Source organism: Gorilla gorilla, chromosome 6 (genome assembly GCF_029281585.2).
Source record: "Gorilla gorilla gorilla isolate KB3781 chromosome 6, NHGRI_mGorGor1-v2.1_pri, whole genome shotgun sequence".
Taxonomy (NCBI): Eukaryota; Metazoa; Chordata; class Mammalia; order Primates; family Hominidae; genus Gorilla; species Gorilla gorilla.
Window position 1 is genome coordinate 72,847,925 of NC_073230.2, and position 72,089 is coordinate 72,920,013.

The 72,089-nt window shown below is 39.9% G+C and overlaps 2 protein-coding genes, 2 long non-coding RNA genes and 3 pseudogenes across 4 annotated transcripts; 3 read left to right on the forward strand and 4 right to left on the reverse strand.

Annotated features, from left to right (window-relative positions):
* Window positions 1–11,514: 11,514 nt before the first annotated feature.
* LOC115935360 (vomeronasal type-1 receptor 94-like) lies at window positions 11,515–12,251 on the forward strand (annotated as a pseudogene).
* Window positions 12,252–15,751: 3,500 nt separating this feature from the next.
* Window positions 15,752–19,911, reverse strand: LOC129523646 (uncharacterized). The gene is made up of 2 exons (XR_008667205.1): window positions 19,781–19,911; window positions 15,752–16,602 (listed from the first exon to the last, which is right to left on the reverse strand). It is a non-coding gene; the product is annotated as an uncharacterized lncRNA (long non-coding RNA).
* On the reverse strand, window positions 17,906–19,784 carry LOC129523644 (uncharacterized). Its single transcript, XM_055346926.2, has 2 exons — window positions 18,771–19,784; window positions 17,906–18,381 (listed from the first exon to the last, which is right to left on the reverse strand). Exon 1 carries the CDS (start codon window positions 19,532–19,534, stop codon window positions 18,791–18,793), a length of 744 nt encoding a protein of 247 aa, XP_055202901.1. The 5' UTR covers window positions 19,535–19,784; the 3' UTR covers window positions 17,906–18,381; window positions 18,771–18,790.
* Window positions 19,912–32,840: 12,929 nt separating the features above from the next.
* LOC129523891 (vomeronasal type-1 receptor 90-like) lies at window positions 32,841–33,665 on the reverse strand (annotated as a pseudogene).
* Window positions 33,666–59,318: 25,653 nt separating this feature from the next.
* On the forward strand, window positions 59,319–63,478 carry LOC129523647 (uncharacterized). Its single transcript, XR_008667207.1, has 2 exons — window positions 59,319–59,449; window positions 62,628–63,478. It is a non-coding gene; the product is annotated as an uncharacterized lncRNA (long non-coding RNA).
* LOC101124000 (uncharacterized) lies at window positions 59,420–61,324 on the forward strand. Its single transcript, XM_019030784.3, has 2 exons — window positions 59,420–60,459; window positions 60,849–61,324. The coding sequence occupies exon 1, from the start codon at window positions 59,696–59,698 to the stop codon at window positions 60,437–60,439; it is 744 nt and encodes a 247-aa protein (XP_018886329.2). The 5' UTR covers window positions 59,420–59,695; the 3' UTR covers window positions 60,440–60,459; window positions 60,849–61,324.
* Window positions 63,479–66,978: 3,500 nt separating the features above from the next.
* Window positions 66,979–67,715, reverse strand: LOC129523892 (vomeronasal type-1 receptor 94-like; annotated as a pseudogene).
* Between the last annotated feature and the right edge of the window lie 4,374 nt (window positions 67,716–72,089).

Here is a 72,089-nt window from a genome sequence, read left to right on the forward strand (position 1 = left end):
CCTGGCCTTGTCTAACGATTTTTTGAACAAAATAGAGAAAATATGGCATGCTTAAACATTTTAAAGAACTAATAAAACATCAACCAAGGAAAGTACAAAAAATATCTAAAACCATCATAATAACTAAAAAGCTTAACACCAAAATGAAGTGATTTAAAATCATTGAAATATAAAATGTGAATCAACTACAAAGCAACAAGAGATTTTTAACCCATATTTGGCATCTTCATAGAATTCACAAATCAATGGATATTATGTTCAAAGTTCTGAGTTAAAATATCTGTCAATTTTGAATTGCATCCCTAGTTAAAAATTTTTTAAGATCAAAGATAAAATGTAAAATAATTCATATAAGTAATATAAACTAAGTTTACTTCAGTTATTTACTTGTTTAATAAACTTATTAATTACATTAGTCATTGCATAAATAAAATGCTGCTTCCTATTGTGAAACATATAATTTGTGAAGCATATAATGTTCAAAATTTTGTCTCTAAAACAGGTAACATTTTGAATGAAGAGAACAAAAATTTAATGATTGGTATAAAAATAAATTTCAGGAAAATGAAAGGTTTCTATGATGACATAATTAACATAATAGAAAGGACAGAAATCTCAATATTTGTTTTTACACATTTTGGAGGGAAAGTAACCCTGAGATATTAAAGTGCAGAAAATAATATTAATTATATTCTTGAGTTTTCAAACCCCTCTTTCCTTGGTACTTACAGAACATCCAGCACAGGCCCAGGATTCCCTGGGTGTTTCTGCCAAGGAGACTATCCAGCGGAAATAAAGTGGAAAGCCATGTGCACAAAGATGGATGGATGCCCACCTCTAAGAGATCAGTGGGTGCAGGTTGCAGAGGGAGTTGGGTGAGTGCAGTTTGTAGAGGGAGTTGTGTGGGTGCAGGTGGCAGAGGGAGTTGGCCCTTCTTGGAGGTCCAGGGAGGGGCTACAGGCACCATCCTTGAAGTGGGTCCTGGAACTCCACTGAGCCCTCCTGCCTACAGGGGCCTTAGAGGGTCCTGGGGGAGGCCAGCCTGGGTGCCCTGTCCTGTCCGTGGCCCCTGAGTCCTACCTCACCCGCTAGCTTTTTTTTTTTCTTACAGAGGGATCAGGGTGGCAACCCCAATGCAGCCTTGCTAGAGGAAGGATATCAAAAGTGTCAGGGTGATGGGAATAGCATTAAATCTATGAATTACTTTGGGCAGTGTGGTCATTTTCACGATATTGATTCTTCTTATCCATAAGCATGGAATATTTTTTCCATTTGTTTGTGTCCTCTCTTATTTCCTTGAGCAGTGGTTTGTAGTTCTCCCCGAAGAGGTCCTTCATGTCCCTTGTGAATTGTATTCCTAGGTGTTTTATTCTCTTTGTAGCAATTGTAAATGGGATTTCATTCATTATTTGGACCTCTGCTTGTCTATTATTGGTGTGTAGGAATGCTTGTGATTTTTGCACATTGATTTCATATCCTGAGACTTTGTTGAAGTTGGTTATCAGCCCAAGGAGTTTTTGGGCTGAGACAATGGGGTTTTCTAAATATACAATCTTGTCGCCCGCAAACAGACAATTTGACTTCCTCTCTTCTTATTCGAATACCCTTTATTTCTTTCTCTTCCCTCATTGCCCTGGCCAGAACTTCCAATACTGTGTTGAATAGGAGTGGTGAAAGAGGGCTTCCTTGTCTTGTGCCAGTTTTCAAAGGGAATGCTTCCAGCTTTTTTGCCCATTCAGTATGACATTGGCTATGCCTTTGTCATAAATAGCTCTCATTATTTTGAAGTATTGTTCCCTCAATACCTAGTTTATTCAGGGTTTTTAGCATGAAGGGGTGTTGAATTTTATTGAAGGCCTTTTCTGCATTTATTGAGATAATCATGTGGTTTTTGTGGTTGGTTCTGTTAATGTGATGGATTACATTTATTGATTTGCATATGTTAAACCAGCCTTGCATCTCAGGAATGAAGCTGACTTGATCGTGGTGGATAAGCTTTTTAATGTGCCACTGGATTTGGTCTGCCAGTATTTTATTGAGGATTTTTGCATCAAAGTTCATCAGGGATATTGGCCTGAAATTTTCTTTGTTTGTTGTGTCTCTGCCAGGTTTTGGAATCAGGATGACACTGGCTTGATAAAATGAGTTAGGGAGGAGTCCTTCTTTTTCTGTTGTTTGGAATAGTTTCAGAAGGAATGGTACTAGCTCCTCTTTGTACCTCTGGTAGAATTCAACTCTGAATTGGTCTGGTCCTGCCTGGGCTTTTTTTTTTTTTTTTGGTTGGTAGGCTATTAATTACTCCCTCAATTTCAGAACTTGTTATTAGTCTATTTAGAGATTCAACTTCTTCCTGGTTTAGTCTCGGGAGGATGTATGTGTCCAGGAATTTATCCATTTCTTCTAGATTTTCTAGCTTATTTTCATAAAAATATTTATAGTATTCTCTGATGGTAGTTCATATTTCTGTGGGATCAGTGTCGATATCCCATTTATCACTTTTTATTGTGTCTCTTTGATTCTTCTCTCTTTTCCTTTTTATTAGACTAGCTAGTGCTCTACCTATTTTGTTAATCTTTTCAAAAAACCAGCTCCTGGATTCATTGATTTTTTTAAGGCTTTTTTCATGTCTCTATCTCCTTTAGTTCTGCTCTGATCTTAGTTATTTCTTATCTTTTGCTAGCTTTTGAATTTGTTTGCTCTTGCTTCTCTAATGCTTCTAATTGTGATATTAGGGTATTGATTTTAGATCTTTCCTGCTTTCTGATGTGAGCATTTAGTGCTATAAATTTCCCTCTTATCACTGCTTTAGCTAGGTCCTAGAGATTTTGGCACATTGTGTCTTTGTTCTCTTTGGTTTCAAAGAACTTCTTTATCTCTGCCTTAATTTTTTTTATTTACCCAGTAGTCATTCAGGAGCAGATTGTTCAGTTTCCATGTAGTTTTGTAGTTTTGAGTGAGTTTCTTAATCCTGAGTTCTAATTTGATTGCACTGTGGTCTGAGAGACTGTTTGTTATGATTTCATTCTTTTTGCATTTGCTGAGGAATGTTTTACTTCCAAATTATGTGGTCAATTTTAGAATAAGTGCTATGTGGTGCTGAGAAATATGTATATTCTGTTGATTTGGGGTGGGGAGTTATATAGATGTCTATTTGGTCTGCTTGGTCCACAGCTGAGTTCAAGTCTTGAATATCCTTGTTAGTTTTCTGTCTCATTGCTCTGTCTAATATTGACAGTGGGGTGTTAAAGTCTCCTACTATTATTGTGTGGGAGTCTAATTCTCTCTGTAGGTCTCTAAGAACTTGTTTTATGAATCTGGGTGCTCCTGTATTGGGTGCATATATATTTAGGATAGTTAGTTCTTCTTGTTGCGTTGATCCCTTTACCACCACATAATGCCCTTCTTTGTCTTTTTTGGTCTTTGTTGGTTTAAAGTCTGTTTTATCAGAGACTAGGACTGCAACCCCTGCTTTTTTGTGTGTGTTCCATTTGGTTGGTAAATATTCTTCCATCCCTTTATTTTGAGCCTATGTGTGTCTTTGGATATAATGGGTCTCCTGAATACAGCACAGTGATGAGTCTTGACTCTTTGTCCAATTTGCCAGTCCATGTCTTTTAACTGGGGGCATTTAACCCATTTACATTTAAAGTTAATATTGTTATGCGTGAATTTGATCCTGGCATCATGATGCTAGCTGGTTATTTCACACATTAGTTGATGCAGTTCCTCATAGTGTCGCTGGTCTTTATATTTTGGTGTGTTTTTGCAGTGGCTGGTACCAGTTTTTTCCTTTCCATATTTAGTGCTTCCTTCAGAAGCTCTCGTAAGGCAGGCCTGGTGGTGACAAAATCCCTCAGCATTTGCTTGTCTGGAAAGGATTTTATTTCTTCTTCACTAATTAAGCTTAGTTAGGCTGGATATGAAATTCTGGGTTGAAAATTATTTTCTTTAAGAATGTTGAATATCGGCCCCCACTCTCTTCTGGCTTGTAGGGTTTCTGCAGAGAGATCCACTGTTAGTCTGACAGGCTTCTCTTTGCAGGTAATCTGACCTTTCTCTCTGGCTGCCCTTAACTTTTTTTCCTTCGTTTCAACCTTGGATAATCTGATGATTATGTGTCTTGGGGTTGCTCTTCTCGAGGAGTATCTTAGTGGTGTTCTCTGTATTTCCTGAATTTGAATGTTGGCCTGTCTTGCTAGGTTGGGGAAGTTCTCCTGCATAACATCCTGAAGTGTGTTTTCCAACTTGGTTCCATTCTCCCCATCAATGTCAGGTACACCAATCAATTGTACGTTTGGTCTTTTCACATAGTCCTGTATTTCTTGGAGGCTTTGTTCCTTTTCATTCTTTTTTCTCTAATCTTGTCTCCCTACCTTATTTCAGTAAGTTGATCTTCAATCTCTGATATCCTTTCTTCCACTTGATCAATTTGGCTATTGATACTTGTGTATGCTTCACAAAATTTTCATGCTGTGTTTTTCAGCTCCATCTGGTCATTTATGTTATTCTCTAAGCTGGTGACTCTATAATAACTGTTGGTTATTACAGCAGTTCCTGTAGCCTCTTATCAAGGTTCCTAGCTTCCTTGCATTGGGTTAGAACATAGTCTTTTAGCTCAGAAGAGTTTTGTTATTACCCAACTTCTGAAGCCTACTTCTGTCAATTCATCAAACTCATTCTCCTTTCAGTTTTGTGACCTTGCTGGAGAGGAGTTGTGATCATTTAGAGGAGAAGAGGCATCCTGGTTTTGGAATTTTCAGTATTGTTACACTGCTTTTTCCTCATTTTGTGGATTTAGTTACCTTTGATCTTTGAGGCTGATGACCTTTGGCTTGGGTTTTTGCGTGGGGGTCCTTTTTGTTGATTTTGATGTTGTTGCTTTCTGTTTGTGAGTTTTTCTTCTAACAGTCAGGCCCCTCTTCTGCAGGTCTGCTGCAGTTTGCTGGAGGTCCACTCCAGACCCTGTTTGCCTGGGTGTCACCAGCAGAGGCTGCAGAACAGCAAAGATTGCTGCCTGCTCCTTCTTCTGGAAGCTTCGTCCCAGAGGGGGCACTGGCCTGATGCCAGCTGGGGCTCTCCTCTATGAGGTGTCTGTTGACTCCTGCTGGGAGGTCTCTCCCAGTCAGGAGGCATGGGGATCCGGGACCCACTTGAGGAGGCAGTCTAAGAGCTCGAGCGCTGTGCTGGGAGAATCCTCCTTTTCAGGATCTGCTGCTCTCTTCAGAGCCAGCAAGCAGAAATGTTTAAGTCCACTGAGGCTGTGCCCACAGCTGCCCCTTCCCCCAAGTGCTCTGTCCCAGGGAGATGGGAGTTTTATCTATAACCCCCTGACTGGGGCTGCTGCCTTTCTTTCAGAGATTCCCTGCCCAGTGAGGAGGAATCTAGAATGGCAGTCTGGCCACAACCGCTTTGCTGCACTCTGTTGAGTTCTGCTCAGTCCAAACTTTCCAGCCTCTTTAGCACTGTCAGAGAAAAACTGACTACTGAAGCCCCAGTAATGGTGGACACCCCTGCCCTCACCAAGCCCAATCATCCCAGGTTGACTTCAGACTGCTGTGCTGGCAGTGAAAATTTCGAGCCGGTGGTTCTTAGCTTGGTGGCCTCCATGGGAGTGGGACCCACTTATCGAGACCACTTGGTGCCCTGGATTCAGTCCTCTTTCCAGGGGAGTGAACAGTTCTGTCTCGCTGGGGTTCCAGGTGCTACTGGAGTATGAAGAAAAAATTCCTGCAGCTATCTCGGTGTCTGCCCAAACAGCTGCCCAGTTTTGTGCTTGAAACCCAGGCCCCTGTTTGTATAGGCACACAAGGGAATCTCCTGCTCTGTGGATTGCAAAAACTGTGGGAAAAGCATAGTATCTGGACCGGATAGCACAGTGTCTCACCACTTCCCTTGGCTGGAGGAGGGAGTTCCCTGGCTCCTTGCACGTCCCGGGTGAGGTGATGCCCCAGCCTGCCTCTGCTCACCCTCCGTGGGCTGCATCCACTGCCTAACCAGTCCTAATGAGATGAACTGGATACCTCAGTTGGAAATGCAGAAATCACCCGCTTTCTGCATTGGTCTTGCTGGGAGCTGCAGACTGGAGCTGTTCCAAGCAACCCCACTTTCTCTCTTTTTGCTCCTCAAAGTCACTAAGGTCTTAAGAGCTAACACTGAAGATCAACTTTGCATTTGTATACATGTTTTATTACAGAAAATTTAAAACATATACAAAATAAAACAGTATAATACAACTGTTACCCAGGCTCAACAACCTGTGCCAAGTTTGTTTTATCCATACTTCAACGCATTTTCTTCCCAGACTTTATTATTATTTTTTTCTGAAATAAGATGTGTGCTAATTGAAGGTAAAATCTTGGCTGAGCACAATGGCTTAAGCCTGTGTAATTCCATCCTTTTGGAATGACAAGACAGGAGGCTCGCTTGAGCGTTAGAGTTTAAGAGCAGCCTGGGCAACATAGTGAGACCACATGGCTACTAAAAATACAAAAAAAAAAAAAATGAGGCATGATGGTGCATGCCTGTATTCCTAGCTACTTGGGATGCTGACATAGCAGGATCCCTTGAGTCTGGCAGGGTGAGGCTTTAGTGAGATGTGATTGGGCAGCTACACACAAGCCTGGGTGACAGTGAGACTGTCTCAAAAAAAAAAAAAAAGAAAGGTTTACTCTTAACTGTACCTTTTTAAACATCAGTACACATATATAAACAATTTTTCTTTTAAGAATAGAAGTACCCAAGTTAATAATCATTAACGTGAACCCATTTGTTACTCAGACTTTATCTTTTAATTAGTTTTTTTTTTTAAATAAGATGTGAGCTCATTGAAAGGACCAATCTTGGCCAGGCATAGTGGCTTGCATTTGTAATTCCATCCCTTTGGGAAGCCAGAGCTCACGAGTTTGAGACCAGCCTGAGCAACATAACAAGACCTCACTGGGGCAACATAGTGAGACATCATCTCTACAAACATTTTTTAAAAATTAGTTGGGCATGATGGTGCACACTTGTAGTCGCAGCTATTTGGGATGCTGACATGGGAGGATCACTCGAGCCTGGGAGGTCAAGGCTGCAGTGAGCTGTGATTGCACCACTACACTCCACCCTGAGTGACAGATTGAGACGCTGAGAAAAAAAGGTACAATCTTAACTGTACCTGTTTGACACATCAATACATCCATATAAACAATCCCTTTCGTAAAAATAAAAGTACCCCACTTAACAATATTGATATGCATGGGAATTACCTATACATTTTTTATTTCTTTTAGTTTGGATTTTTATTGAAAGGAAACACCTAGAAACATTACGTAAAATCTAGATTTTGAAAAAAATAGACCTGAACTTGGTTTGAGAATTTCAAAATAGACATGAGTTTTGTCTGAGAATTTGTCTTTCTAACAACGTACAGATCTTACAGCACATGGTAGATACAAGGACTCTTTTATCTAAAATAAATAAAATTTGATGAATAAACATTTTAAAATTTGACCTGTGGCTGAAGGATGAATCAAAACACCTGTGCAATGGGTTATCTGTAGAAGTATATTTTAATGACAAACTATTAATAACCAAAAAAGTTATAATAATTTATTAACATGAGCAAAATTCCTATTATGGTATCTATGAAAATGCTTTCTTAGAGTAAAATATTCTCTTATCTTGCAAGGGCACTGGTTAATAACAGCAAAGATTTGGAAGTCAATGTCTCATAAAGTAAGTAGCAGACCCCTTTCACACCCATAGCTGGCCTTCAGAGTTATCGAAAAAATGGTCATTTACACAAGAGCAGATAATTTTCTTAGGTTCTATTAAGTTTATATGTTAATGTTGTTACAAAATTTAACTCAGTTTTCTTATAAGATTATCTGACAAAATTTTATATAATATCACAATATATTATGTAATATCATGTAATATAATAAAATTTTGTCAGATACGGTGTCATATATATAATTTGTTATTTCATAAAACATATACAAAAAAACAAAATTTTATGTTATGATATCACAATGTATTATACCATATATTATATATGATTATATATCATGTATTATATTATGATATCACAATGTATTATGATATATATGTATAATACATGATATTATATCACAATATATTATGACATCATTATATATTATGTCTGACATATATTATATCACAATATATTATATTATATTATATTTATTATATTATATTATATTATGTTGCATTATATATTATATTATATAGTCCAGCTAATTGACATGGCCCAGCAGACTGCCCAGGGCATGAACTACCTCCATGCCAAGAATATCATCCAAGGCGATCTCAAGTCTAATAACATTTTTCAACACAAAGATGAGTGACTCTCGTCTGACCACAGTGAAGACAGAGTGAAGCAGGGCCCAGCCCTTGGAGAAGCCTTCAGGTTCTGTTTTATGGATCACAGCTGACCTGAACTCCTTCAGCTTCCAGTCGGACGTCTATGCCAGTGTGGCTGTGCTCTAAAATCTCACGACTGGCTCACTGCCTTACAGCCACATTGGCAGCTGTGACCAGATTATCTTTATGGTGGGCTGTGACTCTTCATCCCTGGACCTCAGAAAAATCTCCAGCAACTGCCCGAAGCCATGTGGTACCTGCTGTCTGACTGCCTCATGTTCCAGCAAAAGGAGTGGCTCCTTTTGCCCCAGACTCTGAACACAATTTTTCTGCTGCAAGGGTCGCTCCCCAAGATGGAGGGGAATACCTCTAAATCGTCCTTTTATCAAACCCAAGCTGATGAGTTTCCTTCCTGACTACTCAACACAGGCTGTCTTGAGCCTGACCTTACTCCCAGCCACTAGGGAGCCAATCTTAGCCCGCCATGCCAAGGAGCCCTGCCCACCAACGAATCAATGTTTTATCTCTGTCCTGAAGTTGCATCAGGATCTCATATCCCCCACCCTGTTAGATGAGGGGGTCCCGATATGCTTTCCCAGTTCCTCTAAAATTGGAAAACTCTTAAAGATTGAGCGCCTGCCCCCCTCCATCATTTTATTTTTTGGCTTAGAAGATACCTCTAAATTGGGGGAACTCCTTCATCTCTCACGGCTAAAATTTGTAGCAAGGATTTCACTCAGAACCTCTATGGGATTTGTGCCTGATGTGACTTCCACTGGACTTTGGGGTTCTCAACACATCATGTATTTTGGGGGTTCCCTTTTTGTCCTCTCCTCCATTCAAGGACTACTGTCTTACTTCATTAAAATACAGAGAATTTTGCTGAAAAAAAATAAAGTGTTTCAAATAAAACCTTCCCAACCTTTGCCTCTGGGGAAAACATAATTTTATTAAATTATTTATGTATGTATTTGACCTCTGCTCTAAAAAGAGACACTACTCACTTCACACAAGGCTGTTAGTTATTTAAAAACATCCTTGAAAAGATTGTCCAAATGGAAACTTATATAAGATGTAAAACAAATTAACCAACAGATCTATAAAAATTGGCTCCCAACAGAGTACAACATACACTTAAAAATACAGAAATATTGGTACAACCATTACAGAAACATTGTGAAGCTTTCTCAAATAATTAAAATAGAATTGCCATATTATCCAGCAATTTCACTTCCAGATATATAACCAAAGAAAATAAAATTAGTATCTAAATGAGACATCTGCCCTTCTGTATTCATGGCAGAATTATTTACAATGACAGAGACATGCAAACAATCTAGGTATCCATTAATAGATGAATGGATAAAGAAATTACGGAATATTTATATAATGGAATATTATTCAGCCATAAAAAAGAGAATTCTGCCATTTGCTACAATACGAATGAACCCAGAGGACATTAGGTTAAATGAAATAAGCTAGACACAGAATGACAAATACTGTTTGATTTCACTCATATATGAAGCCAAAAAAGTCAAAGTCATAGAAACAGAGAGTCCACAGTGGTTGCTAGGGGGTGGTGGGTGGCAGAAATGAAGACACAGTGATCAAAACTTTTAGATATAAAATAAACAAGTTCCGGTGATTTAGTGCACAGCATGGATGTTCACGAATGTTGTCTTAGGCTATCCCTATTTCTGTAATAAAATACTTTAGAACAGGTAATTTATATAGAGTCTAAACTTACTTCTCACAGTTACAGAGGCTGAGAAGTCCAAGACCAGGGCACTAGCAGATACACATAATAGTACCTGCTAATTACATTAATTTGATAATTACACCATATATATGTATGTAGGTAGGTATTGGAGCTTCACATTTTAACCCTCTATTCATTTTATGAAAACGTTACTCCTGTACAACTTTATTCTGTCTTTCCCTCCTAGTTTGGGTGCTAATGTTTAAATCTACATATGTTACAAACACAACAGTTTGTAGTTATCTGCTTACATAATTTATTTTTTTAAATAAGCTGAAATAAGAAAAAAGAGCACTTGAGTATTTACAGGTTTGTTTTGTTAAACTTCTTATTATTCATTATGTTATTTTAATCCTTCACTTTTTCTGATGTATTTTTTTAAATCTTTGTAGATACAAGTTATTATCTGGAAAGATTTTCTTAGCCCAATATATCTTTTCTTGAACCCACTTTCTCTGTGCTGTAATTGGCAAATAAATTAAATTTCTTTATGTTATAGCACTGAAGATCCCATTACAAAGAATATTACACAGTTGCTTTTGACAATCAGATAATATGAGAAAAAATATTTCTTATATTGCCTTAAATATTTGTTACATTTACTAGTCCTCTTTGTCTTTTGGGGGCATTAAAATTATCTGGGATTACTTGCATTCAGCCTGAAAACTTATTTTTATTCTTTCTCAAATGATCTGTCTGCTATCAAAAAATTGCCTCAGCTTTTATTTACCTGAAATGTCTTTATTTTTTATTTATTTTTAATTGATAGTTTTTCTGAGGATAAAATTTTTAGTGGACATTTTTTCATCTTTGAGCATTGAAATATGTATATATTCTTAGAAGTTGAAAAGCTTTTAAGAAGAAAAAAAGTTTTGATCTGAGAATGTTCAGTGATTTGAGGAATTCAGAAGGGAAGGAAATGCTTTCTGATGAGTGAGCCACAAGTACTCTAGGAGTATAGATAATGTGCACCCTACATGGGTGTGATTGTGGATGTATGGAAGTTTCAGATACGTATAACTTATTTGTTGTAAGATAAAATGCTTAGGCTACAATTTTAAAGAATTTATATGAGATAGTCCAGGTTAATCAGGATAAATGGGTAAAATTAAAATGATAATATTGGTAATAATTTTGACCGTGCAATAAATAATACTGATGATAGGATATCTATTGCTTTTTCAGATATATAAAATATGATTCCTCTTCACCATTAAGACGACCATAGTCCACTTATGACACTATTAAAAATTGCCCTTTTTTTCCAAGCTGGTATTGGACTCACAGCCAACACCTTCCTCCTTTTCTTCTGTATCTGCACACTCCCTCTGGACTGCAGGCCTAAGCCCACTGACCTCATCACCTGTCACCTGGCCCTTGTCCACTTAGTGATGCTCCTCACTGTGAGCTTCTTGGCATCTCTGGACCTCTTTGAGTCACAGTATTTTCAGAATGACTTCAAGTGTAAGGTATTCTTCTACATGAGTAGAGGGATGAGGGCTCTCCATCTGCACCACCTGCCTCCGGAGTGTGCTCCAGGCTGTCACCATTACCCCCGGCACCTCCTGGTTGGCAAGAATTAAACAGAAATTCACACATTGCATCTTTCACTTCTTGGGGTTCTCAGTTTCTTTCTCAGTAGTAACCTGCCCTCCTCCACTGTGGCCTCTTCTAATGTGACCGATAGCAATGTGCTAAGTATCAGTAAATACTGTTCACTTTCTTACATAAGCTACATCATCAGGAGTCTGTCTTTCATGCTGCCACTAGTTGCAGATGTCTTCTTTGTAGCAGTCATGTTGCTCTCAAGGGCATACATGGTAATTCTTTTGTCCAGTCATCAGAGACAACCCCAGTACCTTCCCAGCACCAACCTGTCTGCAAAAGCCTCCCCAGAGAAAAGGGCCACCTAGACCATTCCGATGCTGGTGGGTTGCTTTGTGGTCATGTATTGGGTGGGCCTCATCATCTCATCCTCCTCAACCCTGTTATGGGCTTATGACTCATTCATCATGGGTGTCCAGATGCTTATGGGCAATTTCTATCTGTTAGCCCTTTTATGCTAATTAGTTCTGATAATAGAATAATCAAAATTTTGCATAATGTGTTATATAAATATCATAGATGATAATACAGTATGAAAATAATTATCTGAAAAACAGATTTGGACATCAAATAATTCAAGAAGCAGGTGATTTTATATATTATTTTATTACACTTTTATTTCATCTAAATACTTTTGAAAACTATGCTGCCAAGAACTTGGTGGTTTCTTTAAAGTCCACCGTCATAGTCCCCTGTGTCCACAAGTTTCTTATATTTAATTTTGATCCCTTAAGTTTTATATAAGACAACTTTTCTATCTTCTTGAAGTGTACACTTAAGATGCTCCTGTTGGTAGATAAAATTTCTCTTTGTGTGTGTGTGTGTGTGTGTGTGTGTGTGTGTTTTACTTCTGAAGGTTATTTAGTTTACCCTTATTTATTAAATATATGCTAGCTATGTATTCAGTTATAGGTTGAACAATAATTTTTCAGCACTCTTAATATTTCCTTCTCAGTTTTCTGGCTCTGCCTGGGCTGTGGAGATTTCACTCTCACATGTGTAGAGTCTCTCTCTCTCTCATGGCTTTGACGTTTCTTCATTCTCTTTGGTGTTATGCAGTTTGACTTATTGTGTTGGATATCTTTCTTTATTGCTTTTTCTTTTTTTAATTTGGTGACGGAATCTTACTCTGTCACCCAGGCTGGAGTCTTGGCTCACTGCAACCTCCGCCTCCCGGGTTCAAGCGATTCTCCTGCCTCAACCTCCGGAGTAGCTGGGATCACAGGCAGCTGACACCATGCCCGGCTAAGTTTTTTGTATTTTTTTTGTATTTTTAGTAGAGACGGGGTTTCACCTTGTTGGCCAGGTTGGTCTTGAACTCCTGACCTCAAGTGACCCGCCCTCCTTGGCCTCGCAAAGTGCTGTGATTACAGATGTGAGCCACTACACCCAGCCTCTTTATTGCTTGCTTTCAGGCACAGTGTCTCTTTTAGGCACATGTCTGGTTTTCACTTTTAGAAATTTGTAAATAATTATTTATTAGTATGACTTATTATTTGTATGAATTCAAGTGAAATAATTGTGCTTTATTCTTTGTCATTCTATTCTTCACATATGTATAATTACATTCATATTACTATTATTTTGTTTCTCTTTCTTTTATTTGGTTCTATTCGTTCTGCTCAAAATTTCAGTTCATTAATCCAGTTCACTAATTCTCTCATCAACTTAGTCTAATTTTATAATTAACTCACATATCGTATATTAAATTTCTTTATGTTTAAATTATTCCATTTCTATTTGACTCTTTTCCAAATTTCCTCATTCAGTTTATAGTTTCCTGCTCTTTCAAAAATTATTTGGATATCATCTTTTCCTCATTTGTTTTTACCTAAACATTTAAAATATTTAAATTTAATATTTTATACTAATATTTACAAATATAACTATATTTATAATACTTTTTAAATTTAAAATATTATAACTATATTTCCAGTATGCAAAGTTTATGTGATATCAAATTTCTTCCAACCGGGCCAGGCACAGTGGCTCATGCCTGTATTGGGAGGGAGAGGCAACCCGATCACTTGAGGCCAGGAGTTCCAGACCAGCCTGGTGAACATGGTGAAACCCCATCTCTACTAAAAACACAAAAATTAGCCGGGCATGGTGAGGCATGCCTGTAACCCCAGCTACTCGGGAGGCTGAGGCAGGAGAATCACTTGAACCCGGGAGGCGGAGGTTGCATTGAGCCTAGATCGGGCCACTGCACTCCAGCCTGTATAACAGAGCAAGACTCTGTCTCAAAAAGAAAAATCTTCTAACCCTTTTTCCTCGTAGCTTATTTTCTTCTGTACTTCATACTTTTTATTTATTTTTTATTTTTTACAATAGGATCCGGTTTATTCTGCCTTGGCAGGGTGATCCTGAGAGTGGTGGGTGTCACCCTCTCCTGGGCAGAGGGAGGGGCCGTGGGCCAGTCAAGCCAATGGTAGGAGAAGCGCTGGTGAGGGGCGGAATTTGGGGTTCAGGGGTGTAACCCCAAGAATGCAGTGAAACCAGGCCGAGGCCCAGAGGCAGCTGTGGTAGGCCAGGGCAGGGTGGAAGGCAGTGAACTGGGCCCGGGCCGGGATGACAGGGCCAAGGACTCAGGCCACACTGGCACCCCGGGAGGCGGGGCGCAGTGTCGCATGACGTAGAAAATGAATCACAGGCCCAGGGCTCACAATAAGCACATGGACAAGTGGGCACAGACTCACAGGCCAGATGGACCTCCAGCCACGGCCGGGCCAGACTTGTGGACACAGGCGCAGTGTCACATACAGACCACGGGGAGACATGGCACTAGGGGACAAACGGACGTGACACCACAATGCACAGGGCAGGCCACAGAGCTCGAGGGACGTGGGCAGGGGCCTTTTGGCATTTCTGCGCTGGAATCATGTGAGACAAGGGTGGTGGCCGCTCTGGAGGTGCCTGGGGGGTTCCCTCATGACCCCTCTCGGCTTAGTCCATCCTCCACACTGTTGTGCAGCTTCTCCACCTCCTGGTAGAGGATAAATACTGTTACCCTTATCCCTGGTCACATCCAGGGAGACGCGGTCCAGCGGCCCAGGCGGGGGACAGTGCCGTTCTAGAGGTCCTTGAGCCCCTCCTTCCTCAGGATCTGCAGCCATAGGCCGGTGTGTTCCGCATTTGTGCTACTCCAGGCCCCGCATCCGGGTCTCGATCCCATCCAGAGGAGCGTTTCCCAAGACACTGGCTGCGCCCACAATGGCTCCGAAGACCCCAGCGACCAGCGGGTCCATGGGCTTGCTGGGGTTGTCCCCTCGGTACCAGCTGTGCAGGGAGGTCAGGAGGAGAAGCAGACGGCCTGGTTCCAGCCCTGCTTCAGCGTGGGTGCCATGAGGCCCCGGTGAGTCCCCTTGTTCTCGCACAATCTCTCTAACCTGGTGGGAGACTCCTCTGCACTGGAGGTCTGGGAAGGTCTGGCCATGGATGAACTTCACCTTGATGGTGTCCATGGAACATACGACCACCATGGCCTCGGCCACGCCAGCGCCCTGGCCGCACCGCAGCCAGCGCTGCTGTCAGGCCGTCCCTGGGCATCCCGCGTCTGGCTGCTGTGGAACTGGAACATTCAGAACCCAACGCCGCCCTGGAGACAAGAGCCGCAGAGCAGGGAGCCGAGGCCGCGGTGCCGGCCCGGGACGCCATGACCGCGACAGTGCGCACGCGGGATCCATGCGCGGTGCCCGGCTGGTGCCAGCGCTCGTCCGGCTGCAGCTACGACCTCCCGCGCTCCGTGGGGAGCGGACGCCCATTTCAATGCCGCCGGCCAGGCCGCCTGCTAGTGTCGCCTTCCCCGGAGCCTCCGCTGGGCCTTCCCCGACGCGGCGCGGCGTGGCCACGGCGGGCGGGAGGCGGGCGCCCGCTGTGATCTGAAGTCCCAGCCTCCTAAACTCCGCACTGGGACCTTCATTTGGTTTTAACACAAATGAAGATCTCACTAAAGATAAAAAGGGATGTCTTGGCTTCTAATTTTTGTTAAAAGCAATAGCATATGTTGTATAGGATAGTGCATTGGGGTAAATCTTTTTTTTATTATTTTTATTTTTTCATCAGCCCACTGACATTGAAAGGGGATAGTTTTTAGGTTATTGACGAGCAGTTTTCTCTCAGATAACTGCCTTAGTATAGGGGTTTGTGGTCATGTTGATGAGAGGGTAGGCTGGGGTTAAAAGTCGTTATGGCAGTAACAACCTTCTGAGGACCAGGAAATTCAAATCCCTCTCATGATACTTTGCTAATATCTCCCGAGTTTGCTGTGCCTTCCCTTTGTGCCTCTTCCCACACGTGGTTTCTTGCACTTGGCCCAGCTATATTCCACTGTTTTGACTCCATGCTTCTTAGCCTGGTGGCAGTGGTGAGGGAGTGAGGAGATCTCTAATGTTCTGAGGAAGCCTCAGACTTAGCACTGTGAACTGGGGTGTGGGGTTACTGACCGTTGAAGAGTTTCCTGCCCATCGTGTACATGCAATGCCAGGACAAGAGCACATTCCTGTCCCTCCTTGTCCATGGTAGGGGAAACGTGCTCCTTCTCCATGCTCTTAACTCCCAGTTGAAGTGGGCCTTGAACAGTGCCCTGTAAATTAATGGTTTCTTTTCTTTATGGGAGATGCATCTGTGCAGAAATGCGGGTGTTGGCCTTGTTCCTTCACCCTCAGTTCCATGAGCTTTTCCCCAGTGCCCTTTGGCTCAGGTTTGGATGCTCTTTCTCTGCAGATTAGGCCTCATGTTATATAGGAGAGATGTGAGGGCTGTGTCTCCAGAGTTGCAGTAGTGGATGGGATAGTGGTCCCTCCCCATCAGCACTGTGGGGTAAGCATCCTCAGGATTCTACCCCATCTTCCCTGACAGGCCTTGTAGGGTTCCTAGAAAAATTATACACAACGGTATAAACCCTATGTCTGTAGACTCCAGGGTTTCTCATTCTCCTCACCCACCCACACACAGCCACCAGGAACTAGTTCAAAAGTTCTGGCTTAATTTTACCAGTTTACATGGTCTTCAGGGTACACATAAAAGCCTGGAGCCTGTGTGACCTGCAGGCTTTCTGCATCCCCTGATGTTGGGTTTGTAGTCTGCCCTGTGACCTCAGTTCTTTAAAGGGCTCAGGAGAAACCATCCATTCATTTGAAGCTTCTCCAGCATTTTCGTTTGTTTGTTTAAGTGAAGGAGCAACTCTTTGTCAGGCCTCTGTATCTACAAACTTAACTCAGAAACTAATATTTTTAAATATATTTCTTTTCTATCATACTTTTAGTGCTCCTCTACCTATGCTAATTGTTCTTCAGTATTTTTTATATTTTTATGTCTTTATCTATTTTAAAATCAGGTTTAATTCCTTCTTAATCGAATTAATAACTTTTCATTTATTTCCCTATGTAACTTTCTTTTCAGACGTTTAAAGTATTGCTGTGTGTTTCAAGTGGAGGAGGTCATATTACAACTGACATTTGTCCTTGACTACTGGACATATCACACCAGCCCTGATTGCAGTTATACTTGAAGCCAGATCTACCCTTAACGTATATTCATTTTACTATTCAATAAATATTAACTTATCATGAATGGTATATATTGTTACAGTTGTAGGTTTATGGACCTGAATAGACAATAAAATAAATAAAACCCAAATTACATGGCTTCAGGGGGGTATAACTTTTTATTAAGTTTTTAGTTAAAACATTTTTGCCTTTCTGTGATTTGCAACTTTGAGTGATTGCCTTGAAAAAGGAACCAGAGTTGAAACTGAAGTAGTAGGTGTTGGTGAGATTTTGATGGCTAAGAGCATCGGGCTCATTTTGTAACTGAAGGGGAAATTGGGGCAGGTCACCAGTTCCATCTGACCACAATGCATTTGGAATAATCACCATGGCAACCCATGACTTGTATTTTAGGGGAGAAGAATTGGAAATAAAATGACCAAGCATAAAGCTGACCCAGTCTACATGGATCTTTGTCTTTAAAACATATCTGCAATACTCATGTAGGCAGTGTATAAATAACTTGTCAGAAATATCGTTTATGCCAAGGTTCTTCTTGAATTTTCAGGATTTTGCTTCTCCAGTAGTGAGTGTGTTACTGAGCAAAAGGGGCTTTCTATCCAAAACACTAGAACCCAAAACTGTGGCACTGGGTTTTTCTTTTTAAGAAAAAAAAAAAGCTGCTCCTTATTATAATTTTTGTTTATATTATAATTATGTAAGTATAATTTTAATTTTATTATAAATTTGTTTTATTATAATTTTTATTTCGGTATCATTTACAGTCCAAGTGGTTTTTGGTTACGTGGATGAATTATATAGCAGTGAATTCTGAGATTTTAGTGCACCTGTCACCTGAGTAGTTTATATTGTACCAAACAGGTAGTTTTTTCATCCCTCATCCACCTCCCACTCTCTGCTTCTGAGTCTCCAAAGTCCATTACATCACTCTGTATGCCTTTGCATACGCATAGCTTAACTCCCACTTATAAGTGAAAAATAATAGTATTTTATTTTCCATTCTTGAGTTATTTCACTTAAAATAATGGCCTCATATCCCTTGCCCTGAAATTAACAGCCAGCAGGGGTGTCCTCAGTATCAAAACAAGTCGACCACACAAAGCCGTCAAGGACTCCAGGAACCCAGGTCCATGGGGTGCAGCCCTGCAAGGTGGAAAAGCTGACCAAGTCTTCCTTCCAGCCAAATCTGGAAGAAAGGCCCCTTGCCTGGAGCAGTGTTCCTGGTACCCAGGCCTCTGTGGGCATCCCTCAGCACAAAGACCCTCTCCAAGGGGCATGGGCCGGCCCTTCCAGGACCACCAGCCCAGCTCCAGAAGCCCATGGGTCATCCCCACCCTCACCTGACTGAGCTGTCCCTGAGGCTAAGGCCCAGCAGCATGAAGAGACTTCCACAGAAACCAGGGCAATAGGCTGCTCTCTGGCGGCACTGGGGGCTCAGGGTCTGGCTAGCCTGTCCCTGGCTCAAGTCACATGCCTGGAAATTAGGGTTTTCTCCTCTGCTCTTAGCATCTCCTGGGTAAACCAATAATTACCCTCCTTCATGTCTCAAAATTCACATCCATGTAAAAGGCTCTGGTGAGGGTGACATTTCCAGGAAGCCACAGCCCATGTCAACCCCCTGCAAAGCTGTGACCTTGTCCGCGGGCAGGTCAGGCGGCGGAGTTCTCCCAAAAGCCGGTGAACTGGCGCTCTGGCTGGAGAGCGCGGAGGGCGGCAGCACAATGGACAGCGTCTGGGACCTCAGGCCAGTTCCACAGCAGCCTAGGAAAGCAGGCGGCTCTCCTGTGCTGGAGGAGGCGTGATGCTCTGGAGGGAAACCGAGCTGAGCAGCGAGAGGTGGGGTGAGGCTGAGACCCGCCCGATTTAGGCAAAGACGAGGTGCACTTCGCAGCGTCACACTCTTCTCACTGCCCAGCCCCGACTTGCCCCTTAAGTCCCTCTCTGGACTCACTCCCCTTAGCCAAGGATGGCACAGAATCAGTGGCCAGCATAGGTTTGGAAGCAGAGAGGTCCACACGGCTTGCGCCTCCCTCCGGGACGGCTCACCACCCCGCAGCCCGGCGCTTGCTGGGACTGTAGGCCGGTAGCCCTGCGACCAACAGCCGAAAGCGGTTAAGAAACTACTCCTCCCAGAATGCCTGGCGAGGCGCGCACCACGCGGCCCCTTCCTCCAGGCATTCGCACCACCCCCCACTCCCGTTGCATGCTGGGATTGTAGTTGATCGCCTGCGATCAACGGCCGGAAGCGGCTAAAACTACTCCTGCCTGCATACCCCGCAGGAGCAAACCGCGCCATGTCTCCCTCCAGGGATCCGCACCGCTCACAATCCTGTTTAGTGCTGGGATTGTAGTCCTGCGAGCCTACGACTAATAGCTGGGTGCGGATAAGAGACTACAGCTCCCCCCATTCCCAGCAAAGGTCCCTCCTCCACCGAGCTCCTCCAGGCTTCCAGTGCAGTTCCGCCGTGCGGAGGGAAGCTTGGCTGTTCACAAACCTCTCCTGCCCGCGAGGAGACAGCTTGGCCAGGGCGGCTGATCTCACCTTGTCATTGTGACACGGTGTCTCCCCAACGTGCTGGCTTCATGACTTGTGCCCAGAGTTTGATTTTCCACAGACCAGGTAGAGGCCAAGAGCCTCTCACAGACTCTGCAGCAGGGTTGCTATGGTAACGCTTGCCCCCCCGCCCCCCCAGCAGCCGGCTCGACACCGCCCTTTCCCTCTGAAGGACCACTCGTTTTAGCCACGTCCTCTTATTGTCCCTCCCCTGGCCACACCCCTTCAGACATGCGTAGTGCTCCCCGTGGTCCAGCGCGGGAAGCTCCCTCGTGAGTGTCCGAAACTATTAGCTCACTCACTGCCTCATGTGAAGGTACCCAGTCTCTGGTAACCTGGCACTTCCCTTTTGAAAACCACCTTTTTCTCTCTCTCTGGGCTGCCACGAATCCCCCTGTACTCCCCAGATGCACCTGTTGGCCCCCGGGCTGGCTGCATGGCCCACACCCGGGTCAGGCCTCGCACAGGGGCGCACCTGCCACTATAATAACGATGAGAAAATGTCCCAGGGGAAAGGCCTGACCCTGCTGCATCCAGTCAGGAAACTGCCACGGGGAAGGGACCACCTAAACCACTTTGCGAGCCACATCCACCACTTCTTTGTCCCCCACCCAGGCTGGTTCCCAGGCCTTGGGGTCCTAGTGTAGACCTCCCGGCCATAACTAACACAGGTGCAGGACCAGAGAGCGCCTTGGTTCCTCCCAACACATGAGGAAGTTTGTGTGGTGAGGTTTGGACAGTGTCTTTGTTTTTGCTCTGAATAGGGTGCCCTGGAAAAATCTTTACCTCTTATTAAATACTCCCTTTGGAACCACTTTTAAGACTTTGCCAATGGAACTTAACAGTGATCATTTATTGAATCCATTTTTCTATTCGCTTTTTTAGATTAACTCTTAAGTACTCCACAACTACACGCTTTTGAAACTGGCGTTGGCATAGCGTTAGTTCTGTGCAGGGCGGACGCAGCAGGACAGAATCTCCCTGGGCATCTTTTCGGAGCATCAATTTTACTGCAAAATTTTGAAAAAACAAATTTAATTGATTTCCAAGGTAAGAAATTAAACCTTGAAAAATAGACTAAAGAGTCATCTGCACCTGACATATCAGACTTTCTGCAGGAAGAAAACTCTAAGGAGAGCACATTGTCCATTATTATAAATAGTGAAAATGAGAAATCATAGCAAGTCCCTTGAAAACCCTGCCCTGCCAGTTTTCTAATAGGGCCTTGGTATGGTTTTATGTGTATTTTCTTTTGAAGTGTGCTCATCTTTTGAATATACAAATTTGAGGTTTTGACCAAATTTTGCAAGTTTTCAGCTATGAGTTGTTTATTTGCTCTTGTATCATATTTAATTTTTCTGTCTCTCCCTCTCCTTCTCGGACTCAGTCATTCCACAGGTCTCTAAGGAGCTTTTCATTTTCTTCAAACTTGTTTCACTCTTCAGATTGGATGATGATGATTTCTATTGCTGTCTTCTGTTTCTACTCTGTTTATAAACTCAAAGGTCTTTTTAATTTTTCATTTCATTATCTCTGTATCCCATTCTTTTTATAATTTTCATTTCTCTGTAATGGAGTCTCACCGTGTCACCCAGGCTGGAGTGCAGTGGCCGATCTCAGCTCACTGCGCCCTCCTCCTCCCGGGTTCAAGTGATTCTCCTGCCTCAGCCTCCCAAGTAGCTGGGACTACAGGCACACGCTGCCACACTCAGATAATTTTTGTATTTCTAGTAGAGATGGGGTTTCACCATGTTGGCCAGGATGGTCTCAATCTACTGACCTCACGATCCACCCACCTCGGCCTCCCAAAGTGCTGGGATTACAGGTATGAGCCACCGCCCCCCAGCGTTTCTGGTGTTTTATCAGAGGAGCAAAACCTGAGGTAATTCAGATTCTGCTCTTTGTTATCTTCTAGGAGTTTTGTGAGTTTTCCTCCTATATAGGTCTATGATCCATTCTTAGTAATTTCTGTGAAAGTTGTCAGGTCTGGGTTTAGGGTTTTTTTTTTCTTCTTTTCTCTTGTACGTGGATGTCCAGTTGTTCCAGTACTGTTTGTTGAAAAAGTATTGTTTCTCAATTGAATTGCCTTTGCTTTTTCCTCAAAGATAAGCTGACTATATTTCATGGGTCAATTTATGAGCTTTATCTTCTGTTTGATTGATCTGTTTCTCTATTATTTTTTACCAGTACCGTGTTGTTTTGATTACTGTAGCTTTATAGTAGTGCTTACAGTTGGGTAGTGTCATTCCTATAACTGTTCTTTTAAAATATTTTCTTGGTTATTCTGAGTCTTTTACCTTTCCGTATAAACTTTAGAATCAGTTTGTCAATATCCACAAACTAGCTTTGTGGAATTTTGATTGGGATTGCACTGAATATGTAGATCTAGTTGGGAAGTACTGACGTTTTAACAACGTTGAATCCTTCTTTACTTGAATGTGGATTATCTCTCCATTTATTTAGATCTTCTTTGATGTTTTCACAGTTTTGTAGTTTTCTTCATATGGTTTCTATATTTATTTTCTTATATTTGTACCTAAAGAATTTCATTGTTATTGGTGCTAGCATAAATGTCACTGAATTTTTAAATTTCAAATTCTAATTACATTACTGATATACAGGACAGTAATTGACATTTGTATATTAATCTTATATTGTGCAAAGTTGCTATAATTGCTCATTAAAATTGGTTATTCTAAGATTTTGTTTTGTGATCTTTTTGTATTTCTCCATAGGTAATTATATCATCTGTGTAAAAAGACTGTTTTATTTCTTCCTTCCCAGTCTATGTACCTTTTCTATTCTTGTCTTATTGCATTACCTAGGGCTTATAGTATAATATCATATAGGAATGGTGAGAGGAGACATCTTTGCCTTGCTCCTGATCTTAGCAGGAAGGAATCTAGTGTTTCTACATTCAGTATGAGGTTAGATGCAGGTTTTTTTTTTTTTTCTTGAGATGTCGTCTCGCTCTGTCACCAGGCTAGAGTGCAGTGGTGTGACCTCAGCTCGTTGCAACCTCCGCCTCCCGGGTTCAAGCAATTCCTTGCCTCAGCCTCCCAAGTAGCTGGGACAACAGGCACGCACCACCATGCCCGGCTACTTTTTTGTATTTTAGTAGAGACGGGGTTTCACCATGTTGGCCGGGATGGTCTCAATCTCCTGACCTCATGATGCACCCACCTCAGCCTCCCAAAGTGCTGGGATTACAGGCGTGAGGCACTGGTGCCCGGCCAGGTGTAGGTTTTTTAAATAGACATTATTTATGAAATTGAGGAAGTTTTCCTCTATTTCTAGTCTGCGGAGAGTTTTTCTCATGAATGGGTTTTGGATATTGTCAAATGATTTTTCTGAATGTATTGATGAAATCTTATCTTTTTAAAACTTAATATGATGAACTAATTTTTTTTAAAGACAGAGTCTTGCTATGTTGCCCAGGCTTAGTTTGAACTCCTGGCCTCAAGTGATCCTCCCTCCTTGGCTTCCTACTGCATTAGGATTACAGGTATAAGCCACCACACTTAGCCTAATTTATTTTCAAATGTTGAACCAGCCTGGCATGCCTGTAATAAATCTCACTGGGTTGCAGTATATAATTATTTTTTACATTTTTGGACTTGATTTCTTAATATTTTGGTGAGGATTTTTGCATCTTTCTTCATGTGAGATATTGTCCTACATTTTTTTCTTGTAACGTCTCTGTCTGAATTTGGCATTATGGTAATCCTGGCCCCACTGAATAGTTTGAAAGTGTTCACTCTGCTTCTGTTTTCTGGAGGAGATTGTAGAGGGTTGGAATAATTTCTCTTAAATATTTGCATAAATATACTAGTTACCTCATCTGGGTCTGGTACGTTCTATTTGGTAAGGTTACTTATCATTGACCCAATTTCTTTAATAGATGTAGTACTATTCAAATTGTCTGTTTCTTATTGTGTGAGTTCGGGTAGGTTGTTTCTTTCAAAGAATTTGTCTATTACATTTGGGTTACCAAATTTGTGGGCAAAGAGTGGTTTATAATGTTTCTTTATTATTCTTTAATTCTTCATGGGATCAGTAATGATAGATCCTCTTTCATTTCTGAAATTAGGACTGTGTCTTCTGTCTTTTTCAACCAAAACTAAAAAGGAACGTTTTAAAAAGTGAAAGCTATTTTTGATAAACTATCTAATTTCCCATGATCTGCAACTGTGGGTACATAGGAAGTACATGGAAACAGATGTTTGGCAGAGCTTGCCAACAAATTCTTTTCTGCATCAAGAAGGCATGCCTCTCAGCATGACACTCTTAAGAGGCAGAAATGTGACAAAAGAAGGATGTGATCTGCTCCTGGTGAAGAGCCACCTGACTCTCCCTCAGCTGCACATAGTGGCCTTAACGTGCATCTTGCTAGAAGGGGCATGCAAGCCAGGGGCTGCCAGCCAAGCCATACAGGCCAAGGACAGTTTCAAGTCTGCCTTTTTATTTCATCGAACTGTTGTTCTAGTAAGCAGCTAGAGTTTTATGAACACTGTAAACTCTTTATCATATTTCTTTGCTATTTCTGGAGGATTTGTTCTAGGAGTCCTCTTGGATACCAAAATGCATGGATGCACAAGTTCTTTACATATAATGGCATAGTATTTACATATAACCTATGCATATTCTCCTGCATGCTTTAAATCTTCTCTAGATTACTTTTAATACCTAAATTGTTGTTATGCTGTGTTGTTTAGGGAATAGTGAAAAGAAAAATAAAATTCTGTAAATGTTCAGTACAGAAACCTTATTAAAGTATTTTTGATTCGCATTTGTTGAATCCAGGAATGCAGAAATAAGGAGGGACAGCTCTACCTATGTTTGGAGTCCATGAATGTGTCATCTTGCTGTGTTTGTAAATAGAAATTTATTTCACAAAATGACTCAACTGCTTCTTCACTAACATGTTCAAAAACTTGCAAGAAGCAGCCAGGCATGGTGGCTCACACCTGTAATCCCAGCACTTTGGGAGACCCAGGCAGGAAGATCACCTGAGGTTGGGAGTTCGAGACTAGCCTGACCAACATGGAGAAGAATCGTGTCTACTAAAAATACAAAATTAGCCAGGCACGGTGGCGCATGCCTGTAGTCTCAGCTACCTGGGAGGCTGAGGCAGGAGAATTGCTTGAACCCAAGAGGTGGAGGTTGTGGTGAGCCGAGATCGCACCATTGCACTCCAGCCTGGGCAACAAGAGCAAAATTCCGTCTCAAAAAAAAAAAAGAGAGAGAGAGAGAGAGAAAAGAAAAGAAAAACACTTGCAAGAAGCAAAATAAGAATTGAGAAAGGGGAAAGATGATGACTGAGAGTTGGAAGGTTGCACATTTTCACAGAAAAGTAGAATGGAATTGTAACAAGCACTCTGATAGGAAATCATAGTTTATGTCTCGCAACTGTCCCTAAAAAAATACAATGGTTGGCAGAAAAGACAAGAAATGAGATAGACTATAAATTAACTGGAGAAGAGAAAAAATAATTCCCAGAAGTAAATTGTCAACGAGTTTGAAAGCAGGTAAAATGTAGGTGCATTATCCCTACTCTTTCTGAATAATTTTACAACCTTGTGCAACAGGAGCTTCTGTCACTGCAGAACCAGGGTCACCTGTGGAAAGTCCTTGCTGAAGCCATCTCCCTGTCTGCCTGTCCCTCAGGCCCAGGAGTCATGAGTCCTTTCTCCAATAAGTCATTCAGTTGGCTGGCAGCAAACCCTGGTAAGATTCTTCAAGGCAGCTACTTTTTATCTTAGATTTTAACAGAAACTCATGAAGAAAAGTCTTAAGACCTAAACTCCCAAGTCCCTTACTGTATCATTTTGAGTATTAGGAAATCAGTCAGAGGGCTTTTCAGCATCTCTGAAATCACAATGCAAAAATAGCCCCAGCTTCATAAGGCCGATTCTTGGTATCTCTGTTCCGCAAAGTAGGGTAAGCAAGATGCCACAAAAGGCAGGTTGAATGCAGCATTATCCTCACTCCACCAACAGAACTATCATACTTTAAGTAACCCAGCAGGTCTTTAAAATAAAGAAATTATAAAACATAAGGAAAAACTTTCTTGAGAGGAAAAAATTTACAAATCAGAGGAAAATCTTCTAGAACTTTTACATCTTATAACAAATAAATCATATGCTTTATTGTTTTCCTCTGAGTACATCATCAGTACTTCCATAATACTTCTAATTTTTAGCTTGAAAACACCAGTTGCTTAAAAAAACACAGGGACACAAAACAAAATCCCAGAAATGTATAATAATTTTTTTTAAGCTGACAAAGGGGTAACACACCACTGACTTCTCAGGGAAAAGCTTTCAAGCAAAGCAGTCATTTCTGGTGGGGATTATAGAAGAGGGAGTTATCATGGTGAGGTGGTGGAACTAATCCAGAACAAGCCAGATTTTTAGTATTGACAAAGGGATTTAATCAGTTGCCCAGGAATACTCACCTGGAAATCAAACTTCCATCATTATTCTTGGAAGAATTTCTGGAACTTCCCCTTTGGAAACAAATTTTTATCTTCAAAAATACCAGACAATAGAAGAAAAGAAATGAAAAAGGAGGCAGAGGAAGATGAATCTTGCTTAGGCAGGGACTGAAAGGGAATTCGTGGCCATAGGCCACATTTTTCAGAGCCCACTGTGTGACAGCTTTCCCCAGGACCACACGTGTGCCACTGAACAAGAAGAGTCCACAGGGGCCTTCACCTTATTCCTCCCCAACATCAAAACCAAAATGGAACAACCTACCATGAGAATATGAGTATATATCACAACTTCCATTACATTTAAAGCATGCAGAGTATCTAATTGCAAATTCAAACAGTGGAAAAACAAATCTACTTGCCTCCTGGCCACAGCCTTACTCTTTTAAGAGAATGTGGTCTATGCTTTCTAATCCCATCACCACGGATAAATAACCACAGGTTAGTGTGACATAGAACCACCTCCATGCAGAGGTAAATATGCATTTATTTTTTATAAAATAAGAATTATACTCTGTACTTTTATACCATACTTTTAGAATATAACAGTTCTTATGATCATTTTATAATTATTTGAAACAACCTCAGTAGCTATATAACATTAAATCAAAAGAACATTTCATAATTTTACCATTTTCCTATTGGACATTGAGTTTGCTCTCATGAAGTTTGTATTTGTGTGATGATTTGGGGGAAGTTTCTCGGCCTCACTAGATTGAACACCTTGTGATGGTGGTCACTGTTATATTCTTTTTTATTTTTATTTTTTGAGACAGAGTCTTTCTCTGTTGCCCTGGCCGGAGTGCAGTGGCATGATCTCAGTTCACTGCAACCTCCACCTCCCAGGTTCAAGCGATTCTCCTGCCTCAGCTTCCTGAGAAGCTGGGATTACAGGTGCACGCCACTATGCCCAGCTAATTTTTGTATTTTTAGTAGAGACGAGGTTTTGCCATGTTGGCCAGGCTGGTCTTGAACTCCTGACCTCAGGTGATCCCCCCGCCTCGGCCTCCCAAAGTTCTGGGATTACAGGCGTGAGCCGCCATGCCCAGCCCTATTCTTATTTCATTAAAATACCTGAAACATATCAGGTATATTGCAGCATCTGTTGAATGAATGAATGAATCTCTCCTTCAAATCTTGGCTAAAATCTGCCTCATCCACAAAAGTTCCTGACCCTCACTTCAATCATAAACCTCTTTCTCTTCTATAATTTCCCATGTAGCTGTTTGTTTTTTTTTTTAACTCCCTGGCAGGAAAAAGAGGAAACATGCTATTTATTGAGCACTATTCTGAGTCAGGGACTGTGGTAAATACATTCAAGAAGAAAGTCAGCATCAAAAGGGCTATACGTCAGCCTAGACAGTGTGCCCCAGAGGGTCCTTGATTGAACATTTGGTGACGAGCATGTTGGGCATGTGCTCTAGGCTGAGGTGCAGCTCTTATGCCACAGACTGACCCTGGATCAATTATGGCTCAAGTCCCACCCTGAAATCTCTCTTTCCCATTTCTAGGTTTGTCAAGGAGGACAGAAACTCAGAGCACCCTGCACTTGGGGATCGGCACTAGGAGCTGCTCTCTGGATGGGGAGATGGGAGCTAGCAGCTCACAATGGGGTCACAAGGTAAGTTCCAAACAGCTCTGTCACAGAGAGTGTCAGCAGATCTTTGTGACATCAATCGCAAAGAAAGGGAGCATGTGAAGGAGAAAGCCCTGAGTGATGTCACAGCTCATTTCTGGGCAAAGGGAGAAGAAATTAGCACCCTGAGGCCCTTCCGCCTTATTAACCCATTGCACTTATTCTCAGAGGCTCCTGCCAAAAATAGAGACATTATTCCACCTCCACCTCCTCAAATTCTAAGCCAGAAATATGTGTGTGTTATCATTCAACTTATATCATTTTTCCTCCTTAAATGATATTTTCACCACTAATAAATTTATCAAAATTGTACTTCACATGTGTAATACAGAAGAAACAAGGCTTCCTTCAACACTGAATTAATGAAAAACAACTCAGGATATTTACTTTTCTTCACACCATAAATTTTGAAGAGCTTTTTCATTATGCTCTGTGTGTTACAACATATGTGCTTAAGCAGTCAAGCAAGTATCTCATATCTGAATTTGAAAGCTTTAGAGTATTGACAAAGAAGATGTATGTATGTATGTGATGTTGCTGGCCTAAGACAGGCCACTGCTACTGCACACAGAGCAACTGTATGTTAACAACTGCTGTGCTAGGGGCGTGTCCCCTGAAGTTAGTGTTGCTAGCATGGAATTGAAAATATTTATGAGTCTCAGACATGGCATCACGGTGTTTGACTATTATTACATTAGTTACTTTTAGTCACTGTTTTATTACAACATTTTAGTGTACATTTGTTCACAGTGTAAAGAAACTAAAGTTTTTGTTTGTTTGTTTTTTCTTTGTTTCTGTTTTTGTTTTCAACTTTTATGGTTGTGTGCCCATGGGCCCCCACAAGAGGTCTCTGTTTGATCTCATTTCTGTGCTAGTGATATTTCTAGGAGTCCAATAATATGGGGCATGTTATAATATACCTTTTAGAATGAAGAAAAAGTGGTTACGTATACATTCTCCTACATCAAAAAAAGGCGCAAGAGCTGGCAGGTTTCTCTGGGTTATGAGAAACCCGTTCCTAGTTTGAGTATGATACCCTGGCCCATTCATTGAATGTAATGGAAAGCTGCTACTTTTAAATTGAGCACAGAATAATAGAAGGCCCTGCAAAAAGTCCAGAGTGCAATGCAAGCTACTTTGCCACTTGTGCCATATGACTGCAGATGCAATGGTTTTTGAGGTGTGACTGGGAGATAGGAATGCTGTTGTATCTTTGATAGGTTGCTATACATAAAGCCTGGTGTAGGTCCTTATAATTTTGGAGCAGAGCTTTAAAACCTTCTGCAGATAATTAATTCTTTCTTTCTTTCTTTTTTCTTTCTTTTTTTTCTTTTTTTTGAGGCAGTGTCTGCCTCTGTCAACTTGGCTAGAGTTCAGTGGCATAATCATGGTTCACTGCAGCCTCAACTTCCTAAGTGCAAGCAATTCTCCAGTCTCAGCCTCCTGAGACTACAGGTGCATGCCACCACATTCCATGGATTTTAAATTTTTTTGTACATATGGGGTCTTGCTGTGTGTGCCCAAGCTGGTCTCGAAATCCTTGCCTCAAGCAGTCCTCCTGCCATAGCCTCCCAAAGTGGTGGGATTACAGTTGTGAGCCACCACAATCAGCCTTACCTTTTGAAACTATTGTAAATGGAATTGTTTCTTCATGTCATGTTGAGATTGTTCATTGCTAGTGTATAGAATTTTTATTAATATTTTTATATTTATTTTAAATCATGCAATCTTAACTCATTTATTATAGTGGGTATTTGTGAATTTTCTTTTTTCTTTTCCTTTCTTTTCTTTTTTTTTTTTTTTTTTTTTGAGATGGAGTTTCGCTCTTGTTGCCCAAGCTGGAGTGCAATGGCGTGATCTTGGCTCACTGCAACCTCCGCCTCCTGGGTTCAAGCAATTCTCCTGCCTCAGCCTCCCGAATAGCTGGGATTACAGGCGCGCACTACCACGCCTGGCTGATTTTTTGTATTTTTAGCAGAAACGGGGTTTCGCCATGTTAGCCAGGCTGGTCTCGAACTCCTGACTTCAGGTGATCCCCCCGCCTCGGCCTCCCAAAGTGCTGGGATTATAGGCGTGAGCCACCATGCCTGGCCGAATTTTCTAGAAAGTTTTATATACAGGATGTCATCTGAATAGGCTTCCGATCTTTATCTGAAGGTCATGAATTTATTTTTGTTCCATGATATTTCTGGCCAAAATCTCCAGTGTACTGTTAAAATAGAAGTGGTAAAAATATATTCTTGTCTTGTTTCCAAACTAATGTTCTGAAACCCAGGATTTCAACATTATGCATGATATTAGCCGTAGGTTTTTAATAGATGTCTTATAGCAGGTGTAAAAATTTTCCTTGTGTTTCTAGTCTAGTTAGGGTTTTTTCATAAACGGGTCTAGATTTGTCAAATGTTGTGTGTTTTTCAGAATGATCATTTTGATATTTTATTGTTTTATTAAGCTGTATTATATGGACTGATTTTTGAATGTTAAATTTGTATTGTGAGATACCCCTCTTGGTAATGGTGTCCAATAATTTTCATTTGTGGCTACATTTATTTTGTTATTATTTTTGTGGATTTCTGTGTCAATATGGATAAGGGATAATAGTCTATAGTCTCGTAGTGATTTTTCCTGACTTTTGTCTGGGCAATACTGGCCTCATGGAATGAATTGGTAAGTTTCTTCTGTTATTCAGTTTTTTTTTTTTTTTTTTTTGTGGGGCAGTCAACTAAAAGACCTGGTTTTAACTCATTATTAAATATTTGGTCAAATTTACAAGTGAAACTATCTACTGAGCTTTTCTTCATAGAAAAAGTTTAATCTCTTTAATTGTTTTGGTTCTATTCATATATTCTACTTATTCTTGAACTTACTGTAATAACGTATGCATATTATCCACTAATCAATTTCTAATTTGTAGCATACTATCTTTTTATATTTTCATTGCAATAAAAAGTAAAGGGAAGAATAATGTGGAAAGACAAAGATTTTGGCAATCCATGTTTCCCTAGTGTCTCAGGGTCCTCTGTTGTAGGGAGGAGATTATTGTACTTGTTGTACTTAATACTCACATGTGTTCATGAATTAAATGGGACCCATCATCTAAAGTAAATTAGAGAACTTTGCAAAATGTAACCAAAATAAAAGTTTGTGCCTACCTCTCTTTTAATCAATATTTAGACGGGACAGGAATATAAATTTCAAGAAAAACAAATACATATTTCTTGGAGGCTTTGTTGATTTCTTTTTACTCTTTTTTCTCTAAACTTCTCTTCTTGCTTCATTTCATTCATTTTATCTTCAATCACTGATACCCTTTCTTCCAGTTGATCGAATTGGCTACTGAAGCTTGTGCATTCGTCACATAGTTCTCGTGCCATGGGTTTCAGCTCCATCAGGTTATTTAAGGACTTCTGTTAACCGGTTATTCTAGTTAGCCATTCGTCTAATCTTTTTTCAAGGTTTTCAGCTTCTTTGCAATGGGTTCGAACTTCCTTCTTTAGCTCAGAGAAGTTTGATGGTCTGAAAACTTCTTCTCTCAACTTGTCAAAGTCATTCTCCTTCCAGCTTTGTTCTGTTGCTGGCAAGGAGCTGTGTTCCTTTGGAGGGGGAGAGGCACTCTGATTTTTAGAATTTTCAGCTTTTCTGCTCTGTTTTTTCCCCATCTGTGTGGTTTTATCTACCTTTGGTCTTTGATGATGGTGATGTACAGATGGGATTTTGGTGTGGATGTCCTTTCTGTTTGTTAGTTTTCCTTCTAACAATCAGGACCCTCAGCTGCAGGTCTGTTGAAGTTTGCTGGAGGTCCACTCCAGACCCTGTTTGCCTGGGTATCTCAGCAGCAGAGGCTTCAGAACAGCGAATATTGCTGAACAGCAAATGTTGCTGCCTGATTGTTCCTCTGGAAGCTTCATCTCAGAGGGGTACCCGGCCATGTGAGGTGTCAGTCTGCCCCTACTGGGGGGTGCCTCCCAGTTAGGCTACTCGGGAGGCACCCTGTCCGTTCTTGAGGAGGCAGTCTGTCCATTCTCAGATCTCAAACTCTGTGCTGGGGGAACCAGCACTCTCTTCAAAGCTGTCAGACAGGGACATTTAAGTCTGCAGAGGTTTCTGCTGCCTTTTGCTCCATAACTATAGTTATTAATAATGTATTGTACACTTGAACTTTGTTAAGAAAATAAAACTCAAATAGTCTCACCACACTAGGAAAAGGCAACTAGGTGAGGTGTGAGGGACATGTTAATTCGCTTGATTATATTAATAATTTCACAATATATAACTTTATTAGAACATATATGTAAGGTGATACAACTTATACAATTTTTATTTGTCAATCATATCCCAATCAAAATGGAAAAATTAAGTGTAACCAAACTAATGTCTAGCCACATGCAAATTTTATTTAGACCCATTTAAATAAATTCTAGATTTTCAATATAAAATCCAAACTGACATAATTTTTACAGAATCAGGAAAATTCTAATGAGGAAGCATGATATTAAAGATATAATTGAATAGTCATAATACCTAATACCCCTACATAATACCATAATATCCCTACTTATTAAAGTAGGGGTAAATTAAAATATTTTCAAAAGCTAAAATTTTGAGAGATTTGATTACCAACAGGAGCTTAAGAGTACCTTGTAAGAAAAAAGAAACATTTACTAATATAAAGTTAAAATGAAAATGAAAGAGAAAAAGATTTGATATGAGAATATCAATTTATGGTATTGAACTTAGCGAGCTATAAAGTCCTTAGTAATATCAGCTTCAAAAGTATTCATATATAATTTTAAAAGGTGATCTTATACACATTGGTTAAATCAGATAAAAAATGAGCTACTTGAGCAGTTTAAATAATAGCAGATGACTATTTTTCAGAAAATGTTTTTCATCAATAGCTTGTTAAAATTGGTGGCACATCAATTACAATTCTGCAGAATACTTTTTTTTTAATCAGAACTAATTTGTCCCAGTGGACTAACAGTGGCATATGCATTGAGCACAAGCCTCCGGAAATTCAGGACAACTGGGTCATACACCCATAACAGGATTGAGGATGTTGAAATAAGAAGGTTCATAGGATATATGACCACAAAGCAACTCATAACAGCAGGATGGTCTGGGTGGCCCTTTTCTCTGAGGAGATTCTTGGAGAGAGGCTGGTGCTGTGGAGCTGGGATTGCTTCTGATTTCTGAAAAAGAGGATCCACATGAATGCACTTGAGAGCAGCATAACTCTGACAAGGAAGGCATCCCTGGATAATTTCACTCCCTGATGAGGAGGTTCATGGGGAAAAGTGAGCAGTGTTTACTGACATTCAATAGATCAGTCTGAGTCACATTTGAAAAATACACAGTGAAGAAGATTAGGCTGCTACTAAAAGACAAATTGAAGAACCAAAAAAAGAAGAAAACATTAGTAATGTAATTTGTAAATTTATGTTTAAACCTTGCCAACCATGAGTTTCTGGGACTGACGGTGATGGCCTGGAGCACACTCAAGAGCCAGGGGGGACAGAGGGAGACGCCTCTTATCACCCTTTTTGTGTAAAATAATAGCTTACATTTAAAGCCATTCCCAAATTCAGTGATTCAAACACAACTTGAGGAAAAAAATCCACTGCAGTAAGGAGCATTAGAATATGACTGAGGACCAAGTGGCAGATGATCAAGTCATGGAACTTAGGCCTGGGATCCAGAAGAAATGTAAAGATTTGAAAGAAAAAAAAATGGTATTGATGCATAATCCAATGCCAACTCGAAAAATAAAGGCACTTGTTAATGATAACATAAGTAAAAATTGTTTTCATCTTAATGACATAGAAGAAACATTTTTGTATGTCTGGAAGAAACAATATACCTCACATCATCAATGTTCATCTAAACTGACATTATCCCAATCATCATTATTTTTATTTTGCTCATTTATTCATCATTAACCTTATCTCATATGAATTCTTGACAATCTTCATTATTCATCATTAACCTTATCTCATATGAATTCTTAACAATCTACCTTCTGTGTTATTTTGTACAGTAAATAATATATACATTACATGTTGTTTTGGTTACTATAACTCTGTAGTATAATTTGAAGTCAGGTAATGTGATTCCCTTAGTTTTATTCTTTTTGTTTTATTTAGTTTTTTTCTAGGTCTTTTAAGGTTTCATATGAATTTTAGAATTTTTTTCTTATTTCTGTGAAGAATGTCATTGGTATTTTGATAGGAATTGCATTGAAACTGAGATTGCTTTGGCTAGTATAGACATTTTAACAATATTGATTCTTCTAATCTATAAAAAGCAAATTTTTAAAAAAAAATTTTGTGTCCTCTTCAATTTTTTAAAAATCAGTGTTTTATAGTTTTCATTATACAGATATTTTACTTCTTTGATTAAGTACATTGCTAGGTATTTCATTTTATTTGTGGCTATTTTTTCTTCAGTTTCTAATGTTACTCATTTCTGTCTCATACCTCATTAGATTGGCCTTTAATGTCCATATTTTTTCCAACATTGTCTTCAAAATTATTTACATATTTTCTAAGAAGATGAAAACTTTCTCTGCAGTTGTATTTTCTTCCTGAGCCCTCATCACAATTCAGCTTGATTACATATTTTTAATAAGCACTTCCAAACTCTTTGATGCCTTTACACATCATTGAGTTCCAAAGCTGCTTACACATTTAGGTGTTTATTATATCAGGACCCCACTTCTCCATATCAAAATCTGTATTAGCATCCTTTAGATGCTATAGTAGAATACCATAGACTTAGTAGCTTAAACAATAGGTATTTCTTTCTTGTAGCTCTGGAGACTGAAAAGTCCAAGATCAAGGTGCCAGCTGATTCAATTCCTCAGCGAACTATCTCTTCCTTGCTTGAAGATAGCCACCTTCCCTCTGAGTTCTTGCATGATAGATAAAAAGCATGCTCTGGCTGGGCATGGTGGCTCACACCTGTAATCCCAGCACTTTGGGAGGGCGAGGTGGGTGGATCACCTGAGGTCAGGAGTTTGAGACTAGCCTGGCTAACATGGTGAAACCCTGTCTCTACTAAAAGTACAAAAATCAGCTGAGCGTGGTGGTGTACACCTGTAATCCCAGCTACTTGGGAGGCTGAGACAGGAGAATCGCCACCATGTGCCACCATGCCTGGCTAACTTTTGTATTTTTAGTAGAGATGGGTTTTCACCATGTTAGCCAGGCTGGTCTCAAATTCCTGACCTCAGGTGGTCCTCCTACCTCGGCCTCCCCAAGTGCTGGGATTACAGGCAAGAGGCACCATGCCAGCCAGAGTTGGTTCTTGATTTTAACATCCCAGTTGGCAAACTCTGCATGTTCATTGTTGAATACTTTTATATTTAATGTTTCTAAATTTTGTTTTCTACATGTCTCATTTTTTTATTTCCTTAACTGCTTTCTTTTGCATTAAGTAAATACATTTTATCTTACGTTTTAATATCTATATGGCTTTTTTCTTTGAGTTATTTAATTACTGTTCAGTCTAGGATTTAATACATACATTTTAACTCATCAGAATCTGCTTCAGATTTCTTTTTTTACTAGAAGCATCTATTTATTGCACCGTTCCAGGTTCTTTCCAAATAAGCCACAGCCCAGTGCTTTATTCAGACATACGTACTGTCCAGCCAGTTTGGAAGAAGGAAAGAAAAGTCAGGCACAAATAAAGACACAGAAGTGTTGGGGAAGTGCACTAGAAACCATTTATTTCATTTGAAATGACAGAAGTTTGAGAGGAGGGGGCAAACAAATAAGATCTAATAAGTTAGCTGGATTTGTCAATGATAACATAGTGATAGTAGCTGATTATAGAGTGTACCGGGTTGGAGAAAGCAGGAAGACATATAATTGCAAACATTTGAAGTCTGCAGGGCAGGTGTTGAGTGTGGGAACTGTTTGCTTGAGCATTAGAGATGAAATGTGAGACAGATACTTCAAAATGAAGCTAAACAGTTTGATCTAGTACCCAGGTAAAAAATGCATTGGTTTGTTAAAAGAAATCTTCACTTTAACACAAGATAGTGTTTGGTTAAGAAAGTGGGCCACAAATATGATAGTCATAACAATTAAGGTTAAAGTTAGAGCTAATTACACAAAGATGTGGCTAGTTGTTGTCACAAAATCAAAACCGAATAGTGTTTAAAATGTGGATGTTCTCCTGCTGGATATGTGAGATCCAGTGTCTCTTGAGTAGAAGGAACCGAGGAGACTGAAGGTTGGGGTTGACAGAACACATCACCATGGGAGGCATGGCTATTTAGAACTCCATGTCTAAATAAGCTATATTGCAAAGAACAGTGCCGATCCTAACCCTCGGTGTTGCTTAAATAGATGGAACCCTTCTGCCCTCCGTAAAGAAAATTGATGAAGTAGGTGGGGGAAATAAGTGTTAAAATGCAGCCTGCATTCGAATTCCAATGCCAGGTACCCTGGAGCAAGGCTGTGTCACCTGGAGAACAGAGCATTATTTCTGGGAATGTCAGTCAGAGGAGACTTTTTTTTCTTTCTCAAAAAGGTAGTTATAGTCCAGCTGGGACCCTAAGGTCATTGGATTACAATAATTGTTTTATTTGAATGGCTGTGGGTGACACAGGAGGACATTATGCTCAGTGAAAATAAACCAGGCACAGAAAGGCAAATAATGTATGATCTCACATATATGAAAGCTAAAAAAGTTGATCTCATAGAAACAGAGAAGAAAGGTGATCACCAGAAGCTATGGTTGGGGTGGAATGGGTATAGCAAAGATGTTGATCAAAGGGTACAGGTTTCAGTTAGGCTGGGGAAAGAAGTTTTAGTGATCTATTGTACTGAATGATGACCAGAGTTCTTAATAATAAATTGTATATTTCAGAATTGCTAAAAGAATAGATTGTTAGCAATTTGGTTAGGCGATATATTAATTAGCTTGACTAGATCTTCCTATAAATCAAAATATTACATTGTACCACATAAATATACACAATTACCTTTGCCAATTAAAAAAAGAAAATTATCAGGTGCAAAGTTTCCTACTGCTATAAGAAACTTCAGTATTTACTATGAAAACATTCTTAAGTCATCAGAGTCACACTGGGAAGACTGACATGACATTCTCATTACTTAGACAGGAGTGTTATTGGGAGAATCCTGTTTTGTTGACAAATACTGAGATCACCCAACTCACCAGGCAAAGTTGACTTGTGTAAGTGATCTTCAGATACGAAAAGTGTGGAACCCAGCTGCTCCTCCTCAGATAGGTAAGTTCACTTTTCCCTTTGGTGGCTCCTTTTTTCCACCAATCTCAACATCTGCTCTTATCCTTTTTCTACAGGCGACATGACAATTGCAGGCCTGGAGGGAGATGAGTTGGCAACATCCCTTCCCTATAACCACTTGTTGGATCTGATCTCACATACACAGACTCACTCCAAAGACTGACCTGGGTGTCTGCTTCTCAGCTTCATTAACAGTGGGTGCTCACAAGTCTAGGTGAGTGGTGAATCGAGACAGAATTTTATTAGCTAGTTGTTAGAATTAGCTCCTAATAATTTCAGTCTGTGGTTCATTGAATTCTAACTATCATAAGGTGTTTCCAGATACAAAATAATTAATCTTATGAAGTAACAAATTTATAGATTTGTAGAAAAACATTTAGATTTTTGGAGATGTTCTACTTGAATTTGTATACATTTGACTTTTCTCAATATAATAGCTGAACTCTCAATATAATTAGCTGAACTACAACTTTCTGCATTTATGTGAAGTTTTAATTTGTAAACACAGAAATCTGAACTAATAAAATTATTTAGTCATACTTCTTGCTTCTTTAAACTTTGAAGATTACTTTGTGTAATTCTGATATTTTAGAACTGTTTCAAATTAGGATGTTAAAAACACAAGATATGTCTAACATTTTACAGTTATAAGATTTTAGCAGATACCCAGATTCTTTTGTTTCATTTCATTATAGTAATTGCCAATAGAGATTTTTTTCTTGTGATATTAAAACTATCTGAAAATATAATGTTCTGCTGTTTATATAAATTTCTGTTGAGCTAACTACTACCTTGTATAAATGGGGAGGAGGTGATACTCAGTGTGCTTTGAAATCTTTTCCTAAAGTAAATTGTTTTAGTATGGTATTGTTTCTAAGTAAACCAAAACTTTAAAATACTCTGTGTATTAGTTTGGGTGAGGTTATTTCATGATGAGAAAATAATTTGCAATATTTAAAACAATGGTATTTTCTTATTATAAAACATCCTCTTGATTTAGTATTTCTGCTTATACCTCTGAAGACTACCAACTGCAATGTGTTCAATAAAACACAGTCCAAAATGTGACAAGTAAATTTGGTTTTTAAAAACACAAATAATCATGGTCTGTATTCAGCAGGCATATCGTCATCAAGTATGTGTGTTTCTTTAAAATAGAAAACAGAGAGGATGAAATCAGGATAAGTAAAACACAGAAAGGAACAAATGATGATAAAATAAATTTGTGGTCCATGTGGGCATCAAAATATTAAGGAACATACTCAGTGGACAATTGCTATATTTCTGAATATGAATGAATTTGTCTTAAAATAATTTGTGTTGAAAGCCCCTGGCTTCCATGCATAGTGGAGAGAATGTCTGAGAAGAGGAGGACCTTGACTGCTCCTGAACCGGAGACCTCAGGTACACAAGGCATGCCCTCCATTTTCCTCCAAATTCTCCAGTTGAATGCAATTGGTATGACTACGATCTTCTCATTACTGTGATGCACAGATATCTGATACTAAAACACCACATAAGCATTTTGACATAAGAATTGTATATTTCGCTGGTATCTTCTAGGTTGTGTTGATTACAAAAACACATTTCCAAACAGGTTTATAGGGTTTCCCAAAATTTATAACACAAGATTTGTGGTCAAACATTTTGTGTGTTTTTCTGTCTCCTACTTTTGCTTTTTTATTCTGTTTTCTCCTTTCCTTGGGAAAGCTGAGAATTAAATGTCTTTAAGTTATAATTTCCTTGTCAGCGGCATTGTGTTCCTAGCTGTTCCTACACTAATTTCAAATTCCAAGAAAAAATAGTAGCTGTTTTATCAGTTACTCACTACTGTCTAATGTTTATTATATTTATTCTTCACCATTTATGCATTTCATAAAGGTAATTTCATGGAATTAATCTAGATGGAAAGGTGTTTTCCTTCCTGCCACTGTCAGCTATGTTTCTCAGGTTGCCAAATATTGCCATTGGGTTAACAAACTCACCCTGGCCTTGTCACCTGAAAACTTCATTATGACTTATGCTGTCCAAGAACAGCAATAGGTTGTGCAATGCTGCTCATAGAATGTGGGAAAAATTTACAAGCAAAATAATGCCATTAATTAATACAATAATAAAGCAAAACACATACATAAAGGCAGAGTACAAAGAACTGTACTAAATAATATGATTTATAAGATGATAAAACTCTAAAATTATATTACTATAAATATGAGACAATATATTACTATAAATATGAGAAAATAGATTTTATCAAATTTTATTTTCTCCAAAATATTTTTTATGCATAATAGCACTTAGGATATTATAAGTAGCTTCTTACTTTTGAACATGTTTTCCTATTACTTTGGATGTCTACATTAAAAAACTTTTGTACCTAGTCTATTTGATGGTGCTATTTTCTCCACCTTTATCTGTGCTTATGTTCCTGCTTTTGAATTTACAATATTAAGATAGCCTACAGTGAAGCCATAATACTAAGAACGAACTTTAACTGCATTATCTGAGTGCTCAGGAGCTTCACGCTCAGGCCAACAATCTGGTTGTCACTGCTAATAGTAAATGCTGAGATGTACATTCAGATTTATGTATTTTAAGGCAGCTGTTAGAGGCAAATTCTCCTTTATACTCTGACCGATATGACTTTCATGTTTTTTTCTATTTTGTTTTTATGATACTAACCATGTTATCTAAATTTCATAATTCTTTCGTGGTGGGGTTTCCAGATTCACCAAATAACAATTCAAGTTGTAGTTAAGTTTGAAATTCAGAAAGATGACCGTAACTTTTTAGCATAACTATGAAATATTTTGCATACTTGAATGTAATAGTTGTATGTGATACTTTGGAGATACATACATTGAAGTAGTTATTCATTTTTTACCTGAAGTTTAAATACTATGTGTTGTGCTTTATTCTCTGAACTCTAATTCACAGAACCATGGTGCTCTCCTGTCCAGGCTGAACACTAATGCTCTTGAGAGTCACACTGAAGAAAGCCAACATTTTTAAATCTAATGGATACATTCATTTTGTGGTATGTGATGTTTAGAAAGAGGGAGCTAAAGTTAGTGGTCATGAGCTAAATACCCTGTGAGGTAAGAAATGAAAATATTAACATTATTATCTATGTTCTTTTATGTGATAAATTTTACTATTTTGGGGATATGACTTGTGATAGATGCAGTATATTAGGAAAATAATTCATATATAGTTACTAAATGATTACACATATATTAGTGGTTCGTGCCCAAATATTATTTTACTGGTACTGGACTGTGATTCTTAAAATGTGGAAATTATTGTGCCTTAATACTAATCTTACGCTTGTTCCCACATAGCAGTAGAAGTCAACTGTGCTTAGCATGGTTCCATACGTTGGTAGTAATGATCAGTTATTTGGTTTTTGTATTAAAGATAAATGGATTCCTTCAGTAGATTAAGATGTAGGAAAAGTGTTATAACAATTTAACAAAATATACAATATTTTCTTTATATGTTCATACATATTAGTCAGTTTTAGAGCAATATTCTCCACCATATATGACCTTCTGACTTGAAGTCAAGAACACTAGCAGAATGTCTGCATTGAAAACATAAGTAAACATTCTTTCATCTCAGGGAAAGGATCTGAATGCCTATGCACTTTTCCATTATTTATTTATTGGTGTCATCAGCTAAACTGTTCTCAGCATTAAATTGATTTATATGGTTGAAATAGTAATGTCTGCATCTAGAAAAATAACATGATAATATCATTGCAAACTTATTCAGTGAAATTTTACAAAGGGTTCTAATGTGAAAACATCTTGATTAAACTTCAAAAAAGAATCTTTTCCATAGAAGATCTAAATATTTTTAAAGGCACGGGAGGCTATCCCTCCATTAAAATCTCAAGAATAGCATCACCATGTAAATATTTCAATACAACCTCACAGATGTCAAAATGTAAAGAAATATGGTGACTGTCTTTCCAAAAATTGAAAGCTAGATTTTAACAATTTTCTTGTGAGATGAAAATAGTTTATATAATCGATCTCTCGAATTTAAAGTAAATTAGAAGATGGCCAGAATAATATTTAATAAAAATAGTGAATAAGATTGGTGATAAACAGACTAATGCTTTTCCAACGGTGTCCACATCCTAATCCCCAGACTGCAGATATATTAGGTCATGCAGCAATGGGAAATAACATTGCAGATAGAATAAAGGTTATAGTCACTTAACTTTAAAGCAGGGAGGTTATCCTGGATTACTAGGGTGAGCTTAATATAATCACAAGGGTCCTGAAATGTGAAAGAGAAATAGAGAAGAGAAAGTGTCAGAGTGATGCTGTCTTATTAGTCCATTCAAGATACTATAACAAAATATCATAGACTGAGTAGGTTATAAACAACAGAAATTTATTATTCACAGTGCTGGAGGCTGAGAACTTCAAGATCAAAGTACTGGAAGATTTACTGTCTGGTGAGGGCCTGTATCCTAGTTCAGAGATGGCACCTTCTACATGTGTCCTCACACAACTGGAAGGACAAGCCAGCTCCCTAGAACCTCTTATAGAAGGGCGCAGATCCCATTTATGAGGGCTTTTGTTGAAAATGTCCTAACTACTTCCCAAAGGTCCTACCTTCTAATACCATTACACTGGTGGTTTGGTTTTAACATACAAATTTGGAGAAAACAGAAACATGCAGGCTGAAATGAATGTCATGTTACAAAGACTCACTTGGACATTCTTTGTTTCCAGTTGCATGTTTTGGGGGTTCTTTTACCATTAGCATAAAATTTGCTTCAGCTCAGCCATACAAACACTTCTGCATCATATACATGCCTGTCACCATTGTGTGTGCTGAATATTAAACAGTGAAATACAGAACAGTAAAGCAAAGTTTTCTAAAGAGTAAGGCCAAGAACCGTAGGAGCATAGAAAATGAGTACATTACGTAGACATGATAGTGGATATGCTGGTGTTTTACATACACTACATCATCACTTAATATCATGATAGGTTTTAGAAATGTGCAATTTTAAGTGTAAAAGTTTGTTTTATTCCATAGAAACTTAGTACCTGTTTATATCTATTAGCCTATGGTTAAATTGGTTTCATGATACAGTATATCATTTTGATTAAAGTCAATTTTTGTGAACCTAGTGATTACATTAAGTGATCACTTATGTATATGTATACATATGTTAGATATGTATGTATATATGTGTGTGCGTACATAGGCTGGGCATGGTGGCTACTTTCTGTAATTCTAGCACTTTGGGAGGCCAAGGCAGAAGGATTACTTGAGCCCATGGACTTGAGACCAGCCTGGGCAACAGAGTAAGATCCTGTCCCTACAAAACAAAATAAAACGATTATGCACAAACACATTATATATATGTTACTTGGCATAAAATTAATGCTGACTATATATATGTGTAATGCTGACATATACATTTATGTATAGTGTCTCACACACACACTGAAGCATTGTGCAAATAAATACATGTAATGCTGAAGGAGTATTTTCTAATAATTTATATTACATTGTAAGTCTTAATAGTTGGGAGAAATAAACATAATCATAGTTGTGATAATTTTAACTATAGAACAGCACTGAAGATGTCTAAACTTGTTTTTTCAGATATACAAATACGTTTCCTCTTTGCCACTACAATGTACATACATATCATTTATGTTATTAAAAAGCTGCTTTGTTTTACAAGTTGCTGTTGGAATCTCAGCCAATACTTTTCTGTTCCTCTTCAGCATCTTCACTCTCCTTCTGTATCACAGACTAAAACCCACTAACTTGATCATCTGTCCCTTGCCCCTCGTCCACATAGTGAACTTCTTCATTGCACTGTTATTGCAGTCTCCAACCCTGTTTGCATCATTGAACTTCAGAATGACTTCAAGTGTAAGGCACTTTTCCACCTGAGCAGGGTGTTGTGGGGCCTCTCCATCTGCACCACCTGCCCCCTGAGTGTGTTCCAGGCCACCACCATCAGCCCCAGCACCTCCTGATTGGCAAGGTTTAAACATAAATCTTCAAATTACATTATCCATGTTTTCTTCTTCTTATGGTTCCTCAACTTGTCTTTCAGTAGTAACAGGATCTTCTACACTGTAGCTGCTTCCAGTGTGAGCCAGACAAATGTACTGAATATAGGTAAGTACTGCTCAGTTTTCTCCATGAGCTTCATCCTCAGGGCCGCGTTTCTTATTCTGACAACACGTAGGGATGCTTTCCTGGTAGGAATACTGCTGTTCTTAATTGCATACATGGTGACTCTCTTATTCAGGCCTCAGAGGTGATCCCACCACCTTCACAGCAACGGTCCTTCCCCAGGAGCTTCCCCTGAGAAACGGGCCATCCAGACCATACTGCTGCTGGTAAGTTTCCCTGTGGTCCTCTGTCGGGTGGATTTCATCATCTCCTTCTCCTCAGCAATGTTGTGGGCATATGGCCCAATTAACCAGCAAGTTCAGAGTCTTGTAGTCAATGTCTATGCCATGATCAGTCCTCTGGTGCTCCTCAGTTCAGATAAAAGAAGAACCAATATTCTGAAAAATACACAACAGAAGTGTCATAGATTTAATATCAATTAATAATAAAAATAATTCTTGGAAAAATGAGTTCTTCTGCCATCAGTTAAATCATTCCAGTAGCAGATAACTTACTTTAATTAAAATATGTAAAAGTATACTTTTATTATATCTAAATAATTTTGAAACTGATGCTGCCAAGAACTTGGGTGATTTTTTAAGTTTGATGTGTATGTTGACTGAAGTCCCATATGTCTTAGAAGTTTCTTACATTTCATTTTGATTTTGTAAAGTTTATACAAGGAAACTTTTCTGTCTTCTTGAGTTACATCGTTAAGAAGCTCATTGTTGGCTGGGCGTGGTGGCTCACACCTGTAATCCCAGCACTTTGGGAGGCAGAGGCTGGTGGATCACCTGAGGTCAGGAGTTCAAGATTAGCCTGACCAACACAGTGAAGCCCCGTTTCTACTAAAAATACAAAAGTTAGCCGGGCGTGGTGGCAGGCACCTGTAATCCCAGCTACTTGGGAGGCTGAGGCAGGAGAATTGCTTGAACCCGGGAGGCAGAGGTTGCAGTGAGGCAAGATTGTGCCAGTGCACTCCAGCCTGGGTGACAAAAGCGAAACTCCATCTCAAGAAAAAAAAAAAAAAAAAAAGAAGAAGTTCTTATTGTTTATAAAAGTGTTTTACTTTATAAATTTGTTTAGGCTATCCTCATTCATAAAAGATATTTTGGCCAGGTATCCAGTATAAGAACAATAATAATTTTTCTCGGCACTACTTCTCTGCTTTCTGACTCTACACAGGCTTTGGACATTTTGCTCTTATATTTATAGGTGGTTTCACTTTTCTTTCTCACACTTCTTTTAGTTTTCTGCTTATCTTTAGTATTTTATAGTTTGTTACATTGAGTTGTTTTTTATATCTTTTTGGTATAGTACAATTACACATTTAAATATTTGTATATCTGATTTACAATTTTAGAAATTAGTAAATTGTTTTACTACTGTGATTCATTATTTTATGTATTCTAGTGAATTGTTTTTATTCTATTTCTATACACATAATTATACTCATATTTTTATTTATTTTTATTTTTATTTTTGAGATTTACTGACTTTTTTATTATTATATTTTAAGTTTTAGGGTACATGTGCACAGTGTGCAGGTTAGTTACATATGTATACATGTGCCATGCTGGTGTGCTGCACCCATTAACTCGTCATTCAGCATTAGGTATATCTCCTAATGCTATCCCTCCCCCCTCCCCCCACCCCACAACAGTCCCCAGAGTGTGATGTTCCCCTTCCTGTGTCCATGTGTTCTCATTGTTCAATTCCCACCTATGAGTGAGAACATGCGGTGTTTGGTTTTTTGTCCTTGCGATAGTTTACTGAGGATGATGATTTCCAATTTCATCCATGTCCCTACAAAGGACATGAACTCATCATTTTTTATGGCTGCATAGTATTCCATGGTGTATATGTGCCACATTTTCTTAATCCAGTCTATCATTGTTGGACATTTGGATTGGTTCCAAGTCTTTGCTATTGTGAATAGTGCTGCAATAAACATACGTGTGCGTGTGTCTTTATAGCAGCATGATTTATAGTCCTTTGGGTATATACCCAGTAATGGGGATGGCTGGGTCAAATGGTATTTCTAGTTCTAGATCCCTGAGGAATCGCCACACTGACTTCCACAATGGTTGAACTAGTTTACAGTCCCACCAACAGTGTAAAAGTGTTCCTATTTCTCCACATCCTCTCCAGCACCTGTTGTTTCCTGACTTTTTAATGATTGACATTCTAACTGGTGTGAGATGGTATCTCACTGTGGTTTTGATTTGCATTTCTCTGATGGCCAGTGATGAATTATACTCATATTTTTATTACCTTTTGTTTATCTGGTGATATTTATTCTTCTAAATATTATAATTCACTATTATTTTTGTCAGTTCAGCCTAATCCCAAACACTGTGCATTGAATTTATTTATTTTTCAATTGTTCAAATTCTTTGTGGTTCTTTTCCAAATATGCTTGTTAAGTTTATAGTTTCTTGCTTTGCCAAAATATTTTCATTTTCTATTTTTTACCATTTACTTCACTTAAGCATTTTAAACACATTTTCAATATCTGAATTTTATGTGATGTCCAGTTTCTTCTAATTCTTCATCTTGGTAGCTTCTTTTGTACTTCATAGTATGTGAGAAATTATAATTTGAAAATAATTTTGGTTTTGTATTTGAGAGATTTTGTACAAAATAACTTTAGTCAGTACTTTTTTTGTTGTTTATTCCAAGAAGGTAGTTGAATAATCCCCAAAGCCTGAGGTCCCTGTGATCATCCAGTACCTGGAGGCGGCACTGGCTTCTCACTTTGATTACTCCTCTGGGTTGTTCTTTTAATTTACTTCTTGTCCTGGAAGGTTCCATGTTTTCTATTAGCTTTGGAGGGTATTTTATGAATTCTTGTAACTTCTGAGTATTTTCAGATGTCTGCATCAAATGAGATTTGTAAATACATTTTTGTTCTAAAACATCAAATATTCACCATGCATCTGTAAGTAAAATATTTCACATTGATATTTGTTGCAGAATAATGTCTCATTGGAAATCTCAACATTCTTCATTTAGAACACCACCGCTAATATCTACCATATGCCGGGATTATTGTGCAGGGTAATTTTTATTATTACTTGAATGTATATTTATATACTGCAGAAACTTTTAAAAGATAATCCTCCATGGTAAGGAATAATACATGTTTATGGCTAGAATTACTGTTTTCCCTTAATATTAAGATAGTATTGGTAGATTTAATTACCTGAATTTAGTCATTTGGCTCCAGTCAAAATGGTTTCTCCTTAGCAGTACTCTGACTTTGTAAAAGTAATCACATTTGGATTCTGTTTCCTCCAGTAGTTATTTAAAATGATTTTTTTGACTATTCGTATAACTTTTTTTTAATGATCTTTTAAAAACTAGTAGGTGGTTATATATTACTTGTTACACTTTTTGTTTTCTTTATTTTTTGGTTGGTTACACCTTAAATGATTATTTCTATTGCCCTTTAATGGTACTTAGAAAATATCACATGTAAGACTTTTGCTTTTATAAAGTTAGTAATACATTTTCAAGCCTAAACTCTTGAAATTTTAACAATTTCTATGATATTTGAAAATTATTTTTATCTTCTTTTGAGTGCTAAAAGATAATATTTGTCTACCTGATTAACTAGCACAACTTTTAAAAAGTTATTTAGCACTCTTTATATTCATTTATTTGTTTTCTACAAGAAAAGTTCTTTCTCTGATATTTGTGTGTTTGTTTTAGAGATGGGATCTCACCCTGTCACCCAGGCTGGAGTGCAACGGTATGGTCATGGCTCACTATAACCTCAAACACCTGGGTTTAAGCAGTCCTCCCATCTCAAACTCCCAAGTAGCAAGGACGACAGGTGCATGCCACCATGTCTGGCTAATTTTTAATTTGTAGACATTGCCCAGCCTGGTTTCAAACTCCAGGCCTCAAGTTATCCTCCCACCTTGGTTTCCCAAACTGTTGGATTATAAGTATGAGCCACTGTGCCTGGCCTCTAGAATGATTTTAATGTCACCTAATATTTTTATAAAGGTATAAATTCCTCACTTACATGAAACTTTGGGTTACACATTAAACTCTTTGTTATTAAATATATACATACAAATGGCTTGGAATTGTGCCTAAAACATCATATATCCCAAGTATTAACAACTCTGGAGCTCAGTACAATGGCTCACACCTGTAATTCCAACACTTTGAGATGCTGCTGTGGGACTGCCCACAGGAGTTCAAGACAAGGCTGGAAAACATAGTGAGACCCCATCTCTAGAAAAAAATTTAAAAATTAGCCTGGCATGGTGACAAGTGCCTGTAGCCCCAAGCTACTCAGGAGGGTGAGGTGGGAGGACCACCTGAGCTCAGAAGTTTGAGGTTGCAGTGAGCTATAATTGTGCCACTGCACTCCAGTCTGAGCAACAGAGACCCTGTCTCTAAAAAATTTTAAAACAACTCTAGGCCGTGTGTGTTGGCTCATGCCTGTAATCCCAGCACTTTGGGAGGCTGAGGTGGGCGGATCACAAGGTCAACAGTTCAAGACCAGCCTGGCCTACATAGTGAAACCCTGTCTCTACTAAAAATACAAAAAATTGGCCAGGCAAGGTGGTGGGCACCTGTAATCCTAGCTACTCAGCAGGCTGAGGCAGGAGAATCGCTTGAACCCGGGAGGTGGATGTTGCAGTGAGCCAAGATCACGCCACTGTACTAAACAACTCTGATATATTAGGTTTTTATCTTTTCATGCCATTCTTAATTTACCACGTCATTTTGTATGAAATTTATATTCCTGTCCCGTCTAAATATTGATTAAAAGAGAGGTAGGCACAAACTTTTATTTTGGTTACATTTTGCAAAGTTCTCTAATTTACTTTAGATGATGGGTCCCATTTAATTCATGAACACATGTGAGTATTAAGTACAACAAGTACAATAATCTCCTCCCTACAACAGAGGACCCTGAGACACTAGGGAAACATGGATTGCCAAAATCTTTGTCTTTCCACATTATTCTTCCCTTTACTTTTTATTGCAATGAAAATATAAAAAGATAGTATGCTACAAATTAGAAATTGATTAGTGGATAATATGCATACGTTATTACAGTAAGTTCAAGAATAAGTAGAATATATGAATAGAACCAAAACAATTAAAGAGATTAAACTTTTTCTATGAAGAAAAGCTCAGTAGATAGTTTCACTTGTAAATTTGACCAAATATTTAATAATGAGTTAAAACCAGGTCTTTTAGTTGACTGCCCCACAAAAAAAAAAAAAAAAAAAACTGAATAACAGAAGAAACTTACCAATTCATTCCATGAGGCCAGTATTGCCCAGACAAAAGTCAGGAAAAATCACTACGAGACTATAGACTATTATCCCTTATCCATATTGACACAGAAATCCACAAAAATAATAACAAAATAAATGTAGCCACAAATGAAAATTATTGGACACCATTACCAAGAGGGGTATCTCACAATACAAATTTAACATTCAAAAATCAGTCCATATAATACAGCTTAATAAAACAATAAAATATCAAAATGATCATTCTGAAAAACACACAACATTTGACAAATCTAGACCCGTTTATGAAAAAACCCTAACTAGACTAGAAACACAAGGAAAATTTTTACACCTGCTATAAGACATCTATTAAAAACCTACGGCTAATATCATGCATAATGTTGAAATCCTGGGTTTCAGAACATTAGTTTGGAAACAAGACAAGAATATATTTTTACCACTTCTATTTTAACAGTACACTGGAGATTTTGGCCAGAAATATCATGGAACAAAAATAAATTCATGACCTTCAGATAAAGATCGGAAGCCTATTCAGATGACATCCTGTATATAAAACTTTCTAGAAAATTCGGCCAGGCATGGTGGCTCACGCCTATAATCCCAGCACTTTGGGAGGCCGAGGCGGGGGGATCACCTGAAGTCAGGAGTTCGAGACCAGCCTGGCTAACATGGCGAAACCCCGTTTCTGCTAAAAATACAAAAAATCAGCCAGGCGTGGTAGTGCGCGCCTGTAATCCCAGCTATTCGGGAGGCTGAGGCAGGAGAATTGCTTGAACCCAGGAGGCGGAGGTTGCAGTGAGCCAAGATCACGCCATTGCACTCCAGCTTGGGCAACAAGAGCGAAACTCCATCTCAAAAAAAAAAAAAAAAAAAAAGAAAAGAAAGGAAAAGAAAAAAGAAAATTCACAAATACCAACTATAATAAATGAGTTAAGATTGCATGATTTAAAATAAATATAAAAATATTAATAAAAATTCTATACACTAGCAATGAACAATCTCAACATGACATGAAGAAACAATTCCATTTACAATAGTTTCAAAAGGTAAGGCTGATTGTGGTGGCTCACAACTGTAATCCCACCACTTTGGGAGGCTATGGCAGGAGGACTGCTTGAGGCAAGGATTTCGAGACCAGCTTGGGCACACACAGCAAGACCCCATATGTACAAAAAAATTTAAAATCCATGGAATGTGGTGGCATGCACCTGTAGTCTCAGGAGGCTGAGACTGGAGAATTGCTTGCACTTAGGAAGTTGAGGCTGCAGTGAACCATGATTATGCCACTGAACTCTAGCCAAGTTGACAGAGGCAGACACTGCCTCAAAAAAAAGAAAAAAAAGAAAGAAAAAAGAAAGAAAGAAAGAATTAATTATCTGCAGAAGGTTTTAAAGCTCTGCTCCAAAATTATAAGGACCTACACCAGGCTTTATGTATAGCAACCTATCAAAGATACAACAGCATTCCTATCTCCCAGTCACACCTCAAAAACCATTGCATCTGCAGTCATATGGCACAAGTGGCAAAGTAGCTTGCATTGCACTCTGGACTTTTTGCAGGGCCTTCTATTATTCTGTGCTCAATTTAAAAGTAGCAGCTTTCCATTACATTCAATGAATGGGCCAGGGTATCATACTCAAACTAGGAACGGGTTTCTCATAACCCAGAGAAACCTGCCAGCTCTTGCGCCTTTTTTTGATGTAGGAGAATGTATACGTAACCACTTTTTCTTCATTCTAAAAGGTATATTATAACATGCCCCATATTATTGGACTCCTAGAAATATCACTAGCACAGAAATGAGATCAAACAGAGACCTCTTGTGGGGGCCCATGGGCACACAACCATAAAAGTTGAAAACAAAAACAGAAACAAAGAAAAAACAAACAAACAAAAACTTTAGTTTCTTTACACTGTGAACAAATGTACACTAAAATGTTGTAATAAAACAGTGACTAAAAGTAACTAATGTAATAATAGTCAAACACCGTGATGCCATGTCTGAGACTCATAAATATTTTCAATTCCATGCTAGCAACACTAACTTCAGGGGACACGCCCCTAGCACAGCAGTTGTTAACATACAGTTGCTCTGTGTGCAGTAGCAGTGGCCTGTCTTAGGCCAGCAACATCACATACATACATACATCTTCTTTGTCAATACTCTAAAGCTTTCAAATTCAGATATGAGATACTTGCTTGACTGCTTAAGCACATATGTTGTAACACACAGAGCATAATGAAAAAGCTCTTCAAAATTTATGGTGTGAAGAAAAGTAAATATCCTGAGTTGTTTTTCATTAATTCAGTGTTGAAGGAAGCCTTGTTTCTTCTGTATTACACATGTGAAGTACAATTTTGATAAATTTATTAGTGGTGAAAATATCATTTAAGGAGGAAAAATGATATAAGTTGAATGATAACACACACATATTTCTGGCTTAGAATTTGAGGAGGTGGAGGTGGAATAATGTCTCTATTTTTGGCAGGAGCCTCTGAGAATAAGTGCAATGGGTTAATAAGGCGGAAGGGCCTCAGGGTGCTAATTTCTTCTCCCTTTGCCCAGAAATGAGCTGTGACATCACTCAGGGCTTTCTCCTTCACATGCTCCCTTTCTTTGCGATTGATGTCACAAAGATCTGCTGACACTCTCTGTGACAGAGCTGTTTGGAACTTACCTTGTGACCCCATTGTGAGCTGCTAGCTCCCATCTCCCCATCCAGAGAGCAGCTCCTAGTGCCGATCCCCAAGTGCAGGGTGCTCTGAGTTTCTGTCCTCCTTGACAAACCTAGAAATGGGAAAGAGAGATTTCAGGGTGGGACTTGAGCCATAATTGATCCAGGGTCAGTCTGTGGCATAAGAGCTGCACCTCAGCCTAGAGCACATGCCCAACATGCTCGTCACCAAATGTTCAATCAAGGACCCTCTGGGGCACACTGTCTAGGCTGACGTATAGCCCTTTTGATGCTGACTTTCTTCTTGAATGTATTTACCACAGTCCCTGACTCAGAATAGTGCTCAATAAATAGCATGTTTCCTCTTTTTCCTGCCAGGGAGTTAAAAAAAAAAACAAACAGCTACATGGGAAATTATAGAAGAGAAAGAGGTTTATGATTGAAGTGAGGGTCAGGAACTTTTGTGGATGAGGCAGATTTTAGCCAAGATTTGAAGGAGAGATTCATTCATTCATTCAACAGATGCTGCAATATACCTGATATGTTTCAGGTATTTTAATGAAATAAGAATAGGGCTGGGCATGGCGGCTCACGCCTGTAATCCCAGAACTTTGGGAGGCCGAGGCGGGGGGATCACCTGAGGTCAGGAGTTCAAGACCAGCCTGGCCAACATGGCAAAACCTCGTCTCTACTAAAAATACAAAAATTAGCTGGGCATAGTGGCGTGCACCTGTAATCCCAGCTTCTCAGGAAGCTGAGGCAGGAGAATCGCTTGAACCTGGGAGGTGGAGGTTGCAGTGAACTGAGATCATGCCACTGCACTCCGGCCAGGGCAACAGAGAAAGACTCTGTCTCAAAAAATAAAAATAAAAAAGAATATAACAGTGACCACCATCACAAGGTGTTCAATCTAGTGAGGCCGAGAAACTTCCCCCAAATCATCACACAAATACAAACTTCATGAGAGCAAACTCAATGTCCAATAGGAAAATGGTAAAATTATGAAATGTTCTTTTGATTTAATGTTATATAGCTACTGAGGTTGTTTCAAATAATTATAAAATGATCATAAGAACTGTTATATTCTAAAAGTATGGTATAAAAGTACAGAGTATAATTCTTATTTTATAAAAAATAAATGCATATTTACCTCTGCATGGAGGTGGTTCTATGTCACACTAACCTGTGGTTATTTATCCGTGGTGATGGGATTAGAAAGCATAGACCACATTCTCTTAAAAGAGTAAGGCTGTGGCCAGGAGGCAAGTAGATTTGTTTTTCCACTGTTTGAATTTGCAATTAGATACTCTGCATGCTTTAAATGTAATGGAAGTTGTGATATATACTCATATTCTCATGGTAGGTTGTTCCATTTTGGTTTTGATGTTGGGGAGGAATAAGGTGAAGGCCCCTGTGGACTCTTCTTGTTCAGTGGCACACGTGTGGTCCTGGGGAAAGCTGTCACACAGTGGGCTCTGAAAAATGTGGCCTATGGCCACGAATTCCCTTTCAGTCCCTGCCTAAGCAAGATTCATCTTCCTCTGCCTCCTTTTTCATTTCTTTTCTTCTATTGTCTGGTATTTTTGAAGATAAAAATTTGTTTCCAAAGGGGAAGTTCCAGAAATTCTTCCAAGAATAATGATGGAAGTTTGATTTCCAGGTGAGTATTCCTGGGCAACTGATTAAATCCCTTTGTCAATACTAAAAATCTGGCTTGTTCTGGATTAGTTCCACCACCTCACCATGATAACTCCCTCTTCTATAATCCCCACCAGAAATGACTGCTTTGCTTGAAAGCTTTTCCCTGAGAAGTCAGTGGTGTGTTACCCCTTTGTCAGCTTAAAAAAAATTATTATACATTTCTGGGATTTTGTTTTGTGTCCCTGTGTTTTTTTAAGCAACTGGTGTTTTCAAGCTAAAAATTAGAAGTATTATGGAAGTACTGATGATGTACTCAGAGGAAAACAATAAAGCATATGATTTATTTGTTATAAGATGTAAAAGTTCTAGAAGATTTTCCTCTGATTTGTAAATTTTTTCCTCTCAAGAAAGTTTTTCCTTATGTTTTATAATTTCTTTATTTTAAAGACCTGCTGGGTTACTTAAAGTATGATAGTTCTGTTGGTGGAGTGAGGATAATGCTGCATTCAACCTGCCTTTTGTGGCATCTTGCTTACCCTACTTTGCGGAACAGAGATACCAAGAATCGGCCTTATGAAGCTGGGGCTATTTTTGCATTGTGATTTCAGAGATGCTGAAAAGCCCTCTGACTGATTTCCTAATACTCAAAATGATACAGTAAGGGACTTGGGAGTTTAGGTCTTAAGACTTTTCTTCATGAGTTTCTGTTAAAATCTAAGATAAAAAGTAGCTGCCTTGAAGAATCTTACCAGGGTTTGCTGCCAGCCAACTGAATGACTTATTGGAGAAAGGACTCATGACTCCTGGGCCTGAGGGACAGGCAGACAGGGAGATGGCTTCAGCAAGGACTTTCCACAGGTGACCCTGGTTCTGCAGTGACAGAAGCTCCTGTTGCACAAGGTTGTAAAATTATTCAGAAAGAGTAGGGATAATGCACCTACATTTTACCTGCTTTCAAACTCGTTGACAATTTACTTCTGGGAATTATTTTTTCTCTTCTCCAGTTAATTTATAGTCTATCTCATTTCTTGTCTTTTCTGCCAACCATTGTATTTTTTTAGGGACAGTTGTGAGACATAAACTATGATTTCCTATCAGAGTGCTTGTTACAATTCCATTCTACTTTTCTGTGAAAATGTGCAACCTTCCAACTCTCAGTCATCATCTTTCCCCTTTCTCAATTCTTATTTTGCTTCTTGCAAGTGTTTTTCTTTTCTTTTCTCTCTCTCTCTCTCTCTTTTTTTTTTTTGAGACGGAATTTTGCTCTTGTTGCCCAGGCTGGAGTGCAATGGTGCGATCTCGGCTCACCACAACCTCCACCTCTTGGGTTCAAGCAATTCTCCTGCCTCAGCCTCCCAGGTAGCTGAGACTACAGGCATGCGCCACCGTGCCTGGCTAATTTTGTATTTTTAGTAGACACAATTCTTCTCCATGTTGGTCAGGCTAGTCTCGAACTCCCAACCTCAGGTGATCTTCCTGCCTGGGTCTCCCAAAGTGCTGGGATTACAGGTGTGAGCCACCATGCCTGGCTGCTTCTTGCAAGTTTTTGAACATGTTAGTGAAGAAGCAGTTGAGTCATTTTGTGAAATAAATTTCTATTTACAAACACAGCAAGATGACACATTCATGGACTCCAAACATAGGTAGAGCTGTCCCTCCTTATTTCTGCATTCCTGGATTCAACAAATGTGAATCAAAAATACTTTAATAAGGTTTCTGTACTGAACATTTACAGAATTTTATTTTTCTTTTCACTATTCCCTAAACAACACAGCATAACAACAATTTAGGTATTAAAAGTAATCTAGAGAAGATTTAAAGCATGCAGGAGAATATGCATAGGTTATATGTAAATACTATGCCATTATATGTAAAGAACTTGTGCATCCATGCATTTTGGTATCCAAGAGGACTCCTAGAACAAATCCTCCAGAAATAGCAAAGAAATATGATAAAGAGTTTACAGTGTTCATAAAACTCTAGCTGCTTACTAGAACAACAGTTCGATGAAATAAAAAGGCAGACTTGAAACTGTCCTTGGCCTGTATGGCTTGGCTGGCAGCCCCTGGCTTGCATGCCCCTTCTAGCAAGATGCACGTTAAGGCCACTATGTGCAGCTGAGGGAGAGTCAGGTGGCTCTTCACCAGGAGCAGATCACATCCTTCTTTTGTCACATTTCTGCCTCTTAAGAGTGTCATGCTGAGAGGCATGCCTTCTTGATGCAGAAAAGAATTTGTTGGCAAGCTCTGCCAAACATCTGTTTCCATGTACTTCCTATGTACCCACAGTTGCAGATCATGGGAAATTAGATAGTTTATCAAAAATAGCTTTCACTTTTTAAAACGTTCCTTTTTAGTTTTGGTTGAAAAAGACAGAAGACACAGTCCTAATTTCAGAAATGAAAGAGGATCTATCATTACTGATCCCATGAAGAATTAAAGAATAATAAAGAAACATTATAAACCACTCTTTGCCCACAAATTTGGTAACCCAAATGTAATAGACAAATTCTTTGAAAGAAACAACCTACCCGAACTCACACAATAAGAAACAGACAATTTGAATAGTACTACATCTATTAAAGAAATTGGGTCAATGATAAGTAACCTTACCAAATAGAACGTACCAGACCCAGATGAGGTAACTAGTATATTTATGCAAATATTTAAGAGAAATTATTCCAACCCTCTACAATCTCCTCCAGAAAACAGAAGCAGAGTGAACACTTTCAAACTATTCAGTGGGGCCAGGATTACCATAATGCCAAATTCAGACAGAGACGTTACAAGAAAAAAATGTAGGACAATATCTCACATGAAGAAAGATGCAAAAATCCTCACCAAAATATTAAGAAATCAAGTCCAAAAATGTAAAAAATAATTATATACTGCAACCCAGTGAGATTTATTACAGGCATGCCAGGCTGGTTCAACATTTGAAAATAAATTAGGCTAAGTGTGGTGGCTTATACCTGTAATCCTAATGCAGTAGGAAGCCAAGGAGGGAGGATCACTTGAGGCCAGGAGTTCAAACTAAGCCTGGGCAACATAGCAAGACTCTGTCTTTAAAAAAAATTAGTTCATCATATTAAGTTTTAAAAAGATAAGATTTCATCAATACATTCAGAAAAATCATTTGACAATATCCAAAACCCATTCATGAGAAAAACTCTCCGCAGACTAGAAATAGAGGAAAACTTCCTCAATTTCATAAATAATGTCTATTTAAAAAACCTACACCTGGCCGGGCACCAGTGCCTCACGCCTGTAATCCCAGCACTTTGGGAGGCTGAGGTGGGTGCATCATGAGGTCAGGAGATTGAGACCATCCCGGCCAACATGGTGAAACCCCGTCTCTACTAAAATACAAAAAAGTAGCCGGGCATGGTGGTGCGTGCCTGTTGTCCCAGCTACTTGGGAGGCTGAGGCAAGGAATTGCTTGAACCCGGGAGGCGGAGGTTGCAACGAGCTGAGGTCACACCACTGCACTCTAGCCTGGTGACAGAGCGAGACGACATCTCAAGAAAAAAAAAAAAAACCTGCATCTAACCTCATACTGAATGTAGAAACACTAGATTCCTTCCTGCTAAGATCAGGAGCAAGGCAAAGATGTCTCCTCTCACCATTCCTATATGATATTATACTATAAGCCCTAGGTAATGCAATAAGACAAGAATAGAAAAGGTACATAGACTGGGAAGGAAGAAATAAAACAGTCTTTTTACACAGATGATATAATTACCTATGGAGAAATACAAAAAGATCACAAAACAAAATCTTAGAATAACCAATTTTAATGAGCAATTATAGCAACTTTGCACAATATAAGATTAATATACAAATGTCAATTACTGTCCTGTATATCAGTAATGTAATTAGAATTTGAAATTTAAAAATTCAGTGACATTTATGCTAGCACCAATAACAATGAAATTCTTTAGGTACAAATATAAGAAAATAAATATAGAAACCATATGAAGAAAACTACAAAACTGTGAAAACATCAAAGAAGATCTAAATAAATGGAGAGATAATCCACATTCAAGTAAAGAAGGATTCAACGTTGTTAAAACGTCAGTACTTCCCAACTAGATCTACATATTCAGTGCAATCCCAATCAAAATTCCACAAAGCTAGTTTGTGGATATTGACAAACTGATTCTAAAGTTTATACGGAAAGGTAAAAGACTCAGAATAACCAAGAAAATATTTTAAAAGAACAGTTATAGGAATGACACTACCCAACTGTAAGCACTACTATAAAGCTACAGTAATCAAAACAACACGGTACTGGTAAAAAATAATAGAGAAACAGATCAATCAAACAGAAGATAAAGCTCATAAATTGACCCATGAAATATAGTCAGCTTATCTTTGAGGAAAAAGCAAAGGCAATTCAATTGAGAAACAATACTTTTTCAACAAACAGTACTGGAACAACTGGACATCCACGTACAAGAGAAAAGAAGAAAAAAAAAACCCTAAACCCAGACCTGACAACTTTCACAGAAATTACTAAGAATGGATCATAGACCTATATAGGAGGAAAACTCACAAAACTCCTAGAAGATAACAAAGAGCAGAATCTGAATTACCTCAGGTTTTGCTCCTCTGATAAAACACCAGAAACGCTGGGGGGCGGTGGCTCATACCTGTAATCCCAGCACTTTGGGAGGCCGAGGTGGGTGGATCGTGAGGTCAGTAGATTGAGACCATCCTGGCCAACATGGTGAAACCCCATCTCTACTAGAAATACAAAAATTATCTGAGTGTGGCAGCGTGTGCCTGTAGTCCCAGCTACTTGGGAGGCTGAGGCAGGAGAATCACTTGAACCCGGGAGGAGGAGGGCGCAGTGAGCTGAGATCGGCCACTGCACTCCAGCCTGGGTGACACGGCGAGACTCCATTACAGAGAAATGAAAATTATAAAAAGAATGGGATACAGAGATAATGAAATGAAAAATTAAAAAGACCTTTGAGTTTATAAACAGAGTAGAAACAGAAGACAGCAATAGAAATCATCATCATCCAATCTGAAGAGTGAAACAAGTTTGAAGAAAATGAAAAGCTCCTTAGAGACCTGTGGAATGACTGAGTCCGAGAAGGAGAGGGAGAGACAGAAAAATTAAATATGATACAAGAGCAAATAAACAACTCATAGCTGAAAACTTGCAAAATTTGGTCAAAACCTCAAATTTGTATATTCAAAAGATGAGCACACTTCAAAAGAAAATACACATAAAACCATACCAAGGCCCTATTAGAAAACTGGCAGGGCAGGGTTTTCAAGGGACTTGCTATGATTTCTCATTTTCACTATTTATAATAATGGACAATGTGCTCTCCTTAGAGTTTTCTTCCTGCAGAAAGTCTGATATGTCAGGTGCAGATGACTCTTTAGTCTATTTTTCAAGGTTTAATTTCTTACCTTGGAAATCAATTAAATTTGTTTTTTCAAAATTTTGCAGTAAAATTGATGCTCCGAAAAGATGCCCAGGGAGATTCTGTCCTGCTGCGTCCGCCCTGCACAGAACTAACGCTATGCCAACGCCAGTTTCAAAAGCGTGTAGTTGTGGAGTACTTAAGAGTTAATCTAAAAAAGCGAATAGAAAAATGGATTCAATAAATGATCACTGTTAAGTTCCATTGGCAAAGTCTTAAAAGTGGTTCCAAAGGGAGTATTTAATAAGAGGTAAAGATTTTTCCAGGGCACCCTATTCAGAGCAAAAACAAAGACACTGTCCAAACCTCACCACACAAACTTCCTCATGTGTTGGGAGGAACCAAGGCGCTCTCTGGTCCTGCACCTGTGTTAGTTATGGCCGGGAGGTCTACACTAGGACCCCAAGGCCTGGGAACCAGCCTGGGTGGGGGACAAAGAAGTGGTGGATGTGGCTCGCAAAGTGGTTTAGGTGGTCCCTTCCCCGTGGCAGTTTCCTGACTGGATGCAGCAGGGTCAGGCCTTTCCCCTGGGACATTTTCTCATCGTTATTATAGTGGCAGGTGCGCCCCTGTGCGAGGCCTGACCCGGGTGTGGGCCATGCAGCCAGCCCGGGGGCCAACAGGTGCATCTGGGGAGTACAGGGGGATTCGTGGCAGCCCAGAGAGAGAGAAAAAGGTGGTTTTCAAAAGGGAAGTGCCAGGTTACCAGAGACTGGGTACCTTCACATGAGGCAGTGAGTGAGCTAATAGTTTCGGACACTCACGAGGGAGCTTCCCGCGCTGGACCACGGGGAGCACTACGCATGTCTGAAGGGGTGTGGCCAGGGGAGGGACAATAAGAGGACGTGGCTAAAACGAGTGGTCCTTCAGAGGGAAAGGGCGGTGTCGAGCCGGCTGCTGGGGGGGCGGGGGGGCAAGCGTTACCATAGCAACCCTGCTGCAGAGTCTGTGAGAGGCTCTTGGCCTCTACCTGGTCTGTGGAAAATCAAACTCTGGGCACAAGTCATGAAGCCAGCACGTTGGGGAGACACCGTGTCACAATGACAAGGTGAGATCAGCCGCCCTGGCCAAGCTGTCTCCTCGCGGGCAGGAGAGGTTTGTGAACAGCCAAGCTTCCCTCCGCACGGCGGAACTGCACTGGAAGCCTGGAGGAGCTCGGTGGAGGAGGGACCTTTGCTGGGAATGGGGGGAGCTGTAGTCTCTTATCCGCACCCAGCTATTAGTCGTAGGCTCGCAGGACTACAATCCCAGCACTAAACAGGATTGTGAGCGGTGCGGATCCCTGGAGGGAGACATGGCGCGGTTTGCTCCTGCGGGGTATGCAGGCAGGAGTAGTTTTAGCCGCTTCCGGCCGTTGATCGCAGGCGATCAACTACAATCCCAGCATGCAACGGGAGTGGGGGGTGGTGCGAATGCCTGGAGGAAGGGGCCGCGTGGTGCGCGCCTCGCCAGGCATTCTGGGAGGAGTAGTTTCTTAACCGCTTTCGGCTGTTGGTCGCAGGGCTACCGGCCTACAGTCCCAGCAAGCGCCGGGCTGCGGGGTGGTGAGCCGTCCCGGAGGGAGGCGCAAGCCGTGTGGACCTCTCTGCTTCCAAACCTATGCTGGCCACTGATTCTGTGCCATCCTTGGCTAAGGGGAGTGAGTCCAGAGAGGGACTTAAGGGGCAAGTCGGGGCTGGGCAGTGAGAAGAGTGTGACGCTGCGAAGTGCACCTCGTCTTTGCCTAAATCGGGCGGGTCTCAGCCTCACCCCACCTCTCGCTGCTCAGCTCGGTTTCCCTCCAGAGCATCACGCCTCCTCCAGCACAGGAGAGCCGCCTGCTTTCCTAGGCTGCTGTGGAACTGGCCTGAGGTCCCAGACGCTGTCCATTGTGCTGCCGCCCTCCGCGCTCTCCAGCCAGAGCGCCAGTTCACCGGCTTTTGGGAGAACTCCGCCGCCTGACCTGCCCGCGGACAAGGTCACAGCTTTGCAGGGGGTTGACATGGGCTGTGGCTTCCTGGAAATGTCACCCTCACCAGAGCCTTTTACATGGATGTGAATTTTGAGACATGAAGGAGGGTAATTATTGGTTTACCCAGGAGATGCTAAGAGCAGAGGAGAAAACCCTAATTTCCAGGCATGTGACTTGAGCCAGGGACAGGCTAGCCAGACCCTGAGCCCCCAGTGCCGCCAGAGAGCAGCCTATTGCCCTGGTTTCTGTGGAAGTCTCTTCATGCTGCTGGGCCTTAGCCTCAGGGACAGCTCAGTCAGGTGAGGGTGGGGATGACCCATGGGCTTCTGGAGCTGGGCTGGTGGTCCTGGAAGGGCCGGCCCATGCCCCTTGGAGAGGGTCTTTGTGCTGAGGGATGCCCACAGAGGCCTGGGTACCAGGAACACTGCTCCAGGCAAGGGGCCTTTCTTCCAGATTTGGCTGGAAGGAAGACTTGGTCAGCTTTTCCACCTTGCAGGGCTGCACCCCATGGACCTGGGTTCCTGGAGTCCTTGACGGCTTTGTGTGGTCGACTTGTTTTGATACTGAGGACACCCCTGCTGGCTGTTAATTTCAGGGCAAGGGATATGAGGCCATTATTTTAAGTGAAATAACTCAAGAATGGAAAATAAAATACTATTATTTTTCACTTATAAGTGGGAGTTAAGCTATGCGTATGCAAAGGCATACAGAGTGATGTAATGGACTTTGGAGACTCAGAAGCAGAGAGTGGGAGGTGGATGAGGGATGAAAAAACTACCTGTTTGGTACAATATAAACTACTCAGGTGACAGGTGCACTAAAATCTCAGAATTCACTGCTATATAATTCATCCACGTAACCAAAAACCACTTGGACTGTAAATGATACCGAAATAAAAATTATAATAAAACAAATTTATAATAAAATTAAAATTATACTTACATAATTATAATATAAACAAAAATTATAATAAGGAGCAGCTTTTTTTTTTTCTTAAAAAGAAAAACCCAGTGCCACAGTTTTGGGTTCTAGTGTTTTGGATAGAAAGCCCCTTTTGCTCAGTAACACACTCACTACTGGAGAAGCAAAATCCTGAAAATTCAAGAAGAACCTTGGCATAAACGATATTTCTGACAAGTTATTTATACACTGCCTACATGAGTATTGCAGATATGTTTTAAAGACAAAGATCCATGTAGACTGGGTCAGCTTTATGCTTGGTCATTTTATTTCCAATTCTTCTCCCCTAAAATACAAGTCATGGGTTGCCATGGTGATTATTCCAAATGCATTGTGGTCAGATGGAACTGGTGACCTGCCCCAATTTCCCCTTCAGTTACAAAATGAGCCCGATGCTCTTAGCCATCAAAATCTCACCAACACCTACTACTTCAGTTTCAACTCTGGTTCCTTTTTCAAGGCAATCACTCAAAGTTGCAAATCACAGAAAGGCAAAAATGTTTTAACTAAAAACTTAATAAAAAGTTATACCCCCCTGAAGCCATGTAATTTGGGTTTTATTTATTTTATTGTCTATTCAGGTCCATAAACCTACAACTGTAACAATATATACCATTCATGATAAGTTAATATTTATTGAATAGTAAAATGAATATACGTTAAGGGTAGATCTGGCTTCAAGTATAACTGCAATCAGGGCTGGTGTGATATGTCCAGTAGTCAAGGACAAATGTCAGTTGTAATATGACCTCCTCCACTTGAAACACACAGCAATACTTTAAACGTCTGAAAAGAAAGTTACATAGGGAAATAAATGAAAAGTTATTAATTCGATTAAGAAGGAATTAAACCTGATTTTAAAATAGATAAAGACATAAAAATATAAAAAATACTGAAGAACAATTAGCATAGGTAGAGGAGCACTAAAAGTATGATAGAAAAGAAATATATTTAAAAATATTAGTTTCTGAGTTAAGTTTGTAGATACAGAGGCCTGACAAAGAGTTGCTCCTTCACTTAAACAAACAAACGAAAATGCTGGAGAAGCTTCAAATGAATGGATGGTTTCTCCTGAGCCCTTTAAAGAACTGAGGTCACAGGGCAGACTACAAACCCAACATCAGGGGATGCAGAAAGCCTGCAGGTCACACAGGCTCCAGGCTTTTATGTGTACCCTGAAGACCATGTAAACTGGTAAAATTAAGCCAGAACTTTTGAACTAGTTCCTGGTGGCTGTGTGTGGGTGGGTGAGGAGAATGAGAAACCCTGGAGTCTACAGACATAGGGTTTATACCGTTGTGTATAATTTTTCTAGGAACCCTACAAGGCCTGTCAGGGAAGATGGGGTAGAATCCTGAGGATGCTTACCCCACAGTGCTGATGGGGAGGGACCACTATCCCATCCACTACTGCAACTCTGGAGACACAGCCCTCACATCTCTCCTATATAACATGAGGCCTAATCTGCAGAGAAAGAGCATCCAAACCTGAGCCAAAGGGCACTGGGGAAAAGCTCATGGAACTGAGGGTGAAGGAACAAGGCCAACACCCGCATTTCTGCACAGATGCATCTCCCATAAAGAAAAGAAACCATTAATTTACAGGGCACTGTTCAAGGCCCACTTCAACTGGGAGTTAAGAGCATGGAGAAGGAGCACGTTTCCCCTACCATGGACAAGGAGGGACAGGAATGTGCTCTTGTCCTGGCATTGCATGTACACGATGGGCAGGAAACTCTTCAACGGTCAGTAACCCCACACCCCAGTTCACAGTGCTAAGTCTGAGGCTTCCTCAGAACATTAGAGATCTCCTCACTCCCTCACCACTGCCACCAGGCTAAGAAGCATGGAGTCAAAACAGTGGAATATAGCTGGGCCAAGTGCAAGAAACCACGTGTGGGAAGAGGCACAAAGGGAAGGCACAGCAAACTCGGGAGATATTAGCAAAGTATCATGAGAGGGATTTGAATTTCCTGGTCCTCAGAAGGTTGTTACTGCCATAACGACTTTTAACCCCAGCCTACCCTCTCATCAACATGACCACAAACCCCTATACTAAGGCAGTTATCTGAGAGAAAACTGCTCGTCAATAACCTAAAAACTATCCCCTTTCAATGTCAGTGGGCTGATGAAAAAATAAAAATAATAAAAAAAAGATTTACCCCAATGCACTATCCTATACAACATATGCTATTGCTTTTAACAAAAATTAGAAGCCAAGACATCCCTTTTTATCTTTAGTGAGATCTTCATTTGTGTTAAAACCAAATGAAGGTCCCAGTGCGGAGTTTAGGAGGCTGGGACTTCAGATCACAGCGGGCGCCCGCCTCCCGCCCGCCGTGGCCACGCCGCGCCGCGTCGGGGAAGGCCCAGCGGAGGCTCCGGGGAAGGCGACACTAGCAGGCGGCCTGGCCGGCGGCATTGAAATGGGCGTCCGCTCCCCACGGAGCGCGGGAGGTCGTAGCTGCAGCCGGACGAGCGCTGGCACCAGCCGGGCACCGCGCATGGATCCCGCGTGCGCACTGTCGCGGTCATGGCGTCCCGGGCCGGCACCGCGGCCTCGGCTCCCTGCTCTGCGGCTCTTGTCTCCAGGGCGGCGTTGGGTTCTGAATGTTCCAGTTCCACAGCAGCCAGACGCGGGATGCCCAGGGACGGCCTGACAGCAGCGCTGGCTGCGGTGCGGCCAGGGCGCTGGCGTGGCCGAGGCCATGGTGGTCGTATGTTCCATGGACACCATCAAGGTGAAGTTCATCCATGGCCAGACCTTCCCAGACCTCCAGTGCAGAGGAGTCTCCCACCAGGTTAGAGAGATTGTGCGAGAACAAGGGGACTCACCGGGGCCTCATGGCACCCACGCTGAAGCAGGGCTGGAACCAGGCCGTCTGCTTCTCCTCCTGACCTCCCTGCACAGCTGGTACCGAGGGGACAACCCCAGCAAGCCCATGGACCCGCTGGTCGCTGGGGTCTTCGGAGCCATTGTGGGCGCAGCCAGTGTCTTGGGAAACGCTCCTCTGGATGGGATCGAGACCCGGATGCGGGGCCTGGAGTAGCACAAATGCGGAACACACCGGCCTATGGCTGCAGATCCTGAGGAAGGAGGGGCTCAAGGACCTCTAGAACGGCACTGTCCCCCGCCTGGGCCGCTGGACCGCGTCTCCCTGGATGTGACCAGGGATAAGGGTAACAGTATTTATCCTCTACCAGGAGGTGGAGAAGCTGCACAACAGTGTGGAGGATGGACTAAGCCCAGAGGGGTCATGAGGGAACCCCCCAGGCACCTCCAGAGCGGCCACCACCCTTGTCTCACATGATTCCAGCGCAGAAATGCCAAAAGGCCCCTGCCCACGTCCCTCGAGCTCTGTGGCCTGCCCTGTGCATTGTGGTGTCACGTCCGTTTGTCCCCTAGTGCCATGTCTCCCCGTGGTCTGTATGTGACACTGCGCCTGTGTCCACAAGTCTGGCCCGGCCGTGGCTGGAGGTCCATCTGGCCTGTGAGTCTGTGCCCACTTGTCCATGTGCTTATTGTGAGCCCTGGGCCTGTGATTCATTTTCTACGTCATGCGACACTGCGCCCCGCCTCCCGGGGTGCCAGTGTGGCCTGAGTCCTTGGCCCTGTCATCCCGGCCCGGGCCCAGTTCACTGCCTTCCACCCTGCCCTGGCCTACCACAGCTGCCTCTGGGCCTCGGCCTGGTTTCACTGCATTCTTGGGGTTACACCCCTGAACCCCAAATTCCGCCCCTCACCAGCGCTTCTCCTACCATTGGCTTGACTGGCCCACGGCCCCTCCCTCTGCCCAGGAGAGGGTGACACCCACCACTCTCAGGATCACCCTGCCAAGGCAGAATAAACCGGATCCTATTGTAAAAAATAAAAAATAAATAAAAAGTATGAAGTACAGAAGAAAATAAGCTACGAGGAAAAAGGGTTAGAAGATTTTTCTTTTTGAGACAGAGTCTTGCTCTGTTATACAGGCTGGAGTGCAGTGGCCCGATCTAGGCTCAATGCAACCTCCGCCTCCCGGGTTCAAGTGATTCTCCTGCCTCAGCCTCCCGAGTAGCTGGGGTTACAGGCATGCCTCACCATGCCCGGCTAATTTTTGTGTTTTTAGTAGAGATGGGGTTTCACCATGTTCACCAGGCTGGTCTGGAACTCCTGGCCTCAAGTGATCGGGTTGCCTCTCCCTCCCAATACAGGCATGAGCCACTGTGCCTGGCCCGGTTGGAAGAAATTTGATATCACATAAACTTTGCATACTGGAAATATAGTTATAATATTTTAAATTTAAAAAGTATTATAAATATAGTTATATTTGTAAATATTAGTATAAAATATTAAATTTAAATATTTTAAATGTTTAGGTAAAAACAAATGAGGAAAAGATGATATCCAAATAATTTTTGAAAGAGCAGGAAACTATAAACTGAATGAGGAAATTTGGAAAAGAGTCAAATAGAAATGGAATAATTTAAACATAAAGAAATTTAATATACGATATGTGAGTTAATTATAAAATTAGACTAAGTTGATGAGAGAATTAGTGAACTGGATTAATGAACTGAAATTTTGAGCAGAACGAATAGAACCAAATAAAAGAAAGAGAAACAAAATAATAGTAATATGAATGTAATTATACATATGTGAAGAATAGAATGACAAAGAATAAAGCACAATTATTTCACTTGAATTCATACAAATAATAAGTCATACTAATAAATAATTATTTACAAATTTCTAAAAGTGAAAACCAGACATGTGCCTAAAAGAGACACTGTGCCTGAAAGCAAGCAATAAAGAGGCTGGGTGTAGTGGCTCACATCTGTAATCACAGCACTTTGCGAGGCCAAGGAGGGCGGGTCACTTGAGGTCAGGAGTTCAAGACCAACCTGGCCAACAAGGTGAAACCCCGTCTCTACTAAAAATACAAAAAAAATACAAAAAACTTAGCCGGGCATGGTGTCAGCTGCCTGTGATCCCAGCTACTCCGGAGGTTGAGGCAGGAGAATCGCTTGAACCCGGGAGGCGGAGGTTGCAGTGAGCCAAGACTCCAGCCTGGGTGACAGAGTAAGATTCCGTCACCAAATTAAAAAAAGAAAAAGCAATAAAGAAAGATATCCAACACAATAAGTCAAACTGCATAACACCAAAGAGAATGAAGAAACGTCAAAGCCATGAGAGAGAGAGAGACTCTACACATGTGAGAGTGAAATCTCCACAGCCCAGGCAGAGCCAGAAAACTGAGAAGGAAATATTAAGAGTGCTGAAAAATTATTGTTCAACCTATAACTGAATACATAGCTAGCATATATTTAATAAATAAGGGTAAACTAAATAACCTTCAGAAGTAAAACACACACACACACACACACACACACACACACAAAGAGAAATTTTATCTACCAACAGGAGCATCTTAAGTGTACACTTCAAGAAGATAGAAAAGTTGTCTTATATAAAACTTAAGGGATCAAAATTAAATATAAGAAACTTGTGGACACAGGGGACTATGACGGTGGACTTTAAAGAAACCACCAAGTTCTTGGCAGCATAGTTTTCAAAAGTATTTAGATGAAATAAAAGTGTAATAAAATAATATATAAAATCACCTGCTTCTTGAATTATTTGATGTCCAAATCTGTTTTTCAGATAATTATTTTCATACTGTATTATCATCTATGATATTTATATAACACATTATGCAAAATTTTGATTATTCTATTATCAGAACTAATTAGCATAAAAGGGCTAACAGATAGAAATTGCCCATAAGCATCTGGACACCCATGATGAATGAGTCATAAGCCCATAACAGGGTTGAGGAGGATGAGATGATGAGGCCCACCCAATACATGACCACAAAGCAACCCACCAGCATCGGAATGGTCTAGGTGGCCCTTTTCTCTGGGGAGGCTTTTGCAGACAGGTTGGTGCTGGGAAGGTACTGGGGTTGTCTCTGATGACTGGACAAAAGAATTACCATGTATGCCCTTGAGAGCAACATGACTGCTACAAAGAAGACATCTGCAACTAGTGGCAGCATGAAAGACAGACTCCTGATGATGTAGCTTATGTAAGAAAGTGAACAGTATTTACTGATACTTAGCACATTGCTATCGGTCACATTAGAAGAGGCCACAGTGGAGGAGGGCAGGTTACTACTGAGAAAGAAACTGAGAACCCCAAGAAGTGAAAGATGCAATGTGTGAATTTCTGTTTAATTCTTGCCAACCAGGAGGTGCCGGGGGTAATGGTGACAGCCTGGAGCACACTCCGGAGGCAGGTGGTGCAGATGGAGAGCCCTCATCCCTCTACTCATGTAGAAGAATACCTTACACTTGAAGTCATTCTGAAAATACTGTGACTCAAAGAGGTCCAGAGATGCCAAGAAGCTCACAGTGAGGAGCATCACTAAGTGGACAAGGGCCAGGTGACAGGTGATGAGGTCAGTGGGCTTAGGCCTGCAGTCCAGAGGGAGTGTGCAGATACAGAAGAAAAGGAGGAAGGTGTTGGCTGTGAGTCCAATACCAGCTTGGAAAAAAAGGGCAATTTTTAATAGTGTCATAAGTGGACTATGGTCGTCTTAATGGTGAAGAGGAATCATATTTTATATATCTGAAAAAGCAATAGATATCCTATCATCAGTATTATTTATTGCACGGTCAAAATTATTACCAATATTATCATTTTAATTTTACCCATTTATCCTGATTAACCTGGACTATCTCATATAAATTCTTTAAAATTGTAGCCTAAGCATTTTATCTTACAACAAATAAGTTATACGTATCTGAAACTTCCATACATCCACAATCACACCCATGTAGGGTGCACATTATCTATACTCCTAGAGTACTTGTGGCTCACTCATCAGAAAGCATTTCCTTCCCTTCTGAATTCCTCAAATCACTGAACATTCTCAGATCAAAACTTTTTTTCTTCTTAAAAGCTTTTCAACTTCTAAGAATATATACATATTTCAATGCTCAAAGATGAAAAAATGTCCACTAAAAATTTTATCCTCAGAAAAACTATCAATTAAAAATAAATAAAAAATAAAGACATTTCAGGTAAATAAAAGCTGAGGCAATTTTTTGATAGCAGACAGATCATTTGAGAAAGAATAAAAATAAGTTTTCAGGCTGAATGCAAGTAATCCCAGATAATTTTAATGCCCCCAAAAGACAAAGAGGACTAGTAAATGTAACAAATATTTAAGGCAATATAAGAAATATTTTTTCTCATATTATCTGATTGTCAAAAGCAACTGTGTAATATTCTTTGTAATGGGATCTTCAGTGCTATAACATAAAGAAATTTAATTTATTTGCCAATTACAGCACAGAGAAAGTGGGTTCAAGAAAAGATATATTGGGCTAAGAAAATCTTTCCAGATAATAACTTGTATCTACAAAGATTTAAAAAAATACATCAGAAAAAGTGAAGGATTAAAATAACATAATGAATAATAAGAAGTTTAACAAAACAAACCTGTAAATACTCAAGTGCTCTTTTTTCTTATTTCAGCTTATTTAAAAAAATAAATTATGTAAGCAGATAACTACAAACTGTTGTGTTTGTAACATATGTAGATTTAAACATTAGCACCCAAACTAGGAGGGAAAGACAGAATAAAGTTGTACAGGAGTAACGTTTTCATAAAATGAATAGAGGGTTAAAATGTGAAGCTCCAATACCTACCTACATACATATATATGGTGTAATTATCAAATTAATGTAATTAGCAGGTACTATTATGTGTATCTGCTAGTGCCCTGGTCTTGGACTTCTCAGCCTCTGTAACTGTGAGAAGTAAGTTTAGACTCTATATAAATTACCTGTTCTAAAGTATTTTATTACAGAAATAGGGATAGCCTAAGACAACATTCGTGAACATCCATGCTGTGCACTAAATCACCGGAACTTGTTTATTTTATATCTAAAAGTTTTGATCACTGTGTCTTCATTTCTGCCACCCACCACCCCCTAGCAACCACTGTGGACTCTCTGTTTCTATGACTTTGACTTTTTTGGCTTCATATATGAGTGAAATCAAACAGTATTTGTCATTCTGTGTCTAGCTTATTTCATTTAACCTAATGTCCTCTGGGTTCATTCGTATTGTAGCAAATGGCAGAATTCTCTTTTTTATGGCTGAATAATATTCCATTATATAAATATTCCGTAATTTCTTTATCCATTCATCTATTAATGGATACCTAGATTGTTTGCATGTCTCTGTCATTGTAAATAATTCTGCCATGAATACAGAAGGGCAGATGTCTCATTTAGATACTAATTTTATTTTCTTTGGTTATATATCTGGAAGTGAAATTGCTGGATAATATGGCAATTCTATTTTAATTATTTGAGAAAGCTTCACAATGTTTCTGTAATGGTTGTACCAATATTTCTGTATTTTTAAGTGTATGTTGTACTCTGTTGGGAGCCAATTTTTATAGATCTGTTGGTTAATTTGTTTTACATCTTATATAAGTTTCCATTTGGACAATCTTTTCAAGGATGTTTTTAAATAACTAACAGCCTTGTGTGAAGTGAGTAGTGTCTCTTTTTAGAGCAGAGGTCAAATACATACATAAATAATTTAATAAAATTATGTTTTCCCCAGAGGCAAAGGTTGGGAAGGTTTTATTTGAAACACTTTATTTTTTTTCAGCAAAATTCTCTGTATTTTAATGAAGTAAGACAGTAGTCCTTGAATGGAGGAGAGGACAAAAAGGGAACCCCCAAAATACATGATGTGTTGAGAACCCCAAAGTCCAGTGGAAGTCACATCAGGCACAAATCCCATAGAGGTTCTGAGTGAAATCCTTGCTACAAATTTTAGCCGTGAGAGATGAAGGAGTTCCCCCAATTTAGAGGTATCTTCTAAGCCAAAAAATAAAATGATGGAGGGGGGCAGGCGCTCAATCTTTAAGAGTTTTCCAATTTTAGAGGAACTGGGAAAGCATATCGGGACCCCCTCATCTAACAGGGTGGGGGATATGAGATCCTGATGCAACTTCAGGACAGAGATAAAACATTGATTCGTTGGTGGGCAGGGCTCCTTGGCATGGCGGGCTAAGATTGGCTCCCTAGTGGCTGGGAGTAAGGTCAGGCTCAAGACAGCCTGTGTTGAGTAGTCAGGAAGGAAACTCATCAGCTTGGGTTTGATAAAAGGACGATTTAGAGGTATTCCCCTCCATCTTGGGGAGCGACCCTTGCAGCAGAAAAATTGTGTTCAGAGTCTGGGGCAAAAGGAGCCACTCCTTTTGCTGGAACATGAGGCAGTCAGACAGCAGGTACCACATGGCTTCGGGCAGTTGCTGGAGATTTTTCTGAGGTCCAGGGATGAAGAGTCACAGCCCACCATAAAGATAATCTGGTCACAGCTGCCAATGTGGCTGTAAGGCAGTGAGCCAGTCGTGAGATTTTAGAGCACAGCCACACTGGCATAGACGTCCGACTGGAAGCTGAAGGAGTTCAGGTCAGCTGTGATCCATAAAACAGAACCTGAAGGCTTCTCCAAGGGCTGGGCCCTGCTTCACTCTGTCTTCACTGTGGTCAGACGAGAGTCACTCATCTTTGTGTTGAAAAATGTTATTAGACTTGAGATCGCCTTGGATGATATTCTTGGCATGGAGGTAGTTCATGCCCTGGGCAGTCTGCTGGGCCATGTCAATTAGCTGGACTATATAATATAATATATAATGCAACATAATATAATATAATATAATATATTGTGATATAATATATGTCAGACATAATATATAATGATGTCATAATATATTGTGATATAATATCATGTATTATACATATGATATATATCATAATACATTGTGATATCATAATATAATACATGATATATAATCATATATAATATATGGTATAATACATTGTGATATCATAACATAAAATTTTGTTTTTTTGTATGTTTTATGAAATAACAAATTATATATATGACACCGTATCTGACAAAATTTTATTATATTACATGATATTACATAATATATTGTGATATTATATAAAATTTTGTCAGATAATCTTATAAGAAAACTGAGTTAAATTTTGTAACAACATTAACATATAAACTTAATAGAACCTAAGAAAATTATCTGCTCTTGTGTAAATGACCATTTTTTCGATAACTCTGAAGGCCAGCTATGGGTGTGAAAGGGGTCTGCTACTTACTTTATGAGACATTGACTTCCAAATCTTTGCTGTTATTAACCAGTGCCCTTGCAAGATAAGAGAATATTTTACTCTAAGAAAGCATTTTCATAGATACAATAATAGGAATTTTGCTCATGTTAATAAATTATTATAACTTTTTTGGTTATTAATAGTTTGTCATTAAAATATACTTCTACAGATAACCCATTGCACAGGTGTTTTGATTCATCCTTCAGCCACAGGTCAAATTTTAAAATGTTTATTCGTCAAATTTTATTTATTTTAGATAAAAGAGTCCTTGTATCTACCATGTGCTGTAAGATCTGTACGTTGTTAGAAAGACAAATTCTCAGACAAAACTCATGTCTATTTTGAAATTCTCAAACCAAGTTCAGGTCTATTTTTTTCAAAATCTAGATTTTACGTAATGTTTCTAGGTGTTTCCTTTCAATAAAAATCCAAACTAAAAGAAATAAAAAATGTATAGGTAATTCCCATGCATATCAATATTGTTAAGTGGGGTACTTTTATTTTTACGAAAGGGATTGTTTATATGGATGTATTGATGTGTCAAACAGGTACAGTTAAGATTGTACCTTTTTTTCTCAGC

What these genes read in the sequence shown, in the direction of transcription:
- LOC129523644 (XM_055346926.2), bottom strand. Translation starts at nt 19,534, where the DNA reads ATGGCGCGGTTTGCTCCTGCGGGGTATGCAGGCAGGAGTAGTTTTAGC.
- LOC101124000 (XM_019030784.3), top strand. Translation starts at nt 59,696, where the DNA reads ATGGCGCGGTTTGCTCCTGCGGGGTATGCAGGCAGGAGTAGTTTTAGC.